The sequence below is a fragment of the Hibiscus syriacus genome, unplaced genomic scaffold (genome assembly GCF_006381635.1).
Source record: "Hibiscus syriacus cultivar Baekdansim isolate YM2019G1 unplaced genomic scaffold, ASM638163v2 tig00112249_pilon, whole genome shotgun sequence".
Lineage (NCBI taxonomy): Eukaryota > Viridiplantae > Streptophyta > Magnoliopsida > Malvales > Malvaceae > Hibiscus > Hibiscus syriacus.
The window spans coordinates 219667-291755 of NW_024063281.1; the positions used below are offsets into that span (position 1 = coordinate 219667).

General features: G+C 31.5%; 4 protein-coding genes and 1 pseudogene across 4 annotated transcripts; 4 read left to right on the plus strand and 1 right to left on the minus strand.

Moving 5' to 3' along the window:
- The first annotated feature begins 12362 nt into the window (after positions 1-12362).
- On the plus strand, positions 12363-14803 carry LOC120176451 (GATA transcription factor 8-like). The gene is made up of 3 exons (XM_039182880.1): positions 12363-12452; positions 13011-13258; positions 13705-14803. Exons 2-3 carry the CDS (start codon positions 13031-13033, stop codon positions 14521-14523), a joined length of 1047 nt encoding a protein of 348 aa, XP_039038811.1. The 5' UTR covers positions 12363-12452; positions 13011-13030; the 3' UTR covers positions 14524-14803.
- Positions 14804-18620: 3817 nt separating this feature from the next.
- Positions 18621-45039, minus strand: LOC120176561. Its single transcript, XM_039182972.1, has 3 exons — positions 44748-45039; positions 43282-43678; positions 18621-18663 (listed from the first exon to the last, which is right to left on the minus strand). Exons 1-3 carry the CDS (start codon positions 44893-44895, stop codon positions 18621-18623), a joined length of 588 nt encoding a protein of 195 aa, XP_039038903.1. The 5' UTR covers positions 44896-45039.
- LOC120176554 lies at positions 38861-41834 on the plus strand (annotated as a pseudogene).
- Positions 45040-48140: 3101 nt separating the features above from the next.
- On the plus strand, positions 48141-49074 carry LOC120176562. Its single transcript, XM_039182973.1, has 3 exons — positions 48141-48148; positions 48247-48634; positions 48997-49074. Exons 1-3 carry the CDS (start codon positions 48141-48143, stop codon positions 49072-49074), a joined length of 474 nt encoding a protein of 157 aa, XP_039038904.1.
- Positions 49075-52638: 3564 nt separating this feature from the next.
- On the plus strand, positions 52639-57654 carry LOC120176555 (mRNA-decapping enzyme subunit 2-like). The gene is made up of 9 exons (XM_039182969.1): positions 52639-52777; positions 52882-52969; positions 53852-54003; positions 54528-54655; positions 55133-55228; positions 55907-56059; positions 56252-56355; positions 56438-56505; positions 57121-57654. Exons 2-9 carry the CDS (start codon positions 52890-52892, stop codon positions 57303-57305), a joined length of 966 nt encoding a protein of 321 aa, XP_039038900.1. The 5' UTR covers positions 52639-52777; positions 52882-52889; the 3' UTR covers positions 57306-57654.
- The last annotated feature ends 14435 nt before the right edge of the window (positions 57655-72089 follow it).

The window sequence follows — 72089 nt, forward strand, 5'->3', positions numbered from 1 at the left end:
CTAGTGAATATCTTCTTGTTTCCTACTGTGTAAAACTCTTTTAGTTTTACACCTTTTTAGGATCGTTGGATGAGAGAAATTAAAAGTTGTGTTTAACAGTAGCAAATGAGAAGATATATACCCGAAAAAAAGAGTTAATCTCAGGCTTTGATATCGATCAATCCAATGATACTAAAAAAGTGTAAAATTAAAAGAGTTTTGCACAGTGTAAGTGGATCATAACTATATATATATAATGAGCGTTATTATATAAAAAAACCCCGAAATACCTCGCGTGAACGCACTTTTCAGATAACATAATTTAATATTAGAATTAAATACCTCGCGTTACGCATAACGCGAAGTTCCCAAGATATTGAATCAGATCGAAAAATTTATCGCGAATAGTATTCAACATATCTCGTGTTTTCCAAATATCAAGGTATGTATTCTTTTTTGAATTAAATTTAATCACTTTAATTTTATTAATTAATTTAATCATTTTATTTTTTTACGAAATATTTAATAAAATAACATAAACTCCATGTTATATAATATTTGAACATAATATTTAATAAAATAACATAAAAACTAGATTGTTATGTTAGAACTAAATCATGTTAAATATGAAAATAACCAGAATCTAATCATGTCAAATCATTAAGAATAAAAATAAATATTAGATTAGCGAAAGTATACCTGAATTAATTGATAGGTTGAAATCTTGAATCTTTATTTGGTTGTGATATCCCAAGAAGATACAGTTCTCTTAAGTATAAACTCTCTGACGGGGATAAGAGTAAATGCGAGAGTTAACCTATTTCTTGGGGACAACTACCTCTTTATATAGATTAAATATTATGTCAATCTTTTAAGTATTTATAATTTTGCCCCTCATCAAATTATAAATACAACTTATGGTATCTACACTTTGATTACATGACACTTTAATACATATAACACATGTAACATAATTGGTCACTTAATTTTGTGTCATACTTTATGATAACATTGTACATTATGCATATGTGCCCACAAATATGGACTTTACTCCAACAATCTCCCACTAGGGCAACATATGTTTCCTGACAAATGTACAACCTTAAGAGCTCAAAATTTGCTATCATATAATAAGTATTCTATAACAATCTCGTCCATCAACTATATCCATATAGGATCAAAGCGATATTTGTCATATCAATCGTGACTAGACCCATCAATGGTCACGTATACAAACACAATCAAATGACATAGATCAATCATGGAGTGTAGCATGGAAATTACATGCAATATGAACAACACGTGTCTATTTCCAATTGGTCCTCTTTAAACATGTATTAGTATTCAAATATTAGTATTCAAATTTAATATTTTTATAACAATCAAAAGTTAAAACTGAAATTTCTTATTGCACTACAGTATCCGAAATAATCCAAAATAAGGTTACATAAACAGTGCTATCAGAAATCGAAAACTCAAGTCTTTGTGTGTTTCTAAAGAATTCCTTAAACATGCATTTAATACATATTTTCATAAATTACCAAAGACAAACCAAATTCAAAACAATCAACATTTAACCAAAAGTCAAAGTAGAATCAAAACTTTAATCAAACTAAATTGAATATGTCAATACCAAATATATATTCTATAATCCATAATAGTCAAAAAATCAAAACTGAATTTTCTAATCAAATCATCATTTCCGAAGTAACCCGTAATAAGGTTGTCTAGACGACGTTATTAGAAATCGAAAACGTAAATATTTGACTGTTCCTCAAGAATTTCTTAATCATGAATTCACCAAATTAAACCAAACGCAATCCAATTTATTGAACCAAAATATGATATATGTCATTGCAAAATTAAAATTCCATAATCAAAGTTACGATTCAATTTCGTAATCGCAATTGAAAATTAAATCATCAACATGCATTGCGCATAATGTCAAATCATCAAGAATAAAATTAAATACTAGATTAGCGAAAGCGTACCTGAAATAATTAATAGGTTGAAATCTTGAATCTTTATTTGATTGTGATCTTCCAAGAAGATAGAGTTTCCTTAAGTTTAAACTCTCTGGCGGGGATAAAAGTAAATACGAGAGTTAACCTATTTCTTAGAGGACCACTACCTCTTTATATAGATTGAATATTAGGTCAATCTTTTAAGTATTTATAATTCTGCCCCTCATCAAATTATAAATACAACTTATGGTATCTACACTTTGATTCCATGACACTTTATTACATACAACAAGTGTAACATAAATGGTCACTTAATTTTGTGTCATACTTTATGATAACATTGTGCATTATACATATGTGTCCACAAATATGGATTTTACTCCAACATGTTGTAAATAGACAATACTAATGGTCAACATAACCTATATGTACAATGTTACAAAACAAAATTGCTTCATGGTTCCAAAAACAAGAAGTATAATAAGTACATAGATTGTTATAATATCTTTGTCAAAGTTGGTGGTAAGAATTACGCCCACAGTTGATAGGATAATTGCAGGCTTCGATTTGTTATGGGAAGGCAATGTTATGACGATGCCACGACTTTAAGCTTAAAAACGGATTCATCTCCAGATGAATTTCTAAATTTATTTTTGCAATATCAAGATCCCTCACTATTCGAAGTCCTTCATCCCTCATATAGCCCACGAAACAAATTAGAATAAGTCCATATACATATATGGTGTTAATATTACCTCTATCAGTTGCTTGATTCAAACAGTGTAGACCGAACTCCAAATTTATTCCACTAAAATAATTATACATGCCTTCTCTATATAATGCTTCAGGATTGTTATGAAACCTCTTGGCGAGTTGATTCAACGGTATCATGCGAAATTTTTCATCGAAATGTTATGAAAAATGTAATTATGATCCGCAGCTTCATTAAAACTCTTGCAACTCAATTGCATGTTGACGAAATCGACGATGGAGTTAGAAGCAACATGCAGAAGAATTTTTGTTAACACTTCTCTCGGGAATAATTCGACAATATTAAAATACATTTTTTTGGCGTTTTACTTTGAAAAAAGTTTAGGAAACCTTCCAAAATGGGCCCCTATTTACAATAGTTCTCAACGATGTAGTATTTGTAGGAATTCTGGACACTCGAAGAACAAATTTTCTAATCGATGATGCCCTCGTATTGATTAGTTTGTTTTAAACAAAGACATTTTTATGTTTTAAATATATAATTCAATCGAATATAATGTTAAATTTTGTTTAAATTATTAATTAAGTTTTTATTATTAATTTGTTTAAGTTATCCTTCAACAATATGATTTTCACCCCGCCCCATACATGCCTATCAAGTTATGTTAGCATCTCCTTCATGTAAAAAAAAGCTTTGGAACCATTTTGAACGTGATTTTTACCCCGCTTACAATGTCTCATATGTGCCAATATTACTCTCAATTGAAAGACAAGTTACAATACTACACCTATAGTCTTACAAATTTTGCAATTTTTCAGATTAACTATCCGAAAAACCTCTCGAATATGTCTACCAAACCATTTTATCATTTTTTTCTTGCACAAAACAAGCTTTGGAACTATTTTCAATGTAATTTTTAACTTGTTTACAATATCTCCTATGTCTCGATATTGACCTCAATTGAAAGATAAATTCCAATAATACGCCTCTAATCCTGTAAATTAAGAAAATTTTAATATTAAATACCCGAACATGCCCCCCGAACATACCTATAAGCACTTTTGATTTGGGTTGGAAAACTAAATACCTCGCTATTTGGAAAACGCGAGGTATGTTGAATACTACTCACGATAAATTTCTCGAGATAGTTCAATATCTCGAGAACCTCGCGTTATGCGTAACACGAGGTATTTAATACCAATATTAAATTGCGTTATTTGAAAAGTGCATCCACGTTGGACGTATCTCTTGTCTTGTACAAAGAAAGACCTTTTCTCGTGTTTCGTAGGATGCAGTTTGGTGATATTTTTCTAACAAATATAGTAGGGGAGTACTCTTCAAAAATATGAATTTTTGGGGGTCTTTTTATATAATAACGCTTGTATAATGAGGGGCATTTGAGTAAGTCTACAATAAAAATATACCTATACCTTAAACTCGGCCCCACCGTAGTCCCCAGATCACATGTTGTCGGCCAAAGGCTTGATCCTTCAAAGTGGCCCCACATGACCATGATCTAAGGAAACATCAAACATCCTAGAAAGATAATAAAAACAATTCCTTATGGGTACTTTCGTCCAACTGAAGTCAGTATTACCGACGTGGCAGACAAAGCTTGTCCACGTAGTCAAATGAAAATGGTCAAACACTGTAGAAGGTCCATATACTTTATATATTTTACGAATTTACTTCTATTACAATTTAATCTTCTTTTTTTATCTCTTTACTTTTCGAAATGTTTGGTATTTTTATTGTGTTAACTGCATCACACATCCTCAAACCATGGATATCATATTAATTTTGTCTTTAAACTTTTAAATATTCTAATTTCATCCTTAAACTATGACCAACATTTTAATAACATCCCTTGAAATCATTCAAAAGTTTGTAGATAAAATAGAATATTCAAAAGTTTTAGGACTAATATAGAATTAGGGTCGAAGTTGGAGGATGAATTTAGAACTTTCAAATGTTTAAGATCAACTTAGAATGAGTCATATTTTAAAGATAAAAGGAAAGATATTCAAAAGTTTAAAAATAAATTTAAAATGAGAGTCATAGTATAACATATTTAAATAAAGGATAAACTACACATTTAGTACATAAACTATCAGTTTTGATCTGTTTTAGTATCTAAACTTTCAATTTTTTTAAAATTATACCTAACGTTTAGTTTTCATTTCATTCTAGTGTCCTGCCATTAAAAACTTACATGTTTAGTACCTAAACTATCAGTTTTGATATGTTTTAGTACCTAAACTTTTATTTTTTTTTCTTTCAAAACTCAACGTTAAATGTTGAACGGAGTGCTAAAATGAATTAAAAATTTAAGTTTTTAATATCGAGTACTAAAATGAAACAAAAATTAAATTTTAAGTATTATTTTGAAAATTTGAAAGTTTAGATACTAAAACGGACCAATTTTGATATTTTAGGTACTAAATGCATAATTTATCCTTAAGTAAAAATAAGCTACATTAAATTATTGCAAAAAGTAAAAAATAATCAAATCATGGTAAAGGGAATAAGGCCGTAAAGTGTAAAGAAATCAAAGCTGCAGGGACCTTCTGTACAACTAAACCAAGGTCTTTAACTCGTAGTCACGTGTGATTCGACCCCACGTCACGTGCTTTCTACACTGAAACCGTAGCTGGAGTCGAGCGGGCTTCGGTTCGCTGTTGTGAGCCCCACGGGAAAAGACCGTTTATCTTTGTCCTGCCACGTCGGCAAAAAAGAACAACGTGCGGAACCGACGGTTTCGGACGTGCGAAATGGGTCCCACAACCAACATGGACCGTGTGTTTTTTGTTTTGTTTTGACTTTGACTTGCTTGCACGCACGATGCACATGACCGCACCACCACGAAGCCCCCGTTCCCCGTATATTCCGCCGGGTACCGCCACGTCGCTGTTTAACCTAATTTACCAATTTGCCCATGCCTTGATAACAATGGGACACGATGAGAGGAGGATATATTCGTCATGAACAACTTATAGGAAGGGTTCCCTGTCCTTTTCCCTCTAGATTCGAATAATATTGGATAAAGTACACAAATGGTCTCTCGACTATAGGATATTATTTTGTTAAATCTCTCAACTATTAAAAGTTATAAAATGGTTCTTCAACTATATAATGTTATTTTGTTAAGTCTCTTAAGTATTAAAAATTATAAAATAGTCATTTGATTATTTATTATGTTCCAAACTCGTCATTTGTCGTTAAAAATTTGGCATTGTCTAATCTGGATGTTAACATAATGACTGAGATATGATAGTCGTTTAAGATTTTGGGATTATATTTTATCATATGACAATCAGTAGGTTAACGTTCAACTCAGAATATTGTCATTTTTTAACGGAAAATGATGAGCTTGGAACATAATAAATAATCGGATGACCATTTTATAACTTTTAATAGTTGAATGACTCAACAAAGTAATACACTATAGTTGGAAGACTATTTTATAACTTTTAATAGTTGGGGACTTAATAAAGTAGTACCCTATAATAGAGGGACCATTTATATATTTTACCCAATATATTATTTATAGACGTATGAAATTATCAAACAAAAAAAGATATAGATATTATGATAAAATTGTCATAAAAATATTTAAAAAAAAAGGGTAAAAAACTCAAAAATAATTGATCTTATAAATCTTTTTTAGTCTTTGACAATCGCACACCATATAAATGTCATTACTCGAACTCGTGAACTTTTATAAAAATAACACTCTCTTGCACTATTAGAATCACTTAATGAGTTTATATTATCATATATTAGATTCTTTTAATTAATAAGAGAATCTAAAAAAACCTTGCAGTTTTCTCCCTCACTTTTTTCCTACTTTTTTTTATTTATTTTTATTTTACAATTTGTGTCATTTTTCTATAGATGAAATCAATTTCTTTTTTCTTTGATTTTATTTAGTCAGCTACGGTATCGATTTTGATGCTAGTAGTCGGTTTTCAGTTGTATTTTCTTTTTGTTTTTTAGTTTTTTAAATAAGAATACGTTTGTCTTTGTGACACGCTTATTTATGTCTTTGTGGCACGTTTATCTCTGTCTTTTGGTAGTTTTTTGTTATTTAGTCGTTATTTTCGTTTATCTTTTTTTCAGAGTTGGGTTTGATATCGCCATGACGGATCAAGATGACTCTTATTTGTTATCATGTTGATATTCCCTACTTTGGACCCTCGAATTGATTTGAATACGCGTTTTGGATACGTGGATAGTTTTATCACGTCGTTTAACTCTGATTTGCAATTTATCAGTGGTCTTTCAATAGCTTCATTCCCTTATATGGTTTGTTTGTCGATGCAGTCATATTTGTTCGTATCTTTATTTTATTGGAGCTTTTTTGTTAGGTTTTTAACATTTTCCTTCTTTGGTCCTTATGTGATCTAGGTGGTTAGTTTTTGTGTCAATTGTTATACGAAAATATAATAATTATAATTTAGTTTACGGTTATGCTTATAAATCTTCATTGTAATTCTATATATTTTCGATTTTTAATAAAACTATCGACTTTCTATATATATATATATATATATAAGAATCTAAACCTAATATCGATTAATATTAAAGAAAATGTTATTTGTAATTATACAATAAAGTCAATTAGCATCTCTAATAATATTAAATTATTCACAAATAAAGTAATTTTATAATTTTCATTTTGGGTAATATTTAGGAGTGTAAACTTGCAAGATTGAATTAATTAAATGGGTTGCTACCAATTGTTAGGTAATATTTAGGAATTAATAAGAAGTGGTTTTAGATATTATATGTACGTATATGAGTATTACGAAATGGGTTAAGATCCACTAACACCTAGTGTAAGATTAAGAGTTTTACATCTTTTTAGGATCGTTAGATCGAGGGAAATCAAATGTTGAGATTAACTCTTTATTTATTTTCAAGTGAATATCATCTTATTTTTTAATGTTAATATCAGTCTTTGATTTATCTCATCCAACGTTCCTAAAAATGTATAGAAACTCTTAGTTTTACATCGAGTGTAAACGAATCCTGCCCCAAAATGGGTCAGGATTGAATCAATGAATAAAGGCATGGGGACCATTTAGGGCACAAAGCCATGTGCCTTTCCCATAAGTTTTAGTGCATGGTTTTATGTCAACGCAATATTCACATTTAATTGTATTAAAATGTGTGGCACAAACACATGACAAATGTACAATTAATTGCCATATTTGTGCAACTTGTGAATTAATGAGAAAAACACCCTTCAAATACAAATTGACAACAAAAAAATTATAAAGTTAAGCTAATATTTCTTTTAAAAGTTTATTATTATTATTATTATTATTATTATTAGAACACTTTAATTTTACAAATAAAGTTAAAATGATGTTATTGTAGTATATTTATAATTTAAATTTTAAAACTTTTTTTTATCAAAGATAAAAAAAGAACTATTCGAGTTTAAACTGTGACGTGTGTCAATAACAACATAAAATGATGCAACAAATTGACAATTATATGACCTAAAATTTATGGTAAATTATATATTTAGTACCTAAACTATCAATTTTGGTCCGTTTTAGTACTTAAACTTTCAATTTTTCAAAATCATATCTAAAGTTTAATTTTTGTTTCATTTTAGTATACCGCTCAAAATTTAACGTTATGTTTTGGAAAAAAATGAAAGTTTAGGTACTAAATCAGACCAAAACTGATAGTTTAGGTACTACGTGCGTTAAGTTTTTAACGTCAGGTACTAAAATGAAACAAAAACTAAACATTATGTATGATTTTGAAAAAGTTGAAAGTTTAGTTACTAAAACAGACCAAAACAAACCAAAATTAATAGTTTATGTACTAAATGCGTAGTTTATCCGTTTTATAATGCATTTAGCCTAACTATTCTTACTTACTCTAAATGGATTTCAACCCTAATTTTGCCTTTTTAAACACAAAGGGAGAAGTATTGTATAAGAAAGCGATCCTAAGAGTGCAACCCAAACTATAATTTTTTAAAAAAATATTTAGAAAAAAATGATTTTTTTCTAAATATTTTATCATATTTTTCGAGGAAAAATAGTATTTTAGTTGGGATTGATGCAAAGAGTAAAATTCAAGTTAGTTTAAAAGAGAGTGAGTGAGGTTCACCATTTCTCTACTGCCTAAAGTTCCCTAATTTATATTTTAAAACATTTAACCCTAATATTTTATCATATTCATTGTCGGTGTTTCATACGGACGTGGCAAGTCCATGTGTGTTATCATTTCAGCAAAAAAAAAAGTTAATTTTAAACTATAATTATAATTAATTACATATACTCTTATAAAAATATATTTAAAAATAGTTTAGAAATATTTTTTTTGATGATGTGGCATCACACGCGGACCTACCACATCAATAGGAAATGTTGACCGTTAGTCAACTAACGATTTCAATCCACCCATGGGACATTTGCTTGAAAATAAAACGTTGGAGGCTAAAATGATCCCAAAGAAGGATAGAGGTAAAGTGACAATTTGTACAAATGTTTAGGGTAGTTTTGTTATCATGCAAAAAATAAACTAAATAGAGGTCGATGAAGCCTGGGTTGAAATGGTAAAGATTGATATTATGAATTCATTAATCGATCTATATCGTTAGAAGACGTGTTGGTTTTTTTCCAGATGTCTAAGGTTCGGGCAACTGAACTTGTAGGGTGTGCGCGTGTTGTCAACGGTTAAGAAAAATTATGAACAAATATTATTTTATAATCACCCCTGATTATTAAAAAAACTGATATATTACGAATGTGAACATTTAGATTAGAACTTTATTTTATATCAATGTTTATATATTTTCTTATAATTGTTAGATGTCTGAATCTTGATATTATAATTAAATGAAATTAATTGTATTAAGAAAATCATCGTTATAATAAACATTTATAATATTCGATTTAGGTTAATCATTTAATAGATCAATACCGATGTTTGATCCATAAACAATGATATCTACTTTCACCCATGCCAAATGTAACCCTAATTTTTCACCTCCCAAATTTTAGTGGTTCACATCAAGTAAAAAAATGATACTATCAAACAAAAAAAAATGTGGGATATTTGAAAATAACTCAATGATGTATAAAATAGGGTAAATTACTCTAATGGTCACTAATGTTTGGGTACTTTTTTGTTTTCACCACTGATGTTTCAAAAGTTACAAATCGGTCACTAATGTTATCGTTTGTTACAAATTTATCACTCGTCGTTAACATGATGATACTATCAAACAAAAAAATTGTGGGATATTTAAAAATAACTCAATGATATATAAAATAAAAGTGAATAAGTTCATGATGGGTCTAAATTTATGGTTCCACATGTACATTACAACATGTTTTAAGTAGTTAAATAAAAACATCAAACTCAATTCATCTCTCTTTTATTTTAAATTCATTATATTCTATTAAATTGAAATACAATCAAATTTTAATATAATTGAATTCTATGCCATCACCCAATCAATTTTCTTTTATTGTAATTGGTGTCACAAAGATATCAACAGAAATTCGAATTCTAACGTATGAGTAAAAACTGAGTTGAGAGAGTTACTTTCGTATAAGTACGAACATAAGATTTTAGATTAAGATGAATGGACTTTTAAGATTTTAAATTAGAAATTCAAGAATGCAAAATTAGACCATCAATGAAAAATACAAACATAATACTTAAACCATATGAAAATTTAAATTTTTCATATAATAAGATCGTCTTCAACTGCACCCTTTGATCTATCTCTTTCTCCGTAACAAACTTTTACAAAACTCGATCTATAAATTAATGGGTAAGTTTTTTTAAGCTAAAATGATTATAATGTAGTGTTTATTCTAAATGTTCTTAAATCATTTGATAATGAACGCTCAATTAATAAGTGATAGCCGTTGGTGCTCGAACTGGTGACTTTTAGGAACAACGATTCCTTTAACATAAGTTGGTTCATGATAATGGGTAAGTTAAATATAAGTGATTATAAAAATATAATTATTATTTGAGTTAAAATTTATACATAAAATATCCAATTATTTTATTTTATTGGCCATTTATAAAAACCGCGTTAGGTTGTGTGACAAAAGAGAAAATAAAAGGTGTAGTTTAAAGGGAAACGGGTGGCAAATCTAATCCACAGAAGAGTGTTAAACCAATTTAAAAACAAAGCCCACGCGCAGTTTCATATTACCACGTCGATAGAACCAATAAAATAATGCCAGGTCGGTAAAATTCAACGAGCGTGCATCCACGTTTCAATAACTCAAGATACCCATTGTTTCCTTTTGATTTTAAATTTAGGCAGTTAAATAGTAGTAATAATAATAATAATAAGGGTAAACTACGTATTTAGTATCTAAAGTTTTAATTTATTTTCAAAATCAAATATAATATTTAGTTTTTATTTTATTTTAGTACATTATCGTTAAAAACTCAACATATTTAGTACCCAAGCAATCAAATTTGGCTCATTTTATTATCTAAACTTCCATTTTTTTCAAAACTTAAAGTTAAATTTTGAACGAGGTACTAAAATGAAACCAAAACTAATTTTTAGGTATGATTTTAAAAAATTGAAAATCTAGGTACTAAAATATATCAAAACCGATAGTTTAGGACCTCTAAGGAAATCAACATTTTCTTCTACCACTAAGGTCATTTATGGGTTTGAAAAAGATGATATTCTTTATAGGTAATATGAATTTGAATAATTTTGTTTATAGGTAATGTATATATTATGACTCTTATTTTTTTTATTAAGCTAAGGTGATTACAAAGTAGTATATGTTCTAATTCTTTCAACCATTTGACAATGAACGCTCATTCACCCTGTTGTAGCCGCTTGGGCTCAAATCCGTGACCTCTAAGAACAACAACGATTCCTTTAACCACTGAGGTAAGCCGGTTCGTGCAATATTATGACTCTTAAATTAATAATAATTTTGAAACTAAACATAAATTAATCTTTAAAGTTTTGAATATTTTAACTTTATTTTAAATTATGACTCTTATTTTAAATTAGTCTTTAAATTTTAAACATTTTAAAATGATCTCCAAGCTATAACATTCTATATTATTTCTGAAACATCTAAATATTTCAATTTCATTTCCAGTATTTTGAATACTTTTGAGGGATGTTATTGTAATGTTCATAAGTTTAGAGATCAAATTAGAACAAGTGTCATGGTTTTAGAATGAATTTAAAACATTTAAATATTTAGAGACCATTTTAAAATAAAAATTATAATTTAAGAATGAGAGCTAAAATATTCAAAAGTTTAAAAATTAATTTTAAACAAAAATAATAATTTGGGGATAATATAGTGCAATTAACTTTATTTTTAACCAACACCATAATTAAATATCTAGTGGTACTATTATAAAGTTGACATTTTTTCCTCCAATTCCTTTAAAAAAATCCAAATTTAAGATTGTTTTCCTTAACAAGATTATTATTAATTATTTACCACTTCAAATCAAAACCTTGGGTAGAATTATTTATTATTTATTTTTATTATTTTTGAAAATAAAATTAAAAAAAGAGGGGAGTGGGACCCAAAAGATGGAAAGAGAAGACTTGAAAATGAAGACAAAAGAAGAGTAAAATACAGCTAGCAATGAAGGCAAAGGAAGATGAGTGCTGACCTACCTTCCTTATAACTCCCCTCCCCTCCCCTCCCCTCTCCCCTCCTCTCCTCTTTAATCTCTCTCTCTCTCTCTCTCTCTCTCTCTCAATATAATTCAAAGGTCTCTCCTTCTATTACTCACTTACCTCACTACTTTTGAAGGTTGGGTTTTTATAACTTGTTTGATTCATTTTGTTTGAAAAAGTTGAGTTTTTTTTTTCATGTTTTGGTGAGTTTCTAAGCATTGGGTTCTTCTTCTTTGGCTGCGAAATTCAAAACTTCGTAGCTTTTTAGTGTCGGCAGGGAAAATGGTGGTGTTTTCGTCACTAATACTCGGTTTGGTAACTGAGAAAATAGAGGAATTGAACTCTCTTAGAACTATTTTCGTTTCATGTATTTGGCTATCGTTGAAGTTTGTGTTTTGTCAATTTTTCTTTCAGATTTCTGTACCTATTTTTTTTCATTTTCCCGGAAAATTTTCTTCAATTTCTCCAGGAAAAAAAAGTTTTGCTCCTTAACCAAAGTTTGTTTCATAATTCCTCCAACCTTTTCACTTTGTAAAAAAGAGTTTTGAAAATCATTAATTCCCCCTTTTTTGCGAATAAACCCAAAATTTTTACTAGCAATTTTAAAAAAAAATACCCAATTTTGAATTTTCAATTTAAAAATAAATAAATGGTAATTAATTAATAATTTTATTAATAATTTTATTTTTTTCAGGAATTTTTAATATAAAGAGAATGATTGGACCGACGGATTTCATTGACGAGATAGATTGCGGCAGTTTCTTCGACCACATAGACGAGCTCCTCGACTTCCCCAACGACGACGTCGACGCCGCGTTATCCGCCTCCGATTCCGCCGCTTTTCCCAGCATTTGGACAGCTCAGTCCGAGTCATTCCCTTGTTCTGACTCGGTTTTTTCCAACAACAGTGCTTCCGACCTCTCCGCCGAACTCTCTGTTCCGGTCAGTGTCTTAAATATAAAATCATTATTTTTAATTCTATGCGTCAAACTACAGTTTTGGTCCCTATATTATATTATTTAGTTCAACCTTTTTCTGGAAAACGCATTTTTTACACATCATACCGATTTTAAAATGGCTTTTTAGAAAGTCATGCTATAATTTTAACTTAATTTCTCGGGCTTGATCTGACTAGTGACGATATAATTTTAACTTTAGGATGAAATTTTAATTTTGAGTATAGTAACAGGGACTAAAACAAGAATTTGACCCCTTTGTTTTATCGATTGTCGGCTGGGAAAAAAGTGGAATACAGCCAAGAGTTTTTTTTGCATTAATTAAAGGCATAATTATTGCTTCAGTCATGGAGGTCACATGATTCGTCACGTGATCGTTTGTGCATGCTTATATTTAATGGGGCCCACTTAATCTGGGTGTTTTTTTTTCAGTATGAAGACATTGTCCAATTGGAATGGTTGTCGCACTTTGTTGAAGATTCCAATTGTGGAGCAAGCTTGACGATCAAGAAACAAGAACCTTCTTCGATCAACAAGGAATCGTCCGATCATCAATTCCAGACTTCGAGTCCGGTTTCGGTTCTCGAAAGCAGCAGCTCTTGCTCCGGGGAGATCAAACCGTTGCTCGAACCGGCTTCCGCCACCGGAAAACGTGGACGTGCACGTAGCAAACGTCCCCGCCCGGCCACTTTCAGCCCTCGTCCAGCCATTCAGCTCATCTCCCCTTCTTCATCCATCAACGACGACGGTAACGACGTTCCGATACTCATCCCCAAGGTGTCATCCGACTCTGAGAGCTACGCCGAGTCTCGGCTCCTAATCAAATTATCCCGACAACTCAACCCCGAGCATAAGAAGAAAAAGAAGATCAAGTTGACGCTCCCGACACCGCCTACAGACAACAACGCCGTTCCGAATCAACCGGGACAACCACAAGCAGTCAGAAAATGCATGCATTGCGAGATAACAAAGACACCTCAATGGAGGGCAGGGCCAATGGGACCGAAAACCCTCTGCAACGCGTGCGGCGTCCGGTATAAGTCCGGAAGGCTCTTCCCGGAGTACCGTCCCGCTGCGAGTCCAACGTTTATCCCGTCGGTCCACTCGAATTCTCATAAGAAGGTGTTGGAGATGAGAACCAAGATTGGCAGTGCTGGTGAAACCACCGATCCACCGGAAATGATCCCAAACAAAAGCAACCCGGTATTGGATTACATGCAAAAACAGGGTTTAGGGTTTGGAGAATTTTGAAACCCTAATGTTAAGGGTTCATCTTTTCCCATTGCCTCCCTCATCCCCATCTCTTTGAAATTTTCTTTAAATGTTCATTTTGTTGTTATTTTTACATCTTTGTCCATTGTTTATTTTTTGTATAGGGTTGGAGATGGGGAAATAGGAGTCTAAAATGGTCATTTTCTTTAGAAATTAGAGTCCTTAAAAGGGTTTAAGGGTAGGAAAGATTTTAGGGTTTAGTAATGAGTAGGTCCTTACAAAGGTTATTTAATTATTAGAGTCTTTATTTTCTTTATTTTTAATTTTTAATTTTTTTATAATGGGAATACAAGCCTTAAATTGTTTTGGATTTTAATCACTTTAAATTCGAGTTATTTTAGATTCATTTCGAGTTCGAATTATTTCGAGTTATGTTTACTTTACATTTAGATCAAAATGTATAGATCAATGAATATATGTGCTTATATCAATGAATCAAATTGGGGGGGAAAACAACTTATAATCTTAAATTATGAAATGATATAGAAAATTAAATTTTTATTTTAAAAGAACAAAACCCTAAATTAATAAAAAAAAAACCTTAAACTTTTTATCTAATTTGGTTTAGGGTTTGGTAAAATATCCCAACCCTCCTAATCTCACTCAATGCTACCAAGCTAAGAGGGTAAATATAAAATGTTTTCCAATAATGTTATAAAATTAGATCGGTAGTTAAATTGATCAGACCATCGATATTTAATTTAACCAGTTGAATCAAAAGTTTGATAATAATTAAATAAATAATAATATAAAATAAAAAAATCGATTCTACATATTTTTCAGTTCAACTATATATATAAGGTTATGATCCACTTACGCAATGTAAAACATTTTAGTTTTACACAGATTTATGACTGTTGGATGAGTGAAAATAGATGACGGATATTGACTATTTGTTTTTGTTTTAGTGAAATCCTCCAATTTTCTACTGTTAATCTCAACCATCTATTTTCCCTTATCCAACTGTCTTAAATTATATATATATATATATATATGGGATAGGATTCTGTTACACAATGTAAAACTATGTTAGTTTTAAACAAATTTAGGACCGTTGGATGAGTGAAAACATATGACTAAGATTAAAAGTAAGAAATGTGAATATATTCACTAAAAACAACAAAGAGTTAATCTCATTCATCTGTTTTCACTTATCCAACGATCTTAAATCTGTATAAAACTAAAGCGTTTTACATTGTGTAAGCATCCTAACCCTATATTTTAATACATACAATGGTTTTGAAATTGAAGTGATTAGCAATATTAGAAAGCATTGATGAAATTGGGATTGGAATTAAAATCAATGAAAGGTAGTCACTTTCATTATTTCAAAAGTTGATTTGGACAATGTAATCACATGGTTTGGGGGCATGTTTTTTTAAAGTAATGCTTGCAAATTGAACAAAATGTTGGAATTGAATGGACAACACACCACTAATTGAGGATTGTGTCAATTCACCACCAACCACCAAATAGAATTGGTCCATGACTTTATGCACATTGGATTAGATATCGATAGACACTCATAATCATTGGACACAGAATATGATTGAATTGGGATAATGTTAATTTGTCAATCAGTCGTCATTATTATACGTATTTTATAGTAGGGTAAATTACGCGTTTAGTACTTAAACTATCAGTTTTGATCTGTCTTAGTGCTTAAATTTTCAATTTTTTCAAAATCATACCTAACGCTTTTTTCATTTAATCTTAGTACCCGCCGTTGAAAACTTAACGCGTTCAGTGCCTAAATTATGTTTTGGTATGTTTTAGTACTTAAAATATCAATTTTTTTATATTAAAAAAATCCACCTTAAATTTTGAACGATGTACTAAAATGAAACAAAAACTAAAGTTTTTAACGGCGGGGTACTAAAATGAAACAAAAACTAAAGTTTAGATATGATTTGAAAAAATTAAAAGTTTAGGTACTAAAATTGACCAGAACTGATAGTTTGTGTACTAAATATGTAGTTTACTCTTTATGTTCATGTTGACGATCGAATTTTTTTTCTTAAAGATATCAAAATGTACAAAATAGTCATCTAAGGGGAAAAACATATAAGAAAAAGGATTAAAAGTTCAACCAAACAATTAGTACAAATGATAGATGCAATCAAACACCATTTGATTAATTTATTTTTATTTTTACAAACTCTTTTTATAATTATGAGATATTTCCTGGTAATAAAATTAGTTAATACTATTAGTTAAGAATAGGGTTACATGTTCAAATAAAGCCCAGCAAAAGGGCAGGTTTACTTCTACTAGGGCTAAAAAGTAAGATAAAATAAAACCGATCGAATATTGAATTAAACTAAAATATTTGAACAGTTTATAGAATATACTTTATAAATTTAGTTAATTAAAAAAATCGAATTTAATCTTTATTTAGTTTATGATTATTTTTAAATTTTTATAATAGAAAAAGAAAAATATTCTATATTTCAAATAATGCAATAACTTATAAATATTATTTTCTCCGTCTTACTAATTATGTCAGCTATTAACTTTTTGGTAGTCAAATTAGTAACGCCCGAAATACGGGTTAGGAGTTTTGGGTTTGTTTGCTTGAGCCCTTAGAATAAATTCTCCTAACCCATGAAGCTTTTGACCCAAGTGACCTTTGTTTTGGGATTGAGATGAGTCCAAAATGTATTAAAAAGGGTTTTTAATCTGGACCTAAATGTGGAGGGACTAGAGGAGTAAATGTCTCAATTTTTGAATGAAAGGCTGAATATCATTTATATTGGGTGATCTCACGTCTGCTATGATATCTCTTTTTCCTCACCATTTCTTTGTCTCCTTCCTCCCTTCTTGTTATCTTCTTCCTCCCTAAGAAATCAAGCAAAGGTTCAAGCTTTGAGAACCCTAAGCTTTCCTTGAGATTTCTAAGGTAAGATTTTCAATCCTCAACTCTTAAGCTTTCATTTAAACCCTCTTTTGAAAATTTTGGCTAAATTACCCAAAAACGGGTTTTAGTGGGGGTTTAAGGAACTTTGAGTTATAGCAAGTTTTATGAAATTTGAGTGGTAAGGAGAAGTTTTTAGCTTTTTTTCCAAGAATTTCAATGAGTTTATAACTCATTTCTTATGTCTTAATTAGTGCAAGAACAAGGGGAGAGCTCAATGGCTAGAGGCAAGGAAAAGTTGATCCTTTGGTGATTTGAGAACGTTTTTCAGTCACCTAGTTTCAGGGTAAAACATTTCTAACTTGACCTTACTGCATGTAGGTCATTGTGTGTGCATTTTGGTATGTTTTGGTTCATGTGAGCATGCTAGAGTATTTCCATGGCAAGATTCGTATTTGTTGTTTGTAAGCATGAAAGTTGATAACTTTTGACCTCTAAGACCTCAAATAAGATTTTAAAAAAATTATAGTCTTAGGGGAGTGAATGAGTGAGATTTGAATGTGTTTTCGTGCTCAAAACAGAACACTCTGGTCCATCAGTATCAGTATTGTTCTTTCATGAGAAGCCAAAATAGGCCATTCTGTAGGGGAAGTATCGATACTCCCTATAGGGGTATCGATAACTATGGGTCCATTATCGGTACTCTGAGGATTAGTATTGATACTGGAGTATTTTTGGAAACATCGAAGCTAAATTTGGTATCGATACTCACTGGGGTATCGATACTCCCATAGGAGTATCTATACCCAAATATTTTTCAAAACATCGAATCTAATTTTGGTATTGATACCCATCTGAGTATCGATACCCAAGGGGTGAGTATCGATACTTCTGGGCCAGTTAAATTCATTTGTTTGGGTGTTCGGGCTTTGGGTGTTTTGGGTTCGTATACACTTCAAGTATCTGATACAAGAGAAAACAAATAAGTTAACTTGATTCTCACTTAGAAATCAAGCAAGATAAGATGACATAAGATTTACCTTTGTATGACGCTCAGGAAACAACTAGGACACCCGAGTTACTCTAGCTTTATGATGATTGTCCTTTGTTTGTAAATAATTTGGATAATGTATGATGGTACACAACCAATGCATGTAAATTTTGGATCGTACTGGTATGAATTCCAATGCACGTAAATTCTGTAATCGTACCTTATGCTCAACTAGGTTCGAGGTGTGAATTTTTGATACACGTAAATTTCGGTCCTCACCTTGACTTCTCGAGAGTCCAAGGTAGACTAAGGGCTATAAGTTCCAATGCACGTAAATTTCGGTTAGTGTGTTGTCCGATATGCACATAAATTCCTATCTCATGTTTGTTATGCACTTTTGCATGTTTATGACTCTGCACGCCAGCGTATTCATGTAATGAATGCATGAAGTATTGCATAGTTATTCTCGTGACACTGAGGTTGTGAGCTCAACATATGGAATGTGTTTATGTGCGCAAGTTAGTAGGGGATTGCTGAGGAACCTATCACATCCGTACATTACATAACAGAAGATTTACAGAGTATGTCTTAAGTATTTGTAGAGTCATGTATTCTATATGAACCTTGTATAATCAAGTAATAACTCTATTTTGATTTTAAACCATATGGTTGTGACGTACATATTTTGATTGACTCTTATATTTTATAAACGTTGAATTGATTTCCACTGCAATTTATGATGAATTATTTTGATGATTACAAATGTTTTAAAAAGAAATTTTCAGGTTGACCATTTTGGTGGTTTCGTGTGGTATTGAAATCCATGGATCTTCATGTCGGACTGGATTAGGGTGTTATAAAAATATGATGTCACAAAATTAAAAAATTAAACTCCAGTGACCGAAATAGGAGTGAGAAGATAATTGAGTGATAAATTATGTAATTTACTTATAAAATGTCATGTTTGTTCTGCTAAACTTTTAACAGCGAGGTATCAAAATGAAATAAAAAGTAAACATTAAGCATGATTTTGAAACAAATAAAAATTTAGGTACCAAGAGAAAACAAAAATAATAGTTTATATATTAAACATGTAGTTTACCCAATATAAAAAATGATACCTTTATATGGGTTTGGACATTTCAAATCTAAAACAAAAAGCTTTTTTTTTAAAAAATAAATTAAATTCATATTAAAAATCTAAAAAAATAATTTTTTAATGAAACTCGGTCAAATATAAAAATAATATTCCACGAATGATGAGTTCTCTCTATACTGTAAAAGATACCGTAGATCCCGAAATAATTTGCTGACACTGTTTTTTTCCAAAAATAATTTTGGAGCCCACGGTAATGGGCCAAAAAAACCATATTGGACCTATTCAACCCATTCTTATTGAGCCTGGCTCAACCCATCCACAAAAGAAACTAACCCGACCTGTATAAAAATAATTATTTTTTTACAAAATAAAAATAGTTACTCAAATAATGATTACTTAAATAAATGAATAAAAATAATTAAATATATTATAACACTTGCAACACAAAATCAATTTAAGGAATTACAAAATATATAGAAATATAAAATGTTTGAGAAAAAATTAAATTATAATTAAAGATGAATATATATATATATATATATATATATATATATATATATATATATATATATGAGCGGAACTATGAATTTATTATAGTAGAGGTTAAAATATTTTTATTTTATATATATTAATTGAGAGACTGATAAATTTTTCTTTATTTATATTTTTTATATATTAATTTAGTTTCTCAAACATGGTGATTTATCTAATTTTATCGAGAAGTTACTAAACATACGATCTAAATCGGTTCAGATTAATTAGGTCAAACACGTTATAAATTCCCGTGAATTTTTATTTATTTTTCTGAGACGATATTTTCAATTGAATATGCGTTGAGTGCATTAAATGGAATTGAAGAGTTTTAAGATTGAAGCAAAGAGGCGGGAGGGCAGGCGGCACTGCCGCCGGTGCGACTTGTCAGCAGCCTCTCCGCCGTATGTGTTGTACTACACATGTTCTAATCAATTTTTCGGAACCATCATTTCATTTATTGTCCACAAATTTCAATAAGGGTTATTTGCACTAGTCCTCATTCCAAATTGATCCTTATACTTTTGAACATTCTAATCTCATCCCTAAACTATAATTCTCATTCTAAATTGATCCCTGAACTTTTAAGCATTCCAATTCCATCTCTAAGCTATGACCCATTCCCCAAACTTTTGAACGTTTTAATTTCAACCTCAAGCTTTTAACTGACTCAAGGGATGTTATTGGAATGTTCAAAAGTACATGAACTAATCAAAATGGCATAGTTTGGGAATAAATTTAGAATGTTCAAAAGTTTAAGAACTAATTTAAATCAAAATTAGAATGTTCAAAAGTTTGAGAGCCAATTTAAAATGAGAATCATAATTTGAGGACATATAATACAGTAAACTCTTTCAATAATAAAAAGGTTCACACACATGTGATGATGTGGTTGTTTACCTCCTCTCTTATTTATAATGATTAAAGTTTAGATTCTTTCATTTGCAGATATAAAATATATTTTTACAACGATATATTTATCTCTTCGAGTAAATAGACGTAAAATTTTATATTAAAAGATGAATTTTAAAAATTTTAAAAAATAAAAATATATTATTAATAATAAAAACTTAAAAAGATCTCACATATATGATAGTTTAAAATTTTCAGGAGAGACGATTATATCTGTGATCCATCCCTATCTTTGAGTGCTCTTGCTCTAAAGGAATTAATTAATAATACTGATCATAAATATTTTAATTTCAATTAAAAAAACACATATTAAATTTTTTTTAATAATGGGGTATGCAAGACAATATTTTTTCGTAAACACACTCAACCATTTGACAATAAATGCTCTTGCCTCTGACATATGTGATGCTCGAACCTGAAACCTCAAGTGGTAACCAGTGGCGGAGCCACAACCTGGTGAGGGTGGGAAATCCTAATTATCTTTGATTAGTTACTTATTTTACTGATGGTGTTTATCCTGAAATCTGAGTTTTCTTCGATTAATTACTTGTTTTACGGACGGTACCCATTCTGAAATTTTATTTGTACTCATCCCATCGAAAAATTTTATGTTGGTAACATATGTGTGTTCATCCTGAAAAATATTTATAGCTCTGCAACTGGAGGTAACAATAGATCCTTTAACCACTAGATCACTCAGCTCATGCAAATCGCATACTAATTTATTCTATTATAATTTATAAATTTTAAAATTCGAAAAATTATTAGAAGAATATCAAATTTCTTATCATTCGATATAATTTACACGAAAAAATGGTTTGAATCTAGAAATTCCAATGCAATTAATGGAATTAACCATGGATTCCATTATTTGTGACTTGGAAAATTCCACTTCAATTAATGAATTCTAACCATGGTATGACTATGCTTTGTTATTAATGGGATGTCGAGTCATTTAATGTTCTTTATAGGAATCTTTAATTGAATTCGAATTTCCACGTAAGCAATTCAATTCGGTTAGATAATTAATATCAATACTTTTTTATATCTTTAATTGAATTTATTAATTCAAATGAAAACCACATTTTACATTTTAAAAACACAAAATTGCACATTCGTTTTCCTTTCTCATATTAAAAAAAAAAATTGTACACCAAAAATAATCCACAACGGATAAATTTTAGGGTAAAGTATATAAATGGTCCCCCAATTATAGGGTATTGTTTTGTTGAGTTATCCTACTATTAAAAGTTACAAAATGGTCACTCAACTATTCTTCGTGTTCCAAACTCGTCCTTTTTTTATTAAAATTTTATTGTGGTTCGAGTTGGAAATTAACCTGTTGACTGAGATATGATAGTCGTTTCAGATTCTGAGATTAGATTATATCATATATCAGTCAGTAGGTTAACATCCAACGGAAAAATGACGAGTTTGGAACATAATGACATCCTATAGTCGAGGGACCATTTATGTACTTTACCCTAAAATTTAGGGTAAACTACGCAATTAGTACATAAACTATCAGTTTTGGTCAATTTTAGAACCTAAACTTTCATTTTTTTTCAAAATCATACCTAATGTTTAGTTTTTGTTTCATTTCAGTGTGTCGCCGTTAAAAACTTAACATATTTAATACTTGAACTATCAGTTTTGGTCCGTTTTAATACCTAAACTTTCAGTTTTTTTCAAAACTTAACGTTAAATTTTGAACGGGTACTAAAATGAATAAAAATTAAACTTTAGATATAGTTTTAAAAAATTAAAAGTTTAAGTAATAAACAAACCAAAATTAATAATTTAAGTATTAAACGCGTAATTTATCATAAAATTTAATAATTCACAACTATTTTACTATATCACGTCAAGAAGATAAACGCAAACAAACAGAGGTTTGTTCAATTAGTAATCAGCTGGATTAAATTTATCAAACTTTTGTAATTATTATAACATTTCAATAACCATTTTGTAATTAGTCAATTAAACTAATAAACATTTTATAATTTACTAACTGGGTTGGTTCAATTGGTAAGTAGATTGATATTGTTTAAGTAGATCTCGAGTTCGAGTTCTTATGTATTCAGAAAATCCTCATTGGGAGACTCATCCAACAAAACTAAGTGAGTGATGCGGGTCGGTCTAAATTAATTAGGGCGAAGTCCTAGAACAGAAAGGAGAATAAAAAATACAAGATACTATTTTTTTGATTAAGCTAAGGTGATTATAAAGTAGTATATGTTCTAAATACTCTTAATCATTTAACAATGAACGCTCAAACATCCTGTTACAGCTACTAATATTCGAACTCGTGACCTCTAAGAACAACAAAGATTCTTTTAACCACTTAAATGTTATACAAAGCAGGGAAATTAGAACATTGTTGGTCTAATTAGTGTTGGGTTGGCAGGAACAAGGGGACAAATAAGGGTTTTCCCCCTCGAATTTATTGATTGTCATAAAGGTAATTATTTGAGACATTGGGGCCATTAATATTAAATTCTGAAAACATTAGAACATGTTATTTTACACGTACTCGTTGTCTTGATTTTAAAATTGCAATTTAAATATATATTTTTGCGATTAACATTTTAACTATATAGTTGTCGGACTTGGACTTATCTATTTAATTTTGCTTTTTCATTTAATATTTTTGACAAATAGAATCAAAATAGTGATCTTTAAAAAAAGAATTAAAATAGTGAAGAATATCTTATTTTCATTTTTTAATTCTTAATTTCATTTCTTTTTAATAAAATTAGCAATTTTTGTTAAAAATTCTTAATTTTTATAATAATGACTTGTTATAATTTTACCACGGTTTGTGAATTATGTTCTACTGACAGTACACCTTATAACTGTCCTTATTCAAGATCCTCACGTAAATGTTCGAATGACTATCTCAATTATTCGATTAAATAGGGTTAATATTAGAACCTACACTTTTAGGTTTGTGCCTTTAGGTTATTTAACTTTCATAATTCGACATTTTAAGATAGAGAGAGTCTTAAATTACCCTTAGTTAATTAGGACGAATAAAATTTGTTTGATTGCATTTTATTTTTAAATCTAAGGCAATGTTCACTTATTAGGGAACTAATGGTATATCTCCCGCAAGTATGCTCAGGGGGTGAGTACTGGTGATTCCCGAAATAGGTCGACATCCTTTTCAAGACCACATAATGATTTCTAAAATTAAGACAATGTACGGTTATTAGGTACAATAGCTTATCTCCCGCATTTATGCTAGGGGGCGAATATTATCGGCCTTAATAAACGAATATCTTTTTCAACTTTGCATCTGTAATGTTTTTTAAATTAAATAAAGATCGAACTCAAAATTTCCGATTTTAAATATAGGGTAATCAACTAGGTACCAATTTTTGGGCGCTTGTGGGGGGTACTAATCATTCCCCACGCGTAACTGACTCCCGAACCCGATTTCTAGATTTTTGTAAACCTTAAAACTTGTTATTTTGATAAAAATAAAATATTTTATTAAAATCACCCGGTTTTTATGGTGTTACAATCGCACCTTAAATGATTGGTGGTGACTCCTCACATTTCGAAATTTCTTTTCAAAGAAAAACCCCCAAGTCGGTACCTGACATTCCCCGCTCGGGCGAAAAACAGTGTCGACAACTTGGCGACACCGCTGGGGACTTTTGTTTTTAAAACAACTTGAGAGTCAAGCCACGAGTTGGTTATCCTATATTTAGGATTTTGGAAATTATGAGTTCAATATTATTTAATTTATTGTTCGTTATGTTATTTCAATTAAAAAAGATTTTCTCTTTGGTTAGTGTTTACACTTCTGTGAATTTATTTAGGACCGTTGCATATCATAACTTTAAACCAGAGTTCAATCTCGGTTTATCTAAGTAGGGGGAAACGTCACACCTCATGAAGAGCATTGGGCTTCCTTGTGTGGGTTTGAAAAAGTACCTCTGGAAAACATCCTAAGTTACATGTCCGGATATTAGTTCTGATGCACGCTTTTAGCGGTGTGATCCCCTAAGCAGAATCTGATTTGTAAGTCTGTAACGGGCCAGAATTAGAGTCAAACTTAGCAGGTTGTAAAGATGGCTTGGGAACCCAACCTCATGTAGAGAATTTAGTAAACATACCTCGCTAGAGCCATGTGGATAGCCTAGGAGAATTAGAAAACATGCAGTTAGGACTCTTAATTGCCTTTGTACGCTTATTTTTCAGTCTCAACTTTGAGTCATATTTAATTATTTCTACTAATATTAAATTTCTTTGACTAATCATTTCAACTAATTTGATTCTTTTTGTCTTATTTCTACTGCCTTGTTTTCTTTTGGTCTTGTCTTGTGCTTTGTTGTGTTTTCGCATAAACATGACATATCCTTTAAAGGTATTGATCCCTGAAATAATTGATCTTTTAGAAGGTTCTTGAAAAATAATGTCCACAACAATGCCTTTCACTGGGATCAATAGAATTTCGAAGATACTCTACGTAGATCTAGTAGCGTCAAGAGAGAGTCTACCTACTAAAGAGATAAGCCAGACATCTACCTGCTGAGATAACAAGGTGGACTCAAGAAGATTCGACGTTGAAGCTAACAATTAAAGATCACGAACCAGCTCGAAAGATTTCTAAAAGTAGGAGATGAAGTAAAAGCTTTGAAGATTATGCAATACCCAAATGATCGCATAAGCTGGACAACTTGAAGATGAACCAGATTTTCATTTCCCCAATATACTGAGACATTGTCGGTTTTTCAATAATTATTCAAGGAATAGTTATTTTTTGGATTAGTTCCTTACTGCATTTGCATCTAGCATTTTGCACACCCATTTTGCATTTGCATTTGCATGTGCATCTTTACATCTTTGAATTAGCATATATGTATTATACATTACATGGTATACATTGCATCTCAACATGCATTAATCCCGCATCCTGGGAGTAAATTGCGGAGAATCTTGCGATATAAGGTAAGATGAAGTCACCCAATTCGTACCAAAAAAGGATTGAGAGCTATGGACATGATGTTAGCACTGTCTGAAGTTCGAGGCACACCATTGAGATCTGTGGGGCACATAATAGTAAGGTCCATAATTTAATTAACCCAAGAGCATAAACCTTTAATAATAAGACATCCTGGTATAAAACCAAGAAAAATTCTTTCATCCACCGTGAAACCTTATTGCACTGGCTTTGTCCTGTCTGAACGTGTTTTTTTTTCTTTCCTTATTTTTGCAATAAATGTTTTGTTGATTGAACTTATGTTGTTTTCCAAGGTTATGAGCAATAAATCAAGTTTTAATATTGTAATTCTTTGAATATCGAATGAATTAAAGGTTCTTTTACTACTTCATTAATTATAGATCTTTGACAAGGGACAAGATTAGACCTTCCATACCCCATCCAAAGCCGAAAGAACCATTGTTGGGTTTCTTGCCCGAAATAACACACATTTACTACCAAAAGACCGAACTTTAACATCACTTTCCTCTGAAACAATAAAGTCATGCCCTTATCCTCCTCGGGACACCAAGATCCGTACTTTTACCTTCCTGGACACAAAACTAGCATTCTTTTCCCAACTTCAATAAACTGGGAGGCTTAAAGTAGAAGATGGCCGTGTGTACGAGAACCATTCCTTCAAGAAAGACAAGAGGGAGTGTTACACAATGGTATCTCTAAGGCAATGTTCACTTATTAGGGAAATAATGGTATATCACCCGCAAGTATGCTCAGGGGTGACTACTGGCGATTCCCAAAATAGGTCGACATCTTTTTCAAGACCGCATCATGATTTCTAAAATTAAGACAATGTTCGGTTATTGAGTACAATAGCTGATCTCCCATATTTATGCTAGGGGCAAATGCTATCGGCCTTAATAAATGAATATCATTTTCAACTTTGTATCTGTAATGATTTTTAAATTAAATAAAGATCGAACTCAAAATTTCTTATTTTAAATATAGGGTAATCAACAAGGTACCAATTTTTGGGCGCTTGTGGGGGTGCTAATCCTTCTCCACACATAACCAACTCTCGAACCTGATTTCTAGATTTTCGCAAACCTTAAAACTTGGTATTTTGATAAAAATAAAATGTTTTATTAAAATCACCTGGTTTTTATGGTATCACAATCGCACCTTAAATGATTGATGGCGATTCCTCACATTTCGAACTTTCTTTTCAAAGAAAAATCCCCAAGTCGGTACCTGTATTTCCCCGCATGGGTGAAAACGATGTCGACACTTCTCATCCAACGATCCTAAAAAGGTTTAAAACTTTTTAGTTTTACACTATATAATTGTATCATATTGATTTAGGATTATTAGATTGTGTGAGTTTAATAGATGATATAAAAACTTTTAAATTGAGTGTGTGTGTGTGTGTGAACTAGGATCATATGGACTTATAATTATTGGATTGTGTGAGTTTAAAAGTTGATATAAACACTTTTAAATTGAGTATAATCCACTTTTATTTCTCCTAAAAATCTCACCATTTATATTTATTAATCTTATCCATTCATTTTCACTTATCTAATTATCCTAAAAAAATTCACATTGTATCAAACAAGTCCTTCTCTCTTTTATAAATGCAACAATTATTAAATTTTTTGCTAATTACACCGAATTTGTCAACTAAGCTATAGTTTTTAGGGGATTAATTAGAAAGTTAGATGGTGTGATGCCTACACAACCAATCTAAAAAATATTTTAGCCTTTGCAATTGTACAATTTATATATAACACTATTTGATAATTTAATGAAATAATTGCACCAATCATCCTTCAACTATGACCCTGATTCTATATTTATCCTTAAACTTTAAAATATTCGAATTACATATCCAAACTATCGAACTATGCCAATTAGGATATTCTGTTATAAAAATAGTTAGCTTAACTATTAAATGTCATATCATATATGACCCCCAGACTTAGTCTAGATATTACGATCAAATTTCAAATATCACACTAATAAAATCTATCTTTTATAAAGTATTATCCGTCAATAAATCATCAATAATTATCATGTCAATTTATAATCGTATTTCAAAATAGATTTATAAGTAGCGATTGAAAAACTCATAAAATTTATTAATAAGAATTAAAATATAAATATATTCTAATGCATGCTATAATAAACACTACAACAAAAATGGTCTATAGCGGCGTTTTCTTTGTCCTATAACGGCGTTTTCTTTGTCCTATAGCGGCGTTTAAAAGCGCCGCTAAAAATGCTGTCGGCGTATGAAAAAACGTAGTAAAAAATGCCGCTAATACAAACGCCGCAACTGTTAGTGGCGTTTTCTACTAATAAACGCCGCTAAAAGTCAAGTTATGTAGAACCTAAACCCATATATAAAAATTTATAAAAAAAATTTAACTCACGATAAAACAATATCTTTTTTTATTTAAACCTCAAATCTCCAATCCTTAAACCTAAAATATCAAACCCTAAAAAGAAAAATATATTGTTTTACCGTGAGTTAAAAAATACTTCTTCATGAGTTATAAATTTTAATTAAATCTAAATAATTTATTTATTTAAATCTAATGGGTGTAAGTAGTGTAAAATTTATTAGTTTTACATAGTCTAAGTAGAAAATAACCCAATATATATATAAATAGTTAGATTAACACTTAAAAAATGAGAAGATAATCTCAACTTTCGATTTCCCCAAATTCAATTATCCTAAAAAGGTATAAAGCTGAAAGAGTTTTACATATATATATATATATAGGATCAACTTACGCAAGTGTAAAATTTTTAGGTTTTCACCCTTTTAGGATCGTTGGATAAAGAGAAATAAAAAGATGAGATTAATTCCTTTTTTTCACTGAATATCTTCTCATTTCCTATTGTTAAGTGTTAATATTAACATTTAATTTTATCTCATCCAACGATATTAAAAATGTATAAACCTTTTTAATTTTACACTATATAATTGTCTCATATATATATATATCAAAGCTCGTATTCTTTGTTGAGTAATAGTTCAAGTAAGTCTTGAATGAACCTATCAAAAGATTGATGCAAATAAACTAATTTTTTTTCGACGTCTCCGAGCTAAAGATCCTCATTTAATTATAGTCATTGAATAAAAGAAACTCTGATGAATATCTAATTCTTTCTTGCAGTTATTCTTTTCTAGTAAGTTAATAACAAACAAATTCTTCCGATTTATAAAATAAAATTTTCAATGGTTTTTGCTACCATGACATTCCTGACCACAAATTTTCCTCTATCTTTTTTTAGCATTACGCCTTGAAATAAGAAATTGCATTGATACTAGGTATAAAAAAAGCATATTAACTAAAATAAAGATAAATATAAATGGATAAATAAATAGCGGGTTTCATCATTTCTATGGTTACTTCTTAAACGGTGAGTCCCTTCTTTTAATATATATATATATATATATATATATATATATATATATATATATATATATATATATATATATATATCAATTAAAGGTTGAGATTATCTTTTCATTTTTTATTGTTAATCTCAGCTTTTGATTTCTTCTTGTAATCGTCATTTTTTTACCGGAACCCAAATCAATACCCGATCCAAACAATACACAAACCCATTTACAAACGAACCTCAAGCTAGCCCGAGACCCAACCAGAAAATAAAACTCAAAACCTAACTAAGCCTAAAACTCGAGGCCCAAACTAAGACCCAACCCTGGGCCCAAGCCAAGACCCAATCTGAGTCTAACCCAAGCCTTAGGTGGTCGTCCAATCCCCCCAATCAACTGTTGTCGTTCTCTGCCCCCAGGAAGAGGGGTTACCATTCCAGCACGCATGCCAAGTTTCACTCAACTTCTGTAGAAAACAACAGATAAGAAACAAAACATAATCATTTTTAATTTTCTCTGTAAACGGGTATAAAACCTAAACGTATACACTGTAAATCGGGGGGTTGATTCTAAAAAAACACTATGTAACTTTTTTCGAAGCAATACAAAGAATACAAAGAAGTTTTTTTTCTTTCGAGCAACACCAATCTATTTCATTTTCTATCTTTTTTTACTTCATTAAAAAAAAACCACCAAGCAAGCATTTTTATTTTGAAAATAATAAACCAAATAGAGCAATGAAGCTATTTTAACAATAACCAACAAAGAAAAGAGAATACTTATATTCGGCAGGAGCCTCACCGGCGATCGGGGTCTTATTCGGCCAATCCGAACAGTGAGGATGAGCGCCTTGAGGAGGGGAGCAACATACTAAAAAATCGAGCCGATCCAACGGCAGAGAAGGGAGATCGGATCCTGGGAAAGCTGAGGGGTCTCAGCCATTTTCACGGCTTTGGAGGTTGTTTTACTAAAATCATATGTTTTTATGGTGTCCCAATCACACCTTAAATGATTGGTGGTGACTCCTCACATTTTAAAATTTCTTTTCAAAGAAAAACCCCAAAGTCAGTCCGCTATTTCCCCGCCCGGGCGAAAAATGATATCGACACTTCTCATCCAACGATCCTAAAAAAGTGTAAAACTTTTTAGTTTTAGACTATGTAATTGGATTATATTGATCTAGGATTATTGGATTGTGTGAGTTTAATAGATGATTTAAAAACTTTTAAATCGAGTATGTGTGTGTGAACTAGGATCACATGGACTTAGGATTATTGGATTGTGTGAGTTTAATAGTTGATATAAAAACTTTTAAATCGAGTATAATCCACTTTTATTTCTCCTAAAAATCTCACCATTTATATTTATTAATCTCGCCCATTAATTTTCACTTGTCTAATTATCCTAAAAAAAATTCACATTGTATCAAACAAGTCCTCTCTTTGTATATATTTCTTTTCGTTGGAAAAAAAAAAGTTTTAAAGAGCACCCAAAAGAAAGTTAAAATCTTTTAATTTACTCAAATTCATTATAATAATGAACCAATAAATAAAATGAAAATTCAGAGATAAAAAATTTAAAATGCAAATTGAAAATTAATTGGAGTGGGGCAATGTGTAGAATAACTGCAACAATTATTAAACTTTTTGCTTATTACACCGAATTTGTCAACTAAGCTATAGTTTTTAGGGGATTAATTAGCCTTTACAATTGTACAATTTATATATAACACTATTTGATAATTTAATGAGATAATTGCACCAATCATCCTTAAACTATGACCCCGATTCTATATTTATCCTTAAACTTTAAAATATTCGAATTACATCTCCAAACTATCAAACTATGCCAATTAAGATATTCTGTTATAAACAGAGTATATCATGCAATCAATTTACGATAATCGATAATTTAGACATGACGTGTTCATACAGCATCAAAGATGATATGAATGTCATGCAAATTAACTATCCCAACTACATCACCAAACGATTTTAAGATGTTATCATCATACAAGGATGAACTAGTCAATTATTCGACAATCGATATTATCATCCAATAAGGATGACCAAGTTAGCTATTCGATATTGGATATTACCACCCAATAATAGGGATGGGTATGGGACCGGAACCCGACAGGTTCTGACCCGACACAATCGTGTCGGGTTTTTTTTTTTTAATTAGGTTTGGGTTTGATTTTTTAGAGGTTGAGTTTGGGTTAGGTTCGAGTTTAGAGTGAAAAATATCAAACTCAAAAAAATATAATTTTACTTTATATATTTAGGGATAGTTATAATAATACCCCTCTAAATCTTATTTTTTTTGATTAAATATCTATTTTTATTAAATAAAAATAATATTTTTTAATAAATATATTATTTTAGGTCGAGTTTGAATTTTATCTCAAAAAATTGAGTCAAATTCAAATCCTGTGAAGGACGTAAATTTTTTTAGCCGAGTCAAATCAGATCAAATTGGTCAAAACCCAACCTATGCCCTTCCCTACCCCATAAGCACAATCATTTTTATTATATAAAGTTATATAGACATAATTGTTGGATACCAAAAATGTAAGGGTAAAAAGGAAATTAAAAGTTTCCTTTCCATGGTAAAGGGTTGTAGCCGACAAGCTTTGATGAAAGGAAAGGAAGGGTTTTCCGACAAACACTGGGGTTTTCATGGAGTAGTAACGACAGAGATTCGGACATGGCCCTCCCCTACCGTTTGGGACCCACGCGTCATGTTGTCCCATCCTGACGAGAATCTCACAGTCATGTGGGGTCCCATCAGACCTGACCATCATTCGACACGTGGAATATTCTGAAACGTTTGCCCTTGTCTTCGTGTTGTCACGCTAACGTCGACAGCAGGACCGGCTCGGCTCCGGCAGTGACTGCTAACTTTACGTGTTTGTCAGCAACGAATGGTGACAAACGGCTACGATTTTATCTAGGACCTATATAGACAAAAGGAAGGGGGAATTGCTTCTTTCCTTTTTCCTGATTTTACTACTCCTATCAGTTATTTTCAGCTTAGCAGATGGAGAAGAATTTTTAGTATATAATATGGAAAATTTTTAGCATAAACTACCTATTTGGTCACTAATCTATCATACTATTAGTACTTAATTTATGTTTTAATCACTCAATTGTTTTTTTTTTAATTTATACGTAACGTTATGTTTTGATTATGTTTTGGTCAATGATAATAAAATATTATTTGTGATGCTGAAGTGTCACCATTAAAAAATAATTTTAAAAAAACCCTCGTCAACATCACTACTGTGAGTAATCAAAATATAATAAAAACGTAATATTATGTATGATTTTAGAAAAAAAATAATAGTTAAGTGACCAAAATAAAATCTAAGTAATATATGGGTGACCAAATAGGTAGCTTACCCTAAAATTTTAACTCCACCTCTGAATTTTATACAAAATACTAACTTAACCTTAAACTTTAAGTAAAATACTATTTTACCCTTAAAATTTAGAAAAATATCAATTTGATCCCTAAATACAATTAAAGTCCCATTGTCGATCGACACTCGTCACCGTAAGATAATTTGTTATGCTAAAGTGTCACCATAAGATAATATTATGTCACTACTAAAAATGATTTTTAAAAAAACCTCATCAATATCACTATTAATTTTTTTTAACAATGAGTAATCAAAATAGAATCAAAATGTAATATTATGTATGACTTTGAAAAAAAATAATTAAGTGACCAAAACAGAAACTAAGTAATATGCGGGTGACCAAATAGGTAGCTTACCCTAAAATTTTAAATCCACCTCTGAATTTTATACACAATATTAACTTAACCTTAAACTTTAAGTAAAATACTATTTTACCCTTAAAATTTAGAAAAATATCAATTTGATCCCTAAATACAATTAAAGTCCCATTGTCGATCGACACTCGTCACCATCATCAATTACAGTTGATTTACGTCACCAATCACCAATAACCGTTGGATCTTAAAATTTCCAGTTCACTCATTTTTTACCTTATGGACGCGAGTTTGGTGTCTGTTTCACCGAAAAATACTCCAAACTTCACAAATCAAATCTGAATCCCTTTCAAAATAAACCATGATAATTAATTTACCATTATATTCCTTTAAAAAGAATGACACAAAAATCTAAAATTTTATCGTGATAAGTATATATTATAGTGATAATAATTTATCTTTTTACAAATTTTGAGAAGTTGTATATTATAATTTTTATATTTTATTTTTGGTAATTTTATAATGTATATAATTTATCAAAATCTACGAGTATGATTGGAATGGGTATATTTATCGTTCCTGACATTATTCATTAAATATAAACAATTAGAAGTACAAATTTTAATATACTATAATATTTTATAATTTTTACGTATCTTTTTTATCCCATGAAATTTATAAGTTTATGCCTAAACATAAAATTTTACGTCTGTCTATATCAATGAGTAACATTTAAATTGATAAAAAGATAAATATTTAAGATTAAAAAATTATTCTTTATTTTATAATTATGGCATCAGTAATTAACGAAAAATAATTAAAACTTTTATTAAATCAATTGTGTTCTTTTTCAAAATGTATATCAATGCACGAACTAAACTATCTCAATGACTAAATGGGTGCTTATTATCCCTATAAATTTTGGATTCGAGCGTATCATATGTTAAGACTGTTTGGACGTTCATTGTCAAATGAGTTAAAAATCGTCTAAACAAATATTACCTTATAAGATTAATAGAAAATTTATAGCAATCAATTTGTTTATTTTTAATGAAAAATAAGATATTTTTTATTATAATATTCTTATATTCTCTCAACATACTACACTGTTGTTGTTGTTTTTATTAATTTTTAATATAAAAGGATAAACTATATCATTAGTTACCAATCGATTAATTCTTTTTTTTTTTACTTTGATCATTAAATTATAATTTTAACAAAAACATCATTAATATCAGGGCGGATGCATGAAAACCCTTAAGGCATTATTAAATAACAAATCCAATTTATCATTTTATTGGAAAAACAACCCCAAACATCATTAATTAAAAAAATACTCCTAAATTGCACACGTAGGATGACATCGCGTTCTGTAAAAAGCGAGGTCAGACCTTGCGTTTTGCCAACCGAGAAATTCATCAACTTTTCAAATAATTTCATTTAATTTTTAGATAAATGACACAAAATTTGCTTTTCGTAAGAAAGCAATGTTTGACCTAGCTTTTCACATAATACGATGTCATCCTACATGAGCAATTTAGAGAGTATTTTTTCAATTAAAGCCGTTTGGGTTGTCTTCCCAATAAAATAATAAATTGATGTTTTTCATTTAATAACATCGACCCTTAGGGGAGTAAGTGAATCCTCGTTATTTTGGAAAAATTATAAAAATTAATTTATATAACAGTTTGAACCTCATTTTCTAATTTTTATATCTATAATTTATTAATTTTACATTTTTTTATTTTAATCATAGATAGTTAAGAGTTAATTACGATGATGACATAAAAGTTTCAATTTTTTTTTTAATTTTCCATGTATTTTTTTATTTTAATTTTCCATGTCTGAAAAAAAGACTCACTTCAAGAAAGACAACCAGAAGACAGCCATTTTAGAAATAGGGTTAAGTAGGCTTGTTTCAGCTCTAAGCAAATTATTTGTTTAATAATAATATGGGTCTGGGATGTCTTTAATTATAAATCAATATTTTAATAAACAAATCCAATGTGACCCTTTGACCAACGTTTTTCATCGTTTACCGTTCCATCATCCATTTTTATGAGTTACCAATTTAGTCCATCTGGCAGTCATCTGCCACGTTATCAACCACTGTGGACTACCACGTCAGTATCATGGATCGCTACATCAGCACCGTAACAGTCAACGATAGAAAATGTTGGTCGAAAGACTACATTGGGTGTATTTTATGAATTGGAAGGTTACGTTGAGAGAAAAAATAATACAAGTGTCACATTAGTATTTTCCCAAAAGTACAAGGACCCCTTATGAATTTTTGCCTTTGCTTTTTGTTGGTCATAATATTTGTCAGTGAAAGCTGAAAAGGGCATTGCAACAATGAGAGAGTAGGACAAGATGGAAGTCATTTTCAGTGTTTGGTTCCATCTCCAACTGTTTGTGTCTATTTGTAGTTTATATGTCTGGTTAAAAGGTCACTGTCTTATTGCTCTGAACTTGTTTATAAAAATTATAAAAGATAATAAACATTTTAAAATATTCAAAATATATCAAAATTAAAAAATTATTAAAAACAATGGAATTACTCAAAATATATCAAAATTATAAAAATTAAAAATTATAAAATTAATTAAAAATTAAAAGAAACAATGGAATTATAAAAGATAATAAACATTTTAAAATATTCAATAAAGAATTTAAAATATTAAAAACAAAAAATATTATGAAAAAAATTCACACTTCTATTGGATAAATTTTCTTTTTTTAGCCCTTCGGTTACAAGATATTGTCCTGACTAATCTGGACCGACGCTGGTCGCACACTTAACTTTGATAGGTGAATCTCCCAGCGGATATTTTCTGCTTACACAATGATTTGAACCTGAAACCTTGCTTAAAGAATATCAAGCTGCTTACCGCTTGAACTGACCTCGTTGGTTTTATTTAAAATTGTCCGAGTTTACCACCCATTTTAGAATAAATTTATACAATTTTTTTAAAAAATATTTTAAAAAACGTTACTCCAATATATATATATATAATTTAAAAAAAAGTTTTAAATAATTTTTAGCCAGAGTTCATAGATGCCCATTTATAGTTTAAATAGATTGGTGCCATGTCTATATCAAATAATTAAATTTTGGAAAATGATATATTTGCTGTTAGCATTCCCCATTTTAATTTTCACTTTACAGATTTATTATTATTATTATTATTATTATTATTATTATTATTATTATTATTATTGTTGTTGTTGTTGTTGTTATTATTATTATTGTTATTATTATTATTTCATAACCAATAATGACAATTATTTCCCTTAAGTAGTTGTGGATAATGCACCCAAACAGTTAATACTAACCATAGTCATTATTAATGACACAAATTATATATAAAAAAGGATAAACTATACAAATGATCACTAAACTATGTTGAAATAATATCTTTAGCCATTGAAGTTTTGGAAGTTACAAAACGATCATTAAACTTCCAAACCATTACAAAATGATCATTAAGTCATGCCAAGCTATTACAAATTGGTCATTAAATTTATCAAACTGGTATATTTATCAAAATTTTCAGCATTTTATAGACCCAAACCGATTAATTTGTCCTTAATCCCATTGTCAACATCTTATAATTACCAAACTAAATTCCTTAATCCCAGCATAGTATCTCGCCCTTCAATTTTTGACCTATCAAATTAAGACAAATTTCCCAATTGAACAAGTCCAAATATTATTTCATTAATTCCCTTGTTCCATGATGTTAAATAAATTACCAAACTCATTATATTGTTTATTAAAAAAATTAATGAGAAAACAACCCTAATTCTAAGGGTAAATTTCTAGATTCATATTTTGATTATTGCCTTTCTAATAAAATTAAATTTGATCTATGCAAGTTAAATAAAGGGTAAATTATAAAAATGGTCCCTCAAATATAGGGTACTATTTTATTAATTTCTTCGACTATTAAAAGTTACGAAATGGTGATCCGACTATAGAGTGTTGCTGTGTTGAGTCCCTTGACTATTATAGGTTACAAAATGGTCACCCGACCATTCATTATTTTCCAAGCTCATCCCTTTCTGTTGGAAAATGGGCAGCATTCTAAGCTAAATGTTAACTTCCTGGTTGTGTTATGATAAAATCTAATCTCATAATATCAAATGACAATCATATCTCAATCACCATGTTAACGTTCAACTTAGATAACTGTCAGTTTTTCAATGAAGAAGGATAAGTTTGGAACATAATAAATAGTTGGATGACCAATTTGTAACTTTTAATAGTCGAGAGACTTAACAAAGTAACATTCTGTAGTCAAATGACCATTTAGTAACTTTTAATAATCAAATGACTTAATAAAATAATACCCTATAGTAGGGGACCATTTGTGTACTTCACCCTTAAATAAATAAGATAAAGTTTAAACACACATGACATTTATAATAAAAATAAGGGAAACAAAGGAGAAAATATGTGAAAATGCATTAATTTTATAACATAAATTAAAAAGTTAATTGTATCATATGTCCTTAAATAATGTAGTCATTTTAAATTGGATCTTAAGCTTCTTAACATTTCGGTTTCATCCCCAAACCATAATTCTCATTTTAAATTGACCTCTAAACTTTTGAATGTTTCAATTTCATCATCGAACTTTTGAATGATTTTGGAGATGTTATTGGAACATCCCAATGTTAAGGACCAAATCCCAAAGGAAGATCATAGTTTAGAGATATGTGGTGAGATTAACTCCAAACTAAAATATAATTCTAATGCTTTAAAAAATAAAATAACATAATAATTTATTATTTTATTTTTAAATTGTAGTGGTTCAAACAAGTAATATATCTCATAGTTTTGATTTTTTTTAATTGAATTGATATTATTCAAATTATTTTTATTTTTATTATAATACGTAATAAATTAAAAAGAAAAATAATTAACCATGGTTAGTCCCGAAGAGTTAGGGCCTCGGACAAAATGAAAGCTTTAACTGTAGTCAGCCTTGATTTCAGAGTTGCATGAAAATCGTGATATCTTCCACCAAAATATCGTGATATTTTAATAATAATAATAATAATAATAATAATAATAATAATATTTTTGGGGATTATTAAATATTTAATTAATTTATCAGACTGATTTATTTTATAATAAAATTAAATTCTCTGATTATTTTTTTAATTGGTTGGATGCTTCCTTTTCTGTTTTGTTGGGGATATGTTCCCACTCGCTTCTATGTCGCGTGGTAGACACTCCTTGTCAAAATGAAGTGCTGAACAATGAATTTAAGGTATAATTTTTTCCATCAGCCCCCCTACTCTTTCAACTTTAAACATTTGTCTATTTTACTTTTAATTTCTGTAATTTAATCATCAATCTACTTTTTCATAAAAAAGTAAATTTTAACTAATTATATTATTAACTGATTTAGGTTAAACTCCGTTATTTATTATAATTGATTTTTGGTTTTGAAATTTAAAAATAGAGGAACTAAATTTTAAAATATCGAAGAATACAAGGATTGGGGATGAATTAAACTATATAACAAAAATCAAATTAATTTATATTGTTTGATTTAGTTTCATTTCGGTTTAATTTTAAATGAAATTTATTTTTTTTTAAATAAAATAATTCTAAAGCTTTATAGTTAATAAAATGAATGGATTTATGGAAAACAAAAATCTATTTAATAATAGTAATAATAATATAATTAATTTATATAACAAGTGACAAAGGCAGAGTCCTTGGTCGGCAAATAACACAAAAATCTTCAGTGTTAAAATCTCTCTTTCTCCTCTTCACCATCTCTTCACTTTTCCCTTAACTAAAAGCACCCCTTTTCACTTCCTTCCTTCTCTGAATTCATGGATTATGTCATGTTGTTTTGGCCTTAAGAAAAGGGTTTTGTTTTTTGCAATTTTCTTCATTCATCATATTCTGGGTTTCCTTTCTTTTGCTGGAAAAATCTCTCCTTTTGTTCAAAGGGTAAGCCCTTTTTTCTCTTTTCTAACCCCCCTTCACCCCCCTTAAATTTCAATGGATTGTTCCTTTGTTTTTGTTTTTTTGTTAATATTGAAAAAAAAAATCTTGGTTTTATTCAATTGTAGCTAATTTATCTGTCTCAGTTGAATTCCTGTTACTTTCTTTACAATTTTTGTTGTTTTTTTGGTAGATTTGTGTGTATATATATATGTGTGTATATAAATTTTGTTGCTTTAAGTATTTACTGAGACATGCCTTGATTTTTCATGTACTAACAGGTAATCATCAAGTGGAAAGAGAAAAACTGAGTAAAGAAAGGTTTAGTTGTTTTTATCCCCGTAGAATTGGAAGAAAAAAGATGATAACTGTCATGGATTCTAGGAAAGAAGTAATAAAAAATTCCGAAAAATGCTTAGATCCTCAGCTATGGCATGCCTGTGCTGGTGGAATGGTACATATGCCATCAGTGAACTCCAAAGTGTTCTACTTCCCTCAAGGTCATGCCGAGCATGCCAATGGGAATGTGGATTTCGGGAATCTCCCGATTCCGTCGCTCATCTTATGTCGAGTTTCCGCTGTTAAGTTCATGGCGGATCTCGAAACCGATGAGGTTTATGCCAAGATCATGTTGGTTCCTTTGAGAGAGAATGATTTTGGGGTTGAGGATGATGTTTTTTGATGGGAATGTTGGGGAGATGGAGAGTCCCGAAAAATCGGCTTCCTTTGCTAAGACGTTGACTCAATCCGATGCTAACAACGGTGGGGGGTTCTCGGTCCCGCGTTATTGCGCGGAGACTATATTTCCCAGGTTGGATTATAATGCGGAACCTCCCGTTCAGACTATTCTTGCAAAGGATGTCCATGGTGAGGTTTGGAAGTTTAGGCATATATATAGGGGGACGCCTCGCCGGCATCTTTTGACGACGGGGTGGAGTAATTTTGTGAATCACAAGAAGCTTGTGGCTGGTGATTCGATTGTGTTTCTTAGAGCGGATAATGGAGATCTTTGTGTGGGAATTCGTAGGGTGAAGAGAGGACTAGGGAGTGGGCATGAGTATCAATCTGGTTGGAATTCGGGGAGTGGAAGCTCCATTTCACAAATCGGGGGTTATTCTCCATTCTTGAGGGAGGGGGAGAGTAACTTTATGCGGAAGGACTGTTATGGGGATACGAGGGGAAGAGTAAGGGCTGAATCGGTGATTGAAGCTGCCACTCGTGCTGCAAGCGGGCAGTCCTTTGAGGTTGTTTACTATCCACGATCAAGCACTCCCGAGTTCTGTGTGAAGGCCTCGTCGGTTAGAGCTGCAATGCAGATCCAGTGGTATCCCGGGATGAGGTTCAAAATGGCTTTTGAAACCGAGGACTCTTCACGGATTAGCTGGTTCATGGGAATGATATCTACTGCTCAGGTTGTCGATCCCATTCATTGGCCTAACTCTCCTTGGCGTCTTCTGCAGGTATTTTACTTTTACTCCATCGATTGCCATTGAATAATTAGCATCCATATGTTCTAAGCATTGATAGTCGGCCCAAGGATTTGTTCCATATTTTCTAAGTTAATAGTCAGCTCGTGTATTTGTTCGATTTAACGTCTTTTAGGTAGCATGGGATGAGCCCGATTTACTCCACAATGTTAAGCGAGTTAGCCCGTGGTTGGTTGAATTGGTCACAAACATACCAGCAATCCATCTCAACAATCCTTTCTCACCACCGAGGAAAAAGATGCGGCTTCCACAGCACCCGGACATGCCCTTACCTTACCAAATTCCGATGCCATCTTTTTCCAGCAACTCTTTCAGGTCCAGCAGCCCCGTGTGTTGCATTACAGACAACATTCCTGGAGGCATACAGGGAGCCAGGCACGAACCGTTCGGAATGTCTTCATCAGATCTCCGCTCCAACAAGCTGCATCCAGGTCTGTTTCCACCTGGTTTTCATCAATTTGATCGTGGTACTCCACCTACCAGGCTCTCCGGTGACAACTTTAGCAGCGACAACGGAAACAATAGGAATATATCTTCCTTGTCAACAATAGGAAATCCGACCCGGAGTTTGAAACGAAGCAATGAAACAAAGACACCCCATATCTTATTGTTCGGCCAACTCATTTTCAGTGAGCATCAGGCTTCTCAGAGCTGCTCAGCTGATAATGTCGGAAACAGTTCGTCAGATGGGAATACAGAGAAAACTGTGATCTCCTCTGATGGAACTGGATCCGCCTTACATCAAAATGCTCGGGAGAATTCTTCCGATGAAGGGTCTCCTTGGCACACAGAGCATCAAAAAACTGAGCTCGGTTTGGAGGCTGGTCATTGCAAGGTGTTCATGGAATCAGATAATGTAGGAAGAACCCTCGATCTTTCAGTTCTCGGATCATACGAAGAGCTGTATGGGAAGCTGGCTAACATGTTCGGCGTAGAAAGTTCAGAGATGCTGAGCAGCGTGCTCTACCACGATGTTTCTGGTTCCGTTAAACACACCGGAGATGAGCCCTTCAGGTACACTACAGGTTCCTTAGCATCAATTCCTTATTCTTTCTAAACATTTGCTTTCGGTTTATCTGCCGTATAATCACTTGCTTTCGGTTTATCTGCCGTATAATCACGTCTCTCCCAGCGAATTTATGAAGTCAGCAAGGAGGCTAAACATTCTTATGGATTCAAGCAGCGACAACATAGATAGATAGAGACTAGATAGAGACGAACGGACCCCCGAAAATTGTACAGTTTTTATTCCCATTTCATTTCTTCTCTGGTAGTTGTGAGAAAGCCCCATTTTCAACCGTTCTTATGGAACTAAAAACCACATTTTGTTGGTTTAACTTGAATTTTCTTTCGACATAAAAAGGATCGATGTCCATCGTCTTGTTCTTTTAATGGGAGTCCTAGAAACTGTACATTTTATGAAAGAAAAATGGTGCAGGCTGCCATTTTGCTCCTCACACAGCGGAGTAGGGCCACAGCATGCTTAATAATTTTCCCAAGTTAAGCCTTTGTTTGTCAATTTTATTATGGCATTTGCCTGACCTTTTGATAAGGTGTTCTTTGAATATTGCAAGAATCAGACAAAAAGATCGATGACAACCTGTTGTGTTAGGTCATGGGGTCTTGAATCTTTGTGTCTGATGCACAAAGATCACATCTTGAGATAGAAAAAGAGTTGTTTATTTTATATTCGAACTTTCGAATGTCGTCTTTTAAAGACGATTGTATGAACTGATCGAGCAAAACTCCGAAAACTTCGAGTTTTAGGTGCTTTATACATGTTTATTTGACAGGGAGAAGGACATTTGTATTGCCTAGGGTGGAATGTCTCATTAGCATCACGATGGATGAATATCGTTGATTGACTAACGATGTTCAAAAATGTTCAAAAATGTTTTTATTGCACAAGTGTCATTTATTACTCACAAGATTAATAATTAGAATACTTTCTCCATGGAAAGAGTAAACTTCAATCAAGAACAATAACTGATGAACATTGATATACAATGCTCGACACTTCCAGCAGATCTAACCTACCATACCGGCTTAAAATCGGAACTCTAGCATCTATGGAACACCAAAACAAGGCCTCGAGTTAAGAACCGTGAATTGATACCTTCTTCTGTTCTTCTCTATTCGATAGTCATTATTTTTCTCACCCTCTCAGCCTTCTCGTGATCATTTTCCGGTAATAGTTTATTTCCTAGCCCGGAAAATCGGTTACTTTCACTAGATTAACAACATTAAAGGATAAAGAGGTTCAACTGAGCTACTCTTATGGTTGCATAGAACTGTTCTTCGATAATGAAAGTATAGTCCGTACCAAATGAAAACATCGAGAACCGAACGACATGATTTAATAATTTATGTAGAAACTTTGGAACATATCTAGCTTCACTCGAACTCTCGTTGGTTACAAGATCTTGAATCATTACAAAGGAGAAAACCTGTCTCTTTTTCCTTTCCCGGCCTTTCGGTATGAAGAGGTACACAGAGGGTTCGGTTAATCAAACAAGGTTGGTGAAAATAGTTTGCTAATGGACCTGAAATCCATTTATACAGCTACAGGATAGTTATTTCGAACTAGAACACACGGATCACAAGTACTCAACCATAGTTATTTCGATCTAGAACACACGGATCATAAGTACTCAACCATAGTTACTTCGAACTAGAACAATACTCGGTCATAATCAGATAAAAGCCTTAGCCTTAACCTTAACCTTAACCAGGCTACAGAGCATTTCGGAATAACTATTAGGAAGTTTTCATGCATAGAAAAGCAGAGAACAATTGAAGTCACCTTCTCTGTCGAAGTGGTCCTTTTCTAGGAAGAAAATCAGCAACGGTATCGATGGTTAATATACCAGTCACATAACCTTTATTAAGACTAAATCTCCCATCGAAACCTCCGACTTTGAAACCTTCGGCTCCAATTAAGAACATGCCGTCAACCGAACCACCGATGACGGCGACCAAACAAGTTCTCCTGCAACCAGAAGGAATCGAGAATCCCATAAGCATTCCCACCAGTCTATTAACTCGTAGCACGAAATCCAATGGGAAGGAATATCCGGGAAAGAACGAGCTGCAGTGAGTTTCAGCCACTTCCCAACAGTCCTCTAACCGTGCCTCCCGGACAACAACCTCAGGAGACACGGCCGGGAACAGATCGGCAACTTGAGTAGCTCTACATGCTCCTATACCCAAAAAAAAAAACAAAAAACAAACAATGAACATCCAAATTTTAAACAAATATGGCCTCTAATCATATCAATTTCACTATCTGGAAAACAAGACACAAATAATCAAGCAATTGGCAAAGTCAATAAACAACAATCCTTTAATCGTGCTTCCCGGACAACAACCTTGGGAGCCACGGCCGGGAACAGATCGACAATTTAAGTAGCTCTACATGTTCCTATAGCAAAAAAACAAACAATGGACATCCAAATTTTCAACAAATATGGCCTCTAATCATATCAATTTCACTATCTGGAAAACAAGACACATATAATCAAGCAATTGGCAAAGTCAATAAAGAAACAACAATCCTCACGTGCCTCCCGGACAACAACCTCGGGAGCCATGGCATGGGAACAGATCGACAACTTAAGTAGCTCTACATGCTCTTATACCAAAAAAAAACAAACAATGAACATCCAGATTTTCAACAAATATTGCTTCTAATCATATCAATTTCACTATCCGGAAAACAAGACACATATAATCAAGCAATTGGCAAAGTCAATGCAGAAATAACAATCCTCTAACCATGACTCCCGGACAACAATATCGGGAGACACGGTCGGGAAGATATCGACAACTTGAGTAGCTCTACATGTTCCTATACCAAAAAACTATCAATGAACATCCAGATTTTCAACAAATATGACCTCTAATCATACCATTTTCACTATCTGGAAAACAAGACACATATAATCAAGCAATTGGCAAAGTCAATGCAGAAACAACAATCCTCTAACCGTGTCTTCCGGAAAACAAAGATATTGGGAGACGGCCGGGAACAGATCGACAACTTGAGTAGCTCCACATGCTCATATACCCCAAAAAAAACAAGCAATGAAATCCACATTTTCAACAAATATGTTCTCTAATCACAGCAATTTCACACGTATAATCAAGCAATTGGCAAAGTCAATGCAAAAACAACAAAATACCCAAATCCGATAACTTCATGCTCAACTAAGTTCACATGTTGACATATACCAAAAACCAATAAATACCCATTACAGACGAAATCTTTACCTAATCTGGGAAGTGATGAGTGATGAGAAAGCCTGGGGGGAGGAGGGGAAAAGGGTTGGGGCTGTTTGATTGAAAGAAGGGAAAGAGAGGATTTTGAGGAAGATGATGGGGGCACAGTGAGTAAGGGAACCGAGTTTAAGCTCCGCATTTCAAGGGGACTTGTGCCCTTTCAACTCACTTGTACGTATGTATGTCTGCTTAATCTATGTGGGATTTTGAAGACTGAACTACGGAGGAAGCAATGGATCTTGTGTAGAGAATCTTTGGACACAAATGTCGTTATACTTTGTGTGGTTTGGTGGACAAAATATCATCTTTTTATCTCACTTAAGCAAAGGTGGTGGACGAGCGAAGTTATACGGTGCGACAACTTTAATATATAATTAAAAAAATATTATCGATTTTATTATTATTTAAATAATAAAAATAGTAAAAAATTATTTAAATATTATTATTTTTACTTAAAATATTATTATTTTTACTTAAAATATTAATATTTTTTTAACATTTTCGGTAAAGTATCCAACAATAACAAAATCGATAGAAAAAATAACAAAATCGGTAGCGCTTTATCGGTTTTGTTAATAAAATCTGTAAAATACCCAATAATAACAAAACCGGTAGAAATAATAATATTTTCAGTAATTTTTTACCAGTTTTATTATTTAAATAATAACAAAACCGGTAGCATTTTTTTAACTGTATATTAAGGTTGTCGCACATGATCATTTCCCGTTGGACGCTAGAAATCGAATATTAATTTGGTTTAAAATTGTTTGGCTTGAGAAATGATTATTTTTTTTCAATATTCGATTGACGATTAATTCGGTTTAAAATCGTTTAATTAACTGAATTAACCAAAAATATTATATATTATATATATTGATTGCATATTTTAAACTAAAATACATTAAAAATTCAGATCCAATTATTTTTAACACATTAGACCCATTAAATTATTAAGACCTAAGTAAATTTAATCCAAATAAAAAATTGCATCTATTAAGGTTAAATTAATCTAACTAAAAAATATAAAATAATTTGGTTAATTCGATCACCATCCGAATTAACCAAACAAAGTTCGATTAGGTCTATATTTTCAAAAAACATATTTAGTTTGATTAACGGTTAAAGAAAAAAATTGATTAATTCGATTAATGATAATTCGATTCGATCGGTGGTCAAATTAACTCTTTGAAAGCGATTACTCAACGTTTTTTTATCAAGGTTGAGGTTTTAAGAAGGTTGATCTAAGATAAAAGAAAGGAATAATGACTAAAATATAAAAATATAGGGTAAAGTATACAATGGTCCCTTTGCTATAAAATATTATTTTGTAGTCTCTTGACAATTAAAAGTTATAAAATGGTCTCTTGACTATACGATATTGCTTTGTTGAGTCCTTTGACTATTAAAATTACAAAATAGTCACTCGACTATTCATATGTTCTAAATTCGTCATTTTTATTAAAATTTGACAACGTTTGAGCTGGACATTAACTTGTTGATTGAAATATGATAAAATCTGAACCCAAAATCTTAAAAGACTATGTAACTCAAACGATTATGAGATCATATTTTATTATATCTCAATCAACATGTTAACGTTGAGCTCAGACGATCGTCATTTTTTTAACGAAAAAGGAGGAGTTCGGAACATATGAATTGTCAAATGATCATTTTGTAACTTTTAAAAGTTAAGTGTCTCAATAAAGTAATGTCATATAGTTAAGGGATCATTGTGTAACTTTTAATAGCAGAAATTCAATAAAACAATGACCTATAGTTGAGAGACCATTTGCATACTTCATCAAAAAATATAGTATGGATTTTATTGAAAAAAAGAAAAAACTAACATGTTGCGTTGGACTATGATGACACATGTGTACAAGTCTTATCTTCGATTGTTCAATGACCGATTATTAAAAGTTTATATTTAATCATTTAAAAAATTAATATTCTTAATGTGATATCTAAGAATCTCATGATTAGAATTGTTGTTTTGAGTTGTCAATTCTTTTAATTGTTACCTTTTGAAGTACTCGAAATCTCAATATCAAAATTATCTTTAAATGTTGCACCGATATAAGTCTGATCAAGATCATGATTTGTTTTTAACATCTTAACATTTGCGATCATGAGATTCTCAAATTTTACATTGTTTAGATGAGTTCCCCCCCACATGTTTAAATAAAGGTTTTTAAGCATAAAGACATTCGGTAATTGAAGATAAGACTTATAGATGTATATTACAACCGTTCGACAGGCGCGTATTTGAGCATGAGCAAGAGGGACACTTACCCAGGGCCCCTCTTGCCCGGGACTCAAAATTATGGAAATAATAAATTATTTCTATTTTTTTGTTATTCAATTATTATTATTTTTTTAAAATTATACTAAAAGTTATATTTTAATTTTGTTTGTTATCCATCTTTAATAAATCAACAACGATGTTGATATGATATTTTTAAATTATTTTTCACTTTTCACTAAAGTTATACTTTTTTTGCTATTAAAGGTACACCCTGAACAATTGTTTAGGCCCCTATATTTTATAGGCCCTTAACTTTTCTATTATATTTTTTATTTTTATAATTTAACCCTTTAATTTTCTTTAATTTTAGATTTTTTTTATCTTTATAATTGAAGTCCCTAATTTTTGTAATCCTACTTTTTATCTTTATAATTGAGGCTCTATTTTTTTCAAATTTTTTTACATTTATAATTGATGATCCTAAGTTTTTCAATCCCACTTTATACCTTTACAATTGAGCTCTTGATTTTTTTCAATCTCACTTTTTTCCTTTATAATTGAGACCCCTATTTTTTTTTCAATCCCATTTTTTACTTATATAATTTAGGCCCCTAATTTTGTCAATCTCATTTTTAACTTTGAAATTGAGTCCCCTAATTTTTTTAATCTCACTTTTTACCTTTATAATTGAGGTCCCTCTGGGATTACGGGATTTGCACTCGTTCAATATTTTCATGCTAGGAAAACAGGTTTGGCGCCTAATTTGGTGTCCTGATAGCCTATTATCACGTGCATGTTGAGCAAAGTGTTTTCTAAATGGAGATATTCTAAATGCCAAGCTAAATGATAGAAGGTCCTTTGCATGGAAAGGCGATTTTAAGGTGCTATAATTGATGGCAAGGGCACTTTATTGGCGAATCGGCATTAATAGCAAGCTGAACTTGGTTACGGATAGTTGGGGGCGTTTTAAACATATAGGTCTAAAAAAACGCCGTTAAATCTCTGTTTTGCTATAGTGGGTGACGCTCACTGAGGATTACTCATTACTTCCGTCTGAGCAGTTTCGCCCATCCTTGTTCATGAAACCTGGGAGACCTATATGGATTGAGTCACAAGTTTGGGAATCTTCATGAGGGGTTATGCGGAGGTAATTCTTTCAACTACTATCGCCCCTTGCCTAGAGGAAGAAATAATTTAGGGTTTCCATGATTCTGGCATATACTCTATTTGGTCTGGCTATTGGAGGCTCCAATGTCCAACACATACAACGAACCGAGTTTTTTGTATCTCGAAAACTATTACTAAATTATCAGTTATCCCGAAGATACGTGTTTTTGCATGGCGATTGGCTCACAATGGGCTGCCTGTGGGTAAAAGATTGTGGGAGGCGGGTTTCAGTACTGGGGCCTGCCCCATGTGCTGTATTGTCGAGGAAACTATTGTTCATGAGTTTAAGGAGTGTTGGTACGCTAAACAAACATTTGAAGTGGCTGGTTTCAGTGGTATATCTTGCGCTTTGGATGGGGATTCAGGAATGTGTTGGCTTGAGGATTTGGCTCGAAAACTTCCTACGAAACGATTTGCTGAGTTTGTTATCCTTCTTTGGAATATTTGGAATGGGCGTAATGCGCAGGTACAGGGCCGTGGCTGGGAGGACGCAAACTGCGCGACCGCGCGGGCCACAAAAAATGGGGCCAAAAAAATATATAGTGGCGTTTTATCAATAAAACGCCACTATAGATAGACATATTGCGACGTTTTTTCAAAATACGCCACTATTATTACGGTTTTATTGATAAAACGCCATTATAGATGGATTTATTGCGGCGTTTGTCAAGAAAACGCCACTATTATTGCCCCGAAATCGAATATATCTAGAAAATAGGGGGCCCTTTATACGAATTTGTACAGGGCCCCCGAAAACCCTGCCACGGCCCTGCGCAGGTACATGTGGGTCAATTTCAGCCTTCATGACTTATTGCGTTGAATGCATAGGTCTTGCAAAAGGAGTTTATATCGGCCAGGAACCAGACTGCTCGGGGAGCAGTTCGCACCGACGCCGGTCCTCGGTAATAAAAGATTGCTGATGTGCAACATAGATGGTATCCTCCAGCACACGGAGTAGTTAAAATTAATGTGGATGGGGCTTTTGACCCCAGTTGTTGTACGTGATGAAGTTGGTTTACCTTTGGGTGGTATGGCAGTTTCGGCTCCTTCTCGTGGGGAGGCATGGCTCGCGGAAATACATGATGTCTTTGCTGGTTTGCGTTTTGCCATCGAGAATCACTGGACGAATGTGGTCTTTGAATCGGATTCTACTATAGTAGTTAACAAAATTCGGGATCAGGCTGAGGATTTATCTACTATAGGTTTTCGTCTGCAGGAAGCTCGATCTATTAACATAATTTTAAATTAACTATTCAAAGTATTATAATATACTTTTGTTTTATAAGGGTGTATATTTTACTTTCGCTCATGCCCTAAAATATCTGAGACGACTATGTATTTATTAGATAGTTTATTAAAAGCAATAACAAAAGCTTAATATAAAAATAAGTGTTCAAACTATGTCTCGAAAAATGTTTTAGTGCCTAAAAGATTTTTCGCTAAAAATAGGTGCATAATGTTTTTAATGTTATTCTTTTAGGTGCTCTGACGTTAATCGTCATTAAATATATCCGTTAAGTGAAACATGTCACGTTCTAGTAATTTTGAGATGTTTTTTAAGAAAATAAAAATATTTTTTTGTAAAAAAAAACCCAGCTCCCCCAATGCAGCAACACCATTTCTTACCCCACCTTTTTTTTTCCGGTTTCCCCTTCCCCTTCTATGACGGCCATTCGGCCGGCGATAACCATCACCACCACCATCATCGGCACCGTCGACCCTCGATCAAACTCCCTTTAATCTTTCGTCGTAACATATCACCGTTTGATGTAGAGAAGCATTCAAAGGTTCATCAGTTTTCAAGCCATTGTCACCGTTTTTATCAATTATGGCCTATTTCGACGTCCATAAGCCACATTGTCGCCATCATTCAAACTATCGTTCAATTACGATCAAAATCTAACCATTCAACAATGACGATGGTGGCTAGAGATGGCTGACAACGGTTGATAATGGGGTTGAAACGGGAGATTTTAATTTTTTAGGATTTTTTATATTTTGAGTAAAAAGTTAGGTTTTTTTGTAAATAAATTAATTTTTTTCTTTTTATAATTAAAAATAATATTTTTGTTATCAAAATGTTAAAAATTAAATGTTAGGCGCTATTATTAGCGAAAAATTCTTTAGACACTAAAATATTTTTCGAGGCATAGTTTAGGTACTTATTTTTTTGTATTAAGCCATAAAAATAATTTACAAAAAATATTTATTTTTCTTGCTCTTATAATTTATTTTTTTCGATACTTATTATTAGAGACCTAATTTTTATATTCGTCCCGGACCACTAAAATATCAGAAACAATCTTGTCGTTCGACATGAAAAAAATGTGTATTTGACTTGTATTACACACATTTCTCTTTTTTTAAAAAAAATCATATAACATTTTCATATTTTTGGTTCACTATTTTATTTGGAAGTTCTACAGTGCGACATTATAATATAAGGCTAAAATATTATTATTTTTACTTAAAATATTATTTTTTAATATTTTCGGTCATTTTTAGCGCCTAATAATGTTTTCGATTTTTTTTCTTTCAAAAATCCAGTTAAAACGTCCAATAATAATAAAACCGATCATTTTTAACGTCTAATAATATTTCCGATAACATATTTTTTTAGCTATACTTTAAGGCTATCTCACGTGAGCATTTCTCCTTTTATTTTCTTCCACCTTGACCCAAGCTTTGTAAGCTAGGTTTGTTTTGTTGCCATGTAAGCAGAAGGTGTTAATTTTTTTTTATCAATAGTGTCTTTTGAAAATCACGTCTAAGTAGCTGTGAACATAAGTCGGGTCGGGTCAGATTTTCGATCCATCTGATCTGATTTAAAAATTATAAATCTTCAACCGATATGCCGAAAAATTTACACCTTCACACGACTTGATTTTTTGAGATAAAATCTGAATCCGACCCAACCCAAAATAATATATTTATAAAAGATATTATTTTTTATTCAATAAAAATAGAGATTTAATTGAAAGAAAATAATATATATATGGATATTATTACAATTATCTCTAAATATATAAGTTAAAATTATATTTTTTTCGGGTTAAGTTAGGTCAGGTATTTTCACCTTAAAACTAAACCCGACCCGAAAATAACCTTTAAAAAGCTCGACCCAACTTGAACATTATTTTTTAAAATAAACAATCGACCCCATCCGATCGAGTCAAGTTAGAACACATTGAGTTCGGATCCTATGCCCATCCCTACGTTTGAGTGGCGTGTCTTTACTAAAAGGAAACCAATTCAAGAATTAGTTTAGGCTTAATATACTTTTAGGTATCTAAATTATACTTTAAATTGATTTTTGGTGTTTAAATTGTTTTTTGTTAAAAATAGGTGCCTAATATTTTTTTCGTTACACTTTTAGGTGTCTACCATTAAAAACCCATTAACTGACATGTGTCACGTATTTTTAGATAAAATATTATTTAAAAACATTATTTTTTTAAAAAAAAATATGAACACAACACGTGTCATTTAATGAATATTTTAACGGTATGCACCTAAAAGTGTAACGAAAAAAACATTATGCACATTTTTTTAATGAAAAAAAATTAAAAATCAATTTAAGATATAATTTAGGTACCTACAAATGTACTAAACAATTAATTTATAACAAATATTAATTCGACAACTTTTTAGAATGACATTTAAATTTAAAAAAAAAACACTCATATATTTTTTCTTCATTTTCTAAGATTATATTTCGTTTCGTCCTATTAATTTTGTCATTTATTGACTTTAGTTAAAATTTTAAATTTTTGATTATGATTAATTCAAATATGGATAAATTTTGTTTTTAGTACCTACACTATTAATTTTGGTCTGTTTTAGTACTTAAACTTTTAATTTCTCAAAATCATACCTAACATTTAGGTTTTGTTTCATTTTGATACCTTCGTTCAAAATTTAAAATTAAGTTTTAAAAAAAATTTGAAAGTTTAGGTACTAATACGAACCTAAACTAATAGTTAAAGTATTAAACGCGTTAAGTTTTTAATGGTAGAGTACTAAAATGAAACAAAAACTATATGTTAGGTACGGTTTTGAAAAAAATTAAAGTTTATGTATTAAAACGGACCAAAATTAATAATTTAAATACCAAATACATAGTTTATCTTTTAAATATTTTAAACAATTAAATTTGATGCTCAATTTAGAGATTTTATTTATTAAAAATTATCTATTCGATACAACTAAAATAAAAACTATCCAACAATGAACAGATTTAGTGGGTCATGAGTATATAAAAAAATTAAATAAAGTATTATTTTTTTTAGAGATTTTGAGTTCGAGCAGATGATGAATATGTGTGTACTTTGTAAATTATCAAAAAAAGATTTTAAACAGATAATACTCGAATCGTTTCATCTCGAACCCGTAAATTCAAGCCCGGTTCATCAACGGTTCATATAAATTTAAAAAATCCACAAAGAGGTCAGTCATTTTCCAGAGAGGCAGCCGGAGAAACGGTTTAATTTCGGGTCACCACTCACCATCCCCCATTGAGAGATCCCGGCGGCCGGCGGGACCTCTCTTTCCGCCTTTTCCACCTCCACTTTCCGATAATCTTAGACAACCAAGAAAAGAAAAAACTACGGTAATATTTCAACCTTCTTCTAGTATCTTCTGGATCTTTCTCTAAAATTTAGTTAGGTTTAGGGTTTTAGTTTCTCTTTTTTTCCTTCCTTTTTTTGGAACTAGAAAGAGCTATGTCTGGGATACATCGGTCTTCGAGTGCGCCATTGAAGAACGGTCTTCCTCCTCAAGAGCTCCTTGATGATCTTTGCAGGTTTCAGTTTTCTTTTTGTTTATGTAGAATTTGGTGTTCGATTTCCAGTATTCTGTGTGTTTTTCGGTTGATTTTGACTGATGTGGGGTTTATAGAAGAAGTAGTTGAATTCAGTTGTTTAATTGTTGAGTGTGGTTTATTAGCACATGGATTTTTTATGTTCCTTGTTTGAAAATGTCTGTTTTGAAGATGTTTACTGAGAATGGATTTGTTATGCAAACTAAAACTGGTTTTATATTGCACATTTCGGTATCCGGGATTCTTAATTTGAAGTGCTCAAGCACTTTTTAGCAAAATAATGTCTATGGAATTATCTTTACAAATTAGTAGTTGGTAATCAAGAGTCATTCTAGCTATATACAAAATCTTTGATCAGTAAAACGATAATTAATTTGTAAAACTACATCGTCTATGGAATGGGTTCCTATTTCTTGAATCACGCCAAAGAGATTCAAAACTGTGAATATTGTGTGCTTTTGTTTAGAATATATACTTTGAGTAAGCAAGAGAAGATTGAAACAAAATAACTCCTTTTTTCCAAGCAGCTGTAGCCTTTAGATGTTAGATTGTGTTTGAGCCTTTAGGTACATCATCCCCCAAGTATAACACAATAGAAATTTATTTTCCTACTAATTATTCTTTGGCAAGCTGTATAACCAGTTTTTCACTGGATGTGTTCTCAGAACCAGCAAAATGCACCGAGGAAATTGGTTTTGTTTCTAGGAAGTCCATATCTTATGTTTCACTGATATAATCCAATTATTAGCTGATGCTCTGTTTGTATGATGCAACACTCTCTCTCTCACACACACACACACATTGCCTTTTTTCATCCCCCCTTTCTGATTTTTTCTAAAGTTATCACTTATAATTGTTGTGCAGTCGGTTTGTTTTAAATGTGCCGAAAGAGGACCAACAGTCATTTGAGAGAATTCTCTTCCTTGTGGAGTATGCACACTGGTTCTATGAAGACAATACGGTGGAAAAAAATCCATCGCTTAAGTCACTGAATCTGAAGGAGTTCACCTCTTTATGTATCCTATATCTGATGCATTTTTACTGCTGTGTGACCTTGTTGCTACTTGCTAGCACCAGGGTCCACTACGTAAAAGCATGAGTTCCACATAATATTTTTGTGACTGCTACACAATTAAAAAATTTGATTGGTTAATTGTATTGCAGTTATCTTAGGTGATATGCTCCCCTAGTTTATATCATGATTACAAGCATCTGAACTATCTCATTTAATTTGGACCATTAGAAAAGGGAAAATTATTATTTTATAACAGGGATTGGAGCTTGAGCTAATACTATTAAGATCCAAAATGAAAGTATTCTATAAAAAAAATGAAAGTTAGAATTTATGCTATTAAGTGTAGCATAAGTCTAGATATCTTTTGACTTGGCATGTTATTTTGCTGTTGGAAGACTATTACTATTGGCCTTTTCTGACTTCTTTTTGTTATTCCATGCTATGAGCATGGTCTTTTTTTTTCTGTCGGCAATATTCTCTATTTCCTTTTCCAAAAACCAAAACTGTTTCCGTAACTTGTTCCAGTGTTCAATAGCTGTGATGTTTTAAGGCCTTACGTTGCTCATATAGATGATATATTTAAAGATTTCACTGATTACAAGGTTCGAGTTCCTGTAACTGGGGCAATTATTTTGGATGAAACACATGAACGGGTGAGTCTCTTCCTTTTTCTAGATAAAAACAAGAAGTCCTTAGACCTAGACAGTTTTTATTTTGAGTAAATATCACTTTCTTGTTGCTTGTTAACCATTTTAACAAGTTGACTTCATGGTGCTCGGCTTTAGCCCTTTTAATACACTTCAGGCATAGGCATTCATGTATCTGTTCAGCTGTGCTTAAGAGCAGAACTTTCCTGTTCTCTCTCTCTCTATTCCTCTTTAGTCTTTCCACAAATTTCTGATCTGATGATATATTTATCAGAGATTTTTCTCTTAGTGCATGTGCATCAGTATTTCTTGGTTTTTTTCATCCAAATGTTGTTTTCTAATTGGTGGAACTCAATGAAAGCTATTTTTTGCAATTAAAGTCAAGTTGTATAACATTTTCTAGTATTATCATATTTTTTGGTGTTAATTGGTAAACTTTCATTCTGAGATTGTCTTTGCTAAGTTTGTTTCTGCATTTAATAGTGCCTCCTAGTCAAGGGATGGAAAGGGACAAGCTGGAGTTTCCCACGTGGAAAGAAGAACAAAGACGAGGAGGATCATGCATGTGCCATTCGAGAAGTAAGCTTATTTCACATGGATTAGGTTTTATTATTATTATTATTAACTATTTTTTTGTGAAGGGCTGGAAACGGATTCCTAAAGAATCACATTGAAAATTTTGGTTGATGGTTTAACCTTTTGCATACATGATAGAGCTATCCTGTGTTGTAAGAGCTCTTCAGACTCAGAGAGTAGTAAATCAGTAACTAGATTCTACTAGCTGATGCAGATGGCTATAGATTCAACAGTTACTTAAGAATGATCTTACTCTCAAGTTGTACAGATTGTTGTAGATTCAATGGTTACTTCAAAATGATATTGCTCTCTTGTTGTAAATGATATGGCTGAGGAAGAAAAGTGGAATGTACATTTTTCTTATTAACTAGCTTTCGTGTCTGTTCATTCACCTCTCAATAGTATAAGCTAGAGTAGAGTTGACAATCTCTATATTAAACTTGTCATTAAACTTTGCTTGGGATGGAGCCAATGGATACGTAAATTATTACATGTAATCTATTCATTGCATGTTTCCCTTTTTTGTTTAGAGAACTAACAGAGCTGACATCGTACTAAAAAGATGCATTCAGTTTTTGGTGATAAGGGAATCCAAATAACTATTGATTAGTCATTGAATTCTTTTACCTCTCTTTTGTTTCTTCACCTATGATTGTTGATGTACTTTCAATGAAAATACAGGTCTTAGAAGAAACAGGCTTTGATGTTTCATCTCTCCTAAACAAAGATGAATACATTGAAGTGATATTTGGCCAGCAGAGGGTGCGGCTCTATATAGTTGCTGGTGTAAAGGACAATACAGCCTTTGCCCCACTTACAAAAAAGGAGATCAGTGTATGCTTTTCTTTTGTTGATAAGTGCCATTACTTGGACGGAAATATTTTTGGAGTAATGCCCCGATAGAAGTAAAATTAAGAAAACCAAGACCTGTAGATAACTTTCTTTTCAAATAATGGAGAGGATATCTAAGATATTGTATCTCTTAAATAGTAACAATGCTGACAGCCAGTTTTGGTATGGTTGCAGGAAATTGCTTGGCACCGGCTTGATGATCTTCAGCCAGCAACTAATGAAGTAATATCTCGAGGGATCACTGGCCTAAAGCTTTATATGGTTGCCCCCTTCTTAGCGTGAGTATTTTGTGATTATGATTAATTTTCAAATGCTTTTACATTGTTGGATAAATTGGTCATATATGACGTCTATATGCAGATCTCTGAAGTCATGGATTTCAAAGAATCCGCCCCCGCTACCTCCAAGACCAGATTTGCCTCTAAAAGGTTTCTCCCTTTCCCTTTATTTTTCGGTTTACGTTTTAGGTACTTAGCTGTATCATCAATTAACTCAACTACTGTGATTTTACGTTCCGGCATTAGTTTAATCTACTGTTGGAGTTTGATAACATAAAGATTTGAAAGCCTTATCTTAATCATATTAGTTTGATTTATTAATTTTAGCACAGTTATCATGTTCTCTAAAGATTTGGGTACCATGGGGGCGTCTAAAATATAACTTGTTAATATAAGGCTAAAAAAGGGCATAACTCAGATGCAATTGAAAATTTTATCAATATCGTAACTTTTTAGGTTGGACAAGGGTAACATTTTTTGTTGAAACCGAAAATATTATCTTCATCATAACATTTTCGGTTGTAACCAAAATTATTACAAATTGTATAACCTTTTCAGTTGGAAACCCTAAACCCGCCGCAATGTAACTTTTTCGGTTACAACCGAAAATATTACACATTGTGTAACTTTTTAGGTTGAACATGATACTAACATTTTAGGTTAAAAATCACCTTAAATTAGGCTGCCGCACAGCAAAACTACTTGTACCATGGAGATGTTCTAGTGTGTGTGTGTTTTCTGATGGCTGTTTCTGGAATTGTTAAGGAATCTCTATCTGGAAAGCAAAAAACACTTCCATAGGAAGTAACTCGATGATTGTGGAGAGCAAATCTAATAAGCTTCCATCCGATGCTAAGCCGCCTGACACCGGTCCTGGAAAGAGCTTCAGAAACTTTAGATTCGATACCGATGCAATATTAAGAGCATTGGAAGGAAGCTTTTCTTCCTGAAGATCGGACTCTGTTGTCGTCCGTGACATCCTTTAATGTTGGCATAGCTGAGATTTTTGGGTTGCCAGAACTTCTTCGGTCGTAAAAAAGCATACAGCGTCGTGGCCCCGATCGGTTGTATATTCAGGTGTCATGTCCGGGTTCGTTCGACATGTAAATTCTGTATAGAAAAAGAATGTTTGGTGGCAACTTATGCTGGTCTGCAAGTCCAAACCTGGTGAATGGTGAAATATTAATACTATAGTACCCCTTTGTATGGCTAACAGCTCCATCACTAAATGTGTATCTATTAGATATATTTGAAGATGTGATCCACTTGTGTGGATCAGAGCAATCTTCCAATTCTCAATTCAACTTGTCAATCCAATGTTTTCATGAGGGGGAAGTCATAATTGTGATGACATTCTCCATCATTAGCATTAAGCTTATGACCAATAAAGCTAGTGGAGAAAGTCAGAGCCCACAAACATTTAAGTGGATTGCTGCAAATTGCTCGTAGTGGTGATAATAAAGAGTAGGAGTGTTCAAATTCGGGTATCCATATTTTTAGATATTTGAAATATTAGTTACTTAATATGTTCGGGTGCTAAAATGTCGACCCGTGTCTCGACCTGTTAAGTATTATTTTATGATTTGGATCTGACTTGGAAACCAACTAAAAATAACGGGTTGAGTAATCGACCCAAAAATTCAGGTATTTTTACTATAAATACCTGATTTTAGAAGAGTCAACTGGGTCGGATTTTTTTAACTCTGAATAACAAGGATAATAACCACTACTTTTCCTGCATAAAGATATTTTTTTATTATTAATCTATGATGATTACAAACTAGTAGTATCTGTTCTAAATAATCTCAATCACTTGACAATAACATTTAATTATCCTAGTGTAGCTATGATGATTATAAAGTAGTAGTATCTGTTTTAAATACTCTTAACCACTTGACAAGAACGCTTAACTACCCTACTCTAGTTGCTGGTGCTTAAACACGTGACATCTAAGAACAACAACAATTCTTTTAACCACTGAAGTAAGTTGGTTCGTGCCCTACACATATATTTATCGTTATATAAATTTGAATAAAAAGTGACGAAGGAATAACATATTTATGGGTTTCAAATGTAGTTTATTATTTCATGATCTACGTTGAAAAAAAAAATCTGTAAATATATCTAGCTAAATATTATGTGATATATTAGTTTTAATAACTAAAAAAAAAAGTTAAACTTTAAGAATTCATCAACTGATTTTAGTGGTTAAAAACTAAAAATCTCTAAAACAAATAGTTAAAAACTCTTGTTGATACGAGGGACATAAGACAATTGGTACTCGTGATTAAAAACTTTTACATCAGTCTAAGAATTAAAAAATAAGGTAAATTATACGTTTAGTATATAAATTATTATATTTGTTTCATTTTGATACATAAACTTAAACTTTACTTAAAATTTAGTTTAAGTTTCAATTGGTACTCGTGATTAAAAAAATAACAGAATTGTTGACATGAATTTTTTATATTTTTCAATGATGACGTGACATTATCTTATGATGACTTATCATCATCACCGTTAAATTTTTAATAACAAGCTAACAAAATAAAACTTAAACTAAAGTTAAGTATGATTTTGAAAAAAATAAAATCTGAGTACCAAAACAGAACATAAGTAATAGTTTAGGTACTTAACGAATAGTTCACCCTAAAAATCGTAGAAATTTTGTATCAAAACATAATATAATAATATAATAAACTATAAAGTCCTTGTTCTTATAGTATAAAAATATTGCGATAGAACGGTCAACTTCACAACAAAAGTAAGCTCTTTCTACTTAATGTAAAAAAAAGCTCATTTTACTATGATTGTCAAAGATTTACTAAAGTGATCCAAATTTAAACAATTGTTTTAAAGGTAAGCAATGAAGTACTATATTTATTAATTGGAGTTTCTCGAGCTTATATTTAATTTTAGTATATTTATTACAATATCACTAGTGTATGCATTTCGAGATTTGAAAACGACGTTTTATTATGGTTATGTAATAATTATATTTAGGGGTAAACAAAACTCGACTCGACTTGAAAAACCTATTAAAAAATCGACTTGAATCGAGTTCGAGTTGTAATTTCATAAATTCGGCTCGAAAAAAATTCAAGTTCAAATAGTTATAATAAACAACTCGAATAACTCAAATTTTTTAATAATTAATTGATTGATTTTCAAGCTGAGTCGATTCGTTCGACTCTGTATGATATATGCATATTACATATGAAAAATATAAAGAAATATATATATATATGTATTGTATATGGTTATAAAAAAATAAAATGAAATCAAATAGTATCATAATATTATAAACATTTATAATTAAATCTAAATAGAAACTCGAAAAACCAGTTCCACTCAAATTTTATAAATTTGACTCAACTCGACTAGAAAATATTTATAATTAAAGTTAAAATAAAATATAATGTTAGGTATATGGATGGACTTAAGTGGGGCAGTTGCCCCCTAAAAATTTAAAATTATTATATATTTTGAAATTTTTCTATGTATTTTATATTGAAAACTTGTTTTCGTCCCCTATTATTTTATAAATTTAATTTTGTCCTTCTAAAATTTTTTAAGTTCAAATTCATCCATGAGCAAACAATCCCACCTCCTTATAACCCGCCAAAAAGAAAGAAACGGTTACAAGGGAAAAAGAAGTAAATCTGCTCTACTGGTAATCAACGAATCTCTCCTTTCCTCTTTCGTTCCAACTGAATATGCATTTGAAAATTGAGAAATAACTTCTTTCCCATGCCCTTGTTAATTTGCAGGAACCGACGTTAGGGTTTGATTCCGAATGGCGGCGTCTCCGAACATCTTTGTCTTTCCGGAGGATGGCGGTCATTTCTTCTTTTGCCGTTCTTGCGGCAATCTCATCCTCGATGCCATCGGGAATAACCTTTTTTTCCGGGTATCAACTCTCTCTCTCTCTCACTAGATCTCTCTCTATGTGTGTGTGTGTGTGTGATTCTTGTTTTGGTTCAAATTTTCAGGTCCAAGTGTTGTGAGTGTGATTTGTGATTCTTGTTTGGCTCAAAATTTCAGATACAAATGTGGTGAGAGTGATTCTTGTTTGGCTCAAATTTTCAGATCCAAGTGTGATTCTTGTTTGGCTGAAATTTTCAGATCGAATGGACGGCGGCGGGCGGAGAGGACGTGGATGGAATTCTGTGCAACGCCAACACACCGTAAGATATCTCCCGTCGATCACCTTTAATTTGCTACATCTGATTACGTAATAAAAGACAGTAATTAATTAAACGTTAATCTCGATTGATAATATAGTGTCAATCTGCGGTTCGATTCTATAGCGAATGTTACGGGTCACAATGGTCGACCAGTGGTGGATGTGTTTTGCAATGAACATTATTGCTCCGCTCTCCTTGGCATGAAATTTGTAACTTATTTACTCTCTTTCTTTTTTTGGCATTGTATACTAAATAAATATAGGGTAAATTACACGTTTAATGCCTCAACAATCAGTTTTTGTTTAATTTTAGTACCTCGTTGAAAATTTGAAAGTTTAAGTGCTAAAACGGACAAAAATTAATAGTTTAGGTATTAAACGCCTTAAGTTTTCAACGGCGGGTACTAGAATGATATACAAACTAAACATTGGGTATGGTTTTGAAAAAAATTGAAAGTTTAGGTACTAAAACGGATTAAAACTGATAATTTAAGTATCAAACGGATAGTAATCCGTTTACCCATGATTAATCTCTTTCATTTACTTACTGTTTCAGATTTCGGGTGGTCGATTTCTGAGTGGGCTTCCGGTTCAGGTTTACATAGGGCAAGGACAAGAAGCGGTTTTTCTGTACTTGTAAGTTTTATTTCCACGTAAATTACTGAATCATATTCGGTTGGTATTGTTCTTCATTTTATCTTTGAGTTTACAGGCAAAGCCAACATCTTTTGCATACAGAATCTTTGATGTGCTTTAAACATGTTGTCTCTACTTATGCTATGCATGAAGTTTGTTTGATGCATTTTAACCTAGAAATACAATTTCATACATGTAAATTCTCAAATCACAATTATAGATCATTAAGTAAATGTAAATTAATGTAGGGTAAAGTACATAAATGGTCCATTGACTATTAAAAGTTATAAAATGGTCATCCGACTATAGAATGTTACTTTATTAAGTCTCTCGATTATTAAAAGTTACGAAATAGTCGCTCGACTATTCATTATGTTCTGAACATCTTTTGCATACCGGATCTTCGATGTGCTTTAAACATGGTTTTACATTTTGTTTAGTATCTGAATGCTCATGTCCACTGGTCTTTTTCTTGTCTTTTTCTTGTATTTTCTTGTGCTATGCATGAAGTTTGTTTGCTGCATTTTAACCTACAAATACATGTAAAATTCTCAGATCACGTTTATATTTAGGTCATTAATACATCAGATTAAAAGTTGAAATTAAGAAGAAAAAAATTGGAAAAAATGAGTAAAAAATTTCAATTTTTTTTTCATATTCTACTTTTTTTTCCATTACATTTTGATTACTATTCTTAATATTTGAGCTTGGTAACACTTTGAAGTTGTATATAAATTAATATTTAAAATTTAAGTTAATTAGATTATATTAAATTAAATAGGATATCAAAACCTGGATTAATTTAAATAGAAAAAAAGTAAAAAAGTAATATTTATAAAATATAAAACAAGTTTATTTTAGTGTAAAATTATTGTTTATAAATTTAAAGTAATGTTATTTTGATATATATTATTATATTATCAACGTTTAGACTTTCATAATCGTTTGATAAATAAAATAAAGGCTGTTTTATTTTATTTTCTTGAAAAATAAAAAAAAAATCTGATAAAAGTGCGTTTGATTCTAAATACGAAAACAAAATTTTAGAAAATGAAGACAAATTATTAAAAAAATTGAAAACATAAAAATGTATGTTTGATTTTAGAAAATATAAATTATTTTTATTTTCTTAGAAAATAGAAAATATTAAAGAGAATTTGTTTGTCTGTAAAATTAAAAAGTGATTTCTAAAAAAAATAGGTGAAAAAGACTTTTTAAGTATTATTAAAATTATTTGAAAATTTGAAGAAAAAAAAAAGAACACAAAAGATCTAGATTTTTAACTTAATTTACACATATTCAAATCCTTCTACAATATTTTTTTTGATTTAATGGTATTTAAACTCCTCAAACTTTTATAAAAAATAATATGGCCCTTAATTTTTACACTAAATAATTCTTAAACTAATTTTTTAATAATTTATTTTTTTATTAAGATAAGGTGATTTGAAAGTAATATTTGTTCTAAATACTCTCAACAATCATTTAACAATGAACACTTAATGACTCTATTACAGCCGTTGGTGCTAGAACTCGTGACCACTAGGAACAACAACGATTCTTTTGAGGTAAGTTGGTTCTTGCATTTTTATAGTATTTTTATATTTAATGTATTGAATATCTTAATAATTATTTATGTTTTCTATTTTAAATTTAAATAATATCTTAATCTTTTTTAAAAATTAAATAAACCCTCAAACTAAAAAAATAATTAAATTCATCTATCACACCATCATTCATCATGTACTACCACAATAATATCATGAATTGTTACATTAATATTATAGATTACTATATAAGATTTGTGAATTGTTAAGCATCGTGACTGTTTAAATAAACGAAAATAGAAAACTGTTTTCAAAATTAGAAAATGAAAAAAAATACGAGTTTAATACAAAATGATCACAATAATAATTATGCTAGAAATATTTTAAAATATATTATTAATGAAAATTTATTTTAAGAAAAATTTCTGACCACTCGATCAATTGGTCGATATCAATCAGCCAACAAATTTTAATTCGGCCCTGATTAAAGTGATATTATTACCTGCAAATTTTTAAATGCTCTTAGACGGAGCCTCCATAACTTCCCCTTTATCAAGTAATTAATAAATTATTAATTAATAGGAACAAATAAATGTCAAGTAATTTTTAGATGGGCAAAAATATTGAAAGGATTGATTGAAAAGAACAATTTCGTCCTGAAGTCAAGGGTCTAATTAACTTCCCTTCATAAATTGTATTGAATCACTCGTTTAATTGAAATGAATGTAACAAAAAAATAATATCTCAATTATTATTTAGATTCGAATTAACAAGTAGTTAAAATTAAAATGACTCGGGATAAATTTTAGACATAATATCATAAATAATTTCCCAACGTTTATTACAATGATCATTTTGTCTTATATTATTTTTAGGGTAAAATATAGTAATGGTCACTGAACTTTTCTAAAGCTTTCATTTAAGTCCTCTAACTTTTAAAACTTGAAATACAGTCCCCAAATATTTAAGTCTTATATTATTTAAATTATTTACGTTTATGTGTAAGAATGAAGCGAATTTCAACTATTATTTATTATGATGGAGAAATTCAGGAAGATGAAACCGTCGTTGTTTTCGTATCAAATCATTATGTTAAAATATCCTTCAAGAGAAACATAACTCTTGAGGAGGTGATAATGAAGATTTTAATGAAGGTTCATGTTAGAGGTACTAGAAGAAAGACGTCGCTTCAGTACAGATTTTAACATAATGATTTAAGGAAAAAAATAAAATACTAAAAAATTAAATAATACAAAGGGTGTTAGATCGGGAATATTATTTCAAAGGGTGTCTGACACGTAAGTATTTAAGGAAAATGTGATTTTTTGGGAATATCTCCAAAAATGCACAATAATCAGGAAAAAATTTAACTAAAGACGCCTGGTAATCCGTGGAGCAAAATTTTAGCTTAAAGACAATGAGATATCCTGAGGACTTTAGGAGGTACTGTAGAAAATACACTAGATGAGGAATTAATCAGATGAGTGCATTAGTTTGGGAATTAAACATTCCCACATGCCTTATTTGGGCACTTTTGCCATTGAAAACCAGGGAACAGGGGAGGACAGTGGATATGTATTACAATGACGGATCTAAAAATATTTTTGAGGATTGATATACATATATTAAAAACATAATTTTTTAAATAGGATGTGTTCAAATAAATTTTTATGACAAATACCGTCAATAAAATAAGTAACTAACCAAATAAAACTCATATTTCAGTGTTAGCATGAAAAATTTCAGGGTGAACACTATTAATAAAATAAATAACTAATCGAAGAAAATTCAAATTTTAAGATAGGCACGTGCCTACCCTTAATGTGACTCTCCCACTTATGTATCCTAAATAGTTAATTTTTCCTTTCTAGTCATTTTATATTTCAGGTTTAAATTCGATGTAGTTTAGTTCAGGTTAATGTTAGTTCGAAATGTTTTTGATTTGAAATATTTTTTATTTGAAATATTTTTTATTCGAGTATAATTGAGGACGTACCCATAAATGTTTAGCTAAAATTTGAGTCGATTTTGATTCAGTTCATTTTTAGGTTCTAGATCAAGTTTGGATTATCATGTTTAGGGTCATATCGGAATCAAACTGCATAAATCATTTTAGATAATCGAATTTCAAATCAAATTTGAATAGTCATATTTCGATTCATATTAAATCTCGAGTCGGGTAAATCAATTTAAGTAATCAGACACAAAGAGACTAATAAACCCCAAAACGATAAAATTTCCTTTATGTTGTCCTTAAATTCTAGATTTTAAATTTGGTGAGTATGATATGGGTCATTAATTTTGGCGAGTATGATTATTTAATAGACTTAGCATTTAAACATTAATAAAAATGTCATTCCTTTATTTATATTCCATGTATGTGTGCGCATGCTTTGAATTTGAACAGTAAGGACTCATAAATACAAATTTTTAAAAAATATATATATTAAAAACTTGGCGATTTTACCCAAAAATCACCTAATCGTTAAATATTACCTGTCATGCACTCGTTCTCCAAATATTATCGATATAGCACCATTTCTAACAAAGCGCAGATTATGAGATGCGCCTTTGCGGGGTTTTGTCTGAGCTGGCGCCACGGTAGAAAAGTGTTGAACATAATCTGTACCTTCGCGGGGTTCTATTCGAATTGACGCCACGATGGTAAAGTGCGGACCATGAACCGCATTTTTACTTTAAATTCCAACCATCTCACCTTAAATACCGCCCAACCTCCCTCGTCCCCTTCCCTTACAAATACACTTTCATCCAACACTCATACCACATAAAAACACTCTATTTCTTCCTTCTATATATCGTTATATCAAGTTTTAAGTAAATATAGTTATCGTTTTTAGAATCTATTTTTTATTATATTATAATAATTTAATACTTTATTATTTTATTATATTTTATTATACTAATTTTTTATTACTTTTTGCAGCTATAAAATGACAGGCGGGTAACTGCGTTTAGATGATAATCATATATCGAGTCATTTTGTCGATACGATAATAATTTTAAATTTTATTATTTTATTTATTATGAATTTTGTATTCATTTGTTTTTTAGTATTAGTTTATATTTTAATTTGTATACTATTTATTTAATTAGGTGAATGACCGTATATTAGATCCATTTATTCGTAACACTAAATTAGAGATACCGAGTCGTGTCTGTCCGTATTTAGCTTAGGTTGGATTCAGTTACATAGTGAAATATGAATGACACTGTAACCTTGAATCCAAAGCTACTTCTTCACTGATTGAGAGGTGGAGACCAGAGACACACACATTCCATTTTCCGTGTGGAGAGTGCAATATCATGTTGAAGGATGTGTTGAACTATGTTTTGATATAACAATTTAAGGCAAAATATTTTTGGACTTGAATTGAATTTGCAAAATGTTTTTGGATTTGAATTGAATTTATTCAAAGTTTTCAAAAGGTTTCAAAAATAATTCAAAGTCCATTAAATTCGGATTTGAGCAAAAATGCTAAAGGGTGTCAAAGTGCATCCATGCATCCCTGCAGTGCATCCATGCATCTGCACTAATGCATCGATGCATCAGGCAATGCATCCATGCATCCAAACATCGAATGCAATTAGTGCATCGATGCATCCTTGCCATACATCGATGCATCCTTGCCATGCATCGATGCATCTTGCCATGCATCCATGCATCAAGGCTGCAACGGCTAGTAACAGCTAGTTTATTTGAATTTAATGAAGGGGTATCGATGCACCTTGATCATGCATCGATGCATCATGTTATGGGCAGCCTTTTTGAGTAGAAAAATCATCCCTAAACAACTCCAAAACATCCCCAACGGCTATATACAACATCAAACACATTCCAAGCTATAAATACAAGCTGAGGACACTTGAAGAAGAAAGAGAACAACTATCCAAGCAATCAAACACAAGAGAAGAGTTTTTCATTCTTATTTCATCTTTCTCTTGTAAATATTTTGTTCTTGTGAGCTCAATCTTGTAAACACCTACCTTAGAGAGGTTTTCTTTTTTACATCTTTTATCCTTTTGTAAAGGGGAAAGGTTCTAGCTTATCCCGTGTAAAAGTTAGGGAAAGGTTCTAGTTTAGCCCGAAAAAACTAGGGAGTTGTAAGGTTATCTCTTTGTCCTTAAAAGAAAGAACAAATTAGTGAATTTGTTGGAAAATCCTTGGTGAGAATCTAAGGTAGTGGACGTAGACTTTGGTTGAGAAAGTCGAACCACTATAAATCGTTGTGCAATTCTCTATCTTTCAATCTCCTTACTCCCTAAACACAAAACCGTTCCGACCCCTCTTTACAAACCGTTCCGGTTGTCGATTCGAGCTTCCGAAAATCCCAACAATTGGTATCAGAGCCTAACTCGTTAAGAATGTTTAACCACCTTGAGACGATCCTCGAAGAAGCTCTACTAATTCCCGACGCAACCGACAAAGAAATGACTTTTTCCTCCGGTGCTTATTATCTTGAAGAATATCCTATAATGGATTCACAACCGGTCAACAAGCCACCCTTCTTCAATGGAGAAAATTATGCACATTGGAAGAATAAGATGATGTACTTTATTCAATCCTACAATCTAGGAGCTTGAAACTCAATCATGGACGGTTACTCCTCTCCACCCGGCAAGTACAACGATTGGAGTAGAGAAGAACAGAAAAATTTCCAGCTTAACTCTAAGGCTATACATATTCTATTATGTGCTTTAGGCCCAAATGAATATGGAAGAATCTCATCTTGTTTCAGTGCCAAAGAGATTTGGGATAAGCTCCAAGTAACTCATGAAGGAACCAACGAAGTGAGGGAATCAAAGAAAAGTCTTCTCAACCATAGCTACGAGAACTTTAAGATGAAACCCAATGAAGACATCAAAGCTATGACGGATAGATTTTCCGTGATTGTCAACAGTCTCAAGGGATATGGAGAAGTAATCCCTAATGAGAAGCTTGTAAGGAAAGTGATCTACTCTCTTCTAAAGGAGTGGCAATCGAAGAAGACGACCATTATCGAAGCTAAAAATCTAAAGTCTCCCACTCTCGAAGAGCTAATTGGTTCCCTTCTCACTCATGATATGATGGTGAAAGAAGATGAAGAAAGGGAAGATAATAAAGAGGTATGCATTGCCTTCAAATCCACCAATGAAAGCTATCAAGATTCAAGTGATGATGTGGATGAAGACGATGATGAACAAGAAGAAGAGATGGTCAAGCTCTTGAAGGAACACAAGAGATTCATGATTTCCAAGGAAGTGAAACATGAATCAACCAAAAAGAAGAGTCCCCCGATATGTTTCAATTGTCAAAGAAAGGGGCATGTCAAGTATGAATGTCCTCTTCTAAAGAAAAAAGGGAAAAAGGCATTTGATGCATCTTGGAGTGATGAAGATGATTCCAATGATGAAGATGAAGTAGTCAACCTATGCCTCATGGCCACTTAAGAAGAATTCGAGGTATCTTCTAACTCAAATAAATTTAATTCATTTACTTTTGATGAGTTACAAGATGCTTATAATAGGTTGTATTTGGGACTTAAGACCATGAATTCCAAATATACGAAATTAATTTCAAAACTCAAAATTGAAAATAAATCGATTTTGAAAGCTAGAGTTGATTTTGAAAATCAAAATGAAATTTTGAAAAATGATTTAGAACTTTCAAAAATCAAAATAAATGATTTAGAAAAGAAAAATTTTGAGTTAGAAGTTAAGCTTGAAAGCTTAACAAAAGAAAAAGAATTAATTTCTAAAAACAATCTATTATGTTTAAAAATGGCAAAATGCTCACATTGTCATTATCATGGTCATAAGGAACATACTTGTCCTTTGAAGAAAGGAAAACATTTTAAAATTAGGCAAGTATGAGTTCCAAAAGGAACAAGGGGCATTATAACTAACGTTCAAGGATCCAAAGCAATTTGGATACCAAAATCTACTTAAATGTCTCTTGTAGTTGTGTGGAAGCAATTGTGATGAAAATGATGATATTCAATATGCTCTAGCCACACATGAAAAAGGAATGGGTAACCTCTAAGCTTAATACTTTTAATTTTGGTTATTTGGTTGCTCATTTGATTTTAAGCATGCATGAGTTTTGGTTTTAAATGATTATGCATCATTGTTTTAATCTCATGTATGTTGAAAAGATGATTATGATGAACATTTTAAAGTTATATTAATTTTTGAGAATTTTTAGTTCATCATAATGAATTTTGGTCAAAATTGGTTTTAAATGCAAATTATATCTCTCTAACAATTGATATCAAATTTCAAAATACTTTGATTTTATAAATTTTAATTTTTGGCCTAAATTTGAATGTTTATGCATGTGGTATAAATGAAAATGATATCTCTCTAGCAATTGATATCAAATTTTTTAAAATGCATAACATTTTTGGAAAACTTTATGCAAATGCACTTAATTTTAACAATTGGTATTAATATCAAATTTCAACAATTGGTATTGCATAAAGTATTTTAGACTTGGATATATTGAATTTCATGTGCCTCTAACATGTTTGTTATTCTTTGTAGAAATTCAATATTTTGTTTAAGTGTCATGAACTTAAAAGCTAAATTTTGTTTGGAATGCATTTATTGAGGGGGAGCTTTGATTTTTCAAATGATTTTTAAATGTCAAATTTACTACTTACTCTCCAAAGTTATTTTGAACTTCAAAGATTGAATTATTTTTTATATAACAAAAAGGGGGAGAAGTTTGGTTTGAAAAATTCAATTTCTTAATGAAAAAGGGGGAGCTTAACATTTTCATATATTTTCCAACAATTGATATCTTTTTCATTAAACAATTTATTAAGGGGGAGTTTTGCCAAAAACAATTTTTCAAATGTTTTGTTATATCAAAAAGGGGGAGATTGTTGAACTATGTTTTGATATAACAATTTAAGGCAAAATGTTTTTGGACTTGAATTGAATTTGCAAAATGTTTTTGGATTTGAATTGAATTTATTCAAAGTTTTCAAAAGGTTTCAAAAATAATTCAAAGTCCATTAAATTCGGATTTGAGCAAAAATGCTAAAGGGTGTCAAAGTGCAGCCACGCATCCCTGCAGTGCATCCATACATCCCTGCAGTGCATCCATGCATCTGTACTAATGCATATATGCATCAGGCAATGCATCCATGCATCCAAACAACGAATGCAATTAGTGCATCGATGCATCCTTGCCATGCATCGATGCATCTTACCATGCATCCATGCATCAAGGCTGCAACGACTAGTTTATTTGAATTTAATGAAGGGGTATCGATGCACCTTGATCATGCATCGATGCATCATGTTATGGGCAGCCTTTTTGAGTAGAAAAATCATCCCCAAACAACTCCAAAACATCTCCAACGGCTATATACAACATCAAACACATTCCAAGCTATAAATACAAGCTGAGGACACTTGAAGAAGAAAGAGAACAACTATCCAAGCAATCAAACACAAGAGAAGAGTTTTTCATTCTTATTTCATCTTTCTCTTGTAAATATTTTGTTCTTGTGAGCTCAATCTTGTAAACACCTACCTTAGAGAGGTTTTCTTTTTTACATCTTTTATCCTTTTGTAAAGGGGAAAGGTTCTAGCTTATCCCGTGTAAAAGCTAGGGAAATGTTCTAGTTTAGCCCGGAAAAACTAGGGAGTTGTAAGGTTATCTCTTTGTCCTTAAAAGAAAGAACAAATTAGTGAATTTGTTGGAAAATCCTTGGTGAGGAGCTAAAGTAGTGGACGTAGACTTTGGTTGAGAAAGTCGAACCACTATAAATCGCTGTGCAATTCTCTATCTTTCAATCTCCTTACTCCCTAAACACAAAACCGTTCCGACCCCTCTTTGCAAACCGTTCCGGTTGTCGATTCGAGCTTCCGAAAATCCCAATAGGATGTTTCCTTACAGTGGGGGCTTTCGGTAGATGGAGAGGTTATTTTTGGTATGGCGAATGGTGATTAACATTCTTTGTGTGAGGAGTATCTTGGAGGTATCCCGCCTAATTTCAATTATGGTCGAATACCATTATCATGGTTGGCTAGTAATTTTTAACAGTTGAGCGACGAATGTTTCGAGGAACAGACTCAAATATTTGTCTGTGCTTGTATATAGCAACTCATATGAGGGATCTTGATGCCCGATAAATCTCGCAACCAAGTTCATTATATGTGGTTGCGTCATCTCGCATATTTTTGAGTTGTCGGCTCATTCAGTTAGGGCTCCGCGATTTTGACATCACTGTGTAGACAAATGCGTCGAGCAATTGATTATCAAAAAATACTATCGACGAATGTCTTTTTCTTTTGCAATAATGGGCGTGGTATCACATACCATTTTTATGTCCGGTTGTGAAAAACTCGTTAGTCTTCCGGTTATGTTGACGTAATTTCAATACTGAGTTTGTATATAAATAATTTTTTGAGTATATAATGAATTTTTTTACACTGAATAGGTGATCATCTATAAGGAAAGATCACAGTGATATACTAGACAAATTTGAAAAAATTTGGCTGCTCATTGATCAAAATGCTGATATAGATGTATATATTTAAATTTTATTAGTTACCTTTAATTATCGTTATATAATTAGAATATTATTTTTTATAAGAATTGTATATATTTGTTTTAGTTTCAATGGGCTCTTTATTCTATTAAAGAAATGAGGCGTTGCATCTCACCTCACTTGAGTGGCCCATTAGATGTGTGGATGGCAGTCGTCCCTCTGATATGTTATGATATTGTCGAGTGACATACCTATTGATCGCGTGCTCCACCAAATTGGTTTTGTAAAATCTATTCCTGAACCATATAAGAATCTCGACAATATGCATAACATCGATAGAAGGAGCAAAATAGAAGTCAACTGGCTGATGAAGCACAACAGATTGGGTAATGATCTGGGAAGATTGATGTGGATGCATTCCCCGTAAGGAACCGATTTATGTGGATCATTATTCGGTTACAGATGGCCATTACCGGTGGTTCAACACGAACATGAAGTTATTCTTACTTTCCAAGGAAACACAAGGCGGGAGCATTTATCGGGGTTGAGAAAAACGTCTACCATCACAACGTCATCGTCCCTCGACTCGTGGACGGAAAGCAAACGCTTCTGGCTCGTCCTAAATTGCAGCACCGACACCATCACAGTAGCCACCAGTGTATATTCCATATTCTTTTCAGATGCCATCGCAACTATTTTCGGTGCCACAACAGTCATTTTAGATGCCACCGCCGTAGAATTTTATGACACCTCATGCTTATAGATCTAGCGTTGTCTTCATATACAGCTTATTTGGCGGGTGATGCTTCACCAGAGACACAAACACCTCCGGCTCAGTTTTTGCATTCATCGATGTCGATGTTT

Bases quoted from the DNA above. Each gene is read 5' to 3' on its own strand.
- LOC120176451 (XM_039182880.1), top strand. From the start codon at position 13,031: ATGATTGGACCGACGGATTTCATTGACGAGATAGATTGCGGCAGTTTC. The intron at 13,259-13,704 runs GTCAGTGTCTTA...TTTTTTTTTCAG, and splicing joins CCGCCGAACTCTCTGTTCCG to TATGAAGACATTGTCCAATT.
- LOC120176561 (XM_039182972.1), bottom strand. From the start codon at position 44,895: ATGCGGAGCTTAAACTCGGTTCCCTTACTCACTGTGCCCCCATCATCT. The intron at 43,679-44,747 runs GTAAAGATTTCG...TTTTGGGTATAG, and splicing joins CTCATCACTTCCCAGATTAG to GAGCATGTAGAGCTACTCAA. The intron at 18,664-43,281 runs GTGACTTCAATT...AGTCAAGGTGAG, and splicing joins GGACCACTTCGACAGAGAAG to GACCGAAATTTACGTGTATC.
- LOC120176562 (XM_039182973.1), top strand. The intron at 48,635-48,996 runs GTACAGGGCCGT...TTGAATGCATAG, and splicing joins GGAATGGGCGTAATGCGCAG to GTCTTGCAAAAGGAGTTTAT.
- LOC120176555 (XM_039182969.1), top strand. From the start codon at position 52,890: ATGTCTGGGATACATCGGTCTTCGAGTGCGCCATTGAAGAACGGTCTT. The intron at 54,004-54,527 runs GTATCCTATATC...AACTTGTTCCAG, and splicing joins GAAGGAGTTCACCTCTTTAT to TGTTCAATAGCTGTGATGTT. The intron at 56,356-56,437 runs GTGAGTATTTTG...GTCTATATGCAG, and splicing joins ATGGTTGCCCCCTTCTTAGC to ATCTCTGAAGTCATGGATTT.